The sequence below is a fragment of the Mesoplodon densirostris genome, chromosome 7 (assembly GCF_025265405.1).
Source record: "Mesoplodon densirostris isolate mMesDen1 chromosome 7, mMesDen1 primary haplotype, whole genome shotgun sequence".
Lineage (NCBI taxonomy): Eukaryota > Metazoa > Chordata > Mammalia > Artiodactyla > Ziphiidae > Mesoplodon > Mesoplodon densirostris.
The window spans coordinates 50,199,427-50,260,374 of NC_082667.1; the positions used below are offsets into that span (position 1 = coordinate 50,199,427).

Consider the following 60,948-nt stretch of genomic DNA (forward strand, 5'->3'; position numbering starts at 1 on the left):
CCCCCACCCATCCCCCCGTCTCCGCCAGTGAAGAGGCTTCCTCACGTGTGGAAACCTTTCCTCCTTCACAGCTCCCTCCCAGAGGTGCAGGTCCTGTCCCTATTCTTTTGTCTCTGTTTTTTCTTTTTTCTTTTGCCCTACCCAGGTACGTGGGGAGTTTCTTGCTTTTTGGAAAGTCTGAGGTCTTCTGCCAGAGTTCAGTAGGTGTTCTGTAGGAGTTGTTCCACGTGTAGATGTATTTTTGATATATTTGTGGGGAGGAAGGTGATCTCCACGTCTTATTCTTCCACCATCTTGAATGTCTATCATGTCTCCCTTTCTGTAGTTCCAAATTCATGCCTTAAGTGCTGATAGAATCATGAAACCAATATTTTTATCGTTCTAGTGGCCATTATTCCTAATATGTCAATGCAAATATCTACAAAATGCTCCAACTTAAAGAGGCTCGCAATCCTGCTTGCCTTTCTGCAGCTGCTTGCAGCTGAGCAGTGTTATATGTGTGTCCCTCGACCTTTCAAGGGAAGAGCACCACCTCCAAATGAAGTGCCACCTTCAGGGGTCTCCCACCACCTAGAGGTCCTCTACCCCAGGCTACTTCTCATGTCTTACAAACTTTCCCTCCTGCCCATAGCAGTTTGGAGTATTGCTGTTTCTCCATTTCAAATTCTCTCATATCCAACCTACACATATTCTGTTAATCTGTAGATGATACCTTTGTCACCTCCAGTTCTTCCACAGGAAAACATACACCCCATTCATATATATATATATATATATATATATATATATATATATATATATATGCCACAATTTTTTTATCCATTCATCCTTTGATAGACACATTTGGGCTGTTTCTATCTTTTGATTAATATGACTAGTGCTGCTATTAACATGTGTGTACATGTACTTACTTGCATATCTGCTTTAATTCTTTAGATAGACATCTAGGAGTGGGATTGCAGGGTCATATGATAATTATCATATGATAATTCTATGTTTAACCTTTTGAGGGAAGACCCATTTCTTTTTGAAGTGGATGGGGAATTCTTTGTGAAAGGGGATGGACATTTTCCTGTGGAAGACCCAGAGATGACTGGGTATCCTCTACAGAGGGCAAGACTGTGTCTTATGTCTGGATTCTCATGGCTTAGCACCGTGCCTGGCACCATAAATACTGCTCAAGGATTAGTTGAAGGACTAAATGAAATCAGTGAGAGACACTATCAAATACAGTGTAACGTTGCAAGGTATATAATGTTTTAACAGTTTTTCTTTTTTCTTTTTCTTTTCTTTCAATCATTCTTTCCTTTGATTCCTTGTAACTAGCAAACTTGTAATGGGGTGTCATTGCCAGGCCCCTAATACAATCAGGAAAAATTTCTCCCCATATTTGTGGGGGACAGGGGTTGGTGGTCCCTTTCAAGCCATGAAAAAATTTGATGTTAATATAAAATAACACAAAGTTTTTGTGACAATGGGCCCCTCTGACTCAAAGATTACAGAAAAACTGTAAAATTCGTTGCAGAAATAGGGCGAAGGATTGTCTTCGGTTCAGTCCACATACGCCCTCTAGTGTCAAAAACTTCAAGTAAGCTAAGGAAGGAAATGGAGTCCATTGGGTCCCACCCGTCTCTCTCTCAATGCCTCACTCACCTGCCTTAAAAAATACACTGGGGGGCTTCCCTGGTGGCGCAGTGGTTGAGAGTCCGCCTGCCGATGCAGGGGACGCGGGTTCGTGCCCCGATCCCGGAGGATCCCACATGCCGCGGAGCGGCTGGGCCCGCGAGCCATGGCCGCGGAGCCTGCGTGTCCGGAGTCTGTGCTCCGCAACGGGAGAGGCCACAGCAGTGAGAGGCCCGCATACAGAAAAAAAAAAAAAAAAAAATACACTGGGATTCCATCATATCACCTATTCTAAGAGAAAATAACTGACTGATGTGAGTGGCCCAGGCTGCATCCACTCTCCTTGAAGTCACCAGAGCTACATTCACAGAGCTGGAGGACATCTGGCCATCTCATGCAATTATGTCCAACCTGGGTCCCCAGACCTCTGGGCATCAGAGGAAAGAGTATTGGGGTCCTCGAGAGGGTCCTGGCATTTCAAAATGCCTAAGGAAATCGTACTGTAGCTGGAGATGAAACTGGAAACCACCAAAGAAATTGGCAAGTACCTTTTCCTTCAGCTGGAATTAATCAGCTTGGTGTTGGATCGTCACTGCTTCTCTCCCACTTGCTAAGTGGTAGTTACCTATGCCTTGAATTAATTGCAAATAGGAAAACAAGTAATGATTTTACATATGTGTTGGGTAAAGAGTACAAGATATGTTTATATATATATATATATATATATATTTTTTTTTTTTTTTTTTTTTTTTTTTGCGGTACGCGGGCCTCTCACTGTTGTGGCCTCTCCCATTGCGGAGCACAGGCTCCAGACGCACAGGCCCAGGGGCCATGGTTCACAGGCCCAGCCGCTCCGCGGCACGTGGGATCCTCCCAGACCGGGGCACGGGGCACGAACTCGCGTCCCCTGCATCGGCAGGTGGACCCTCAAACACTGCACCACCAGGGAAGTCCAAGATATGTTTAAATTGGGGACTCATAAGGGTAAAAACATAATAAACGTGGTCCTTCACAGTGAAAACTTCAGGACCCACTTCCCTGCTACCCTATTGGCTGGCCTCTGAGGTATGGATTAACTAGGTTGCTTTCAAGAGGGAGCATGTCTCATGGCCAGGTCCCCTCATCAAACATTGGGAGTAGCAAAGATTCTTCAGCCTGCACTAGTGAATGGCACATAGTGTTTTCTGGAAAGGTGCTCACACTGGCTTTTATCAGTTTGGGCTCAAAAACTTTTGAAATCTCCCAAGAGTCTGCTCAAAATTCTACCCAAATTATTTAGTCTTTTTTCTTCTTTTCTCAGTTTTATCTCCCCAAATTCCACCCAATCTTCCAAATAATGCCTATGCCTCAATCTGTCAGGTCTTCTCACCAAACTATGACTATATTTTGAACGTTTATTCATTCATTCAACACATGTTTACCAAAGGCTCATTATGGACCAGGCGTTATGCTAGGTGTTGGTGAAAACAGTGACAGACGTGCCTCTACCGTCATGCAGGATACAAATAAGAAGTGCCGTGACATGGGAAAGTTGGGTTGCTACAGGAGTCCATAACAAATAGACAAAACCTACATGTGGGGAGAGGAGAGAACCCCCCCCAACGGGTGTGATTTAAACTAAGATCTGAAGGATAGGAAGGAATGAACCAGGTAAAGAGGAGGAGAAAGGGCTCCAACTTGAGAGAACACCATGCACAGAGGCCCCAAAGTGGGAAGGAGCATGGAGATTAATTTAATAAATTAATGAATTATATGTCTTTGTTTACTACAATCCTCTCTCCTAGACCTTGTCCCTACAATCTCTGCCCACAAAAACCCTTAAAAAACCTTCAAATCTTATCTTCTCTTGCTAACCATGACCGAAAAGTATCATCCTCAACTGAACCAAAGGATTTTTTTTTCTGTAACATTTAAATGACACCAATCCATTACTGCCTTGTGTGGAAGCTATTAGCACACTTGTTCTATTCTCCCAGTTATATTACAAGTTCTGGGAGAGCAGAAGTCTTTGCATATATTAGGACCCAAATAGTTGTTGGACTGCGTTATGTTTCTTTACATTCCTCACACATCTAGCCTTAAACTAACTAGCTGGCATGCAGATATCTCTGTGAGTGAAAGTAAAAGAATGAAAAATGTTTTAAAGTCCAATGAAGGGCAATGATTGTTAAGAACTGTAAAGGGTCTGAGATCTTACCTATTTGCAAGACAACAAGTTAGCCTGCCACAGTTGCCTGGATGTTGGCAGAAGACATGAGGCTCCTGGGCCAGAGACAAAGGATGTAATTAAAGCACAGCAAGCCTCCTGAGCATCAACATATTTGCATCAGTTCCCCTTCCCCGGAGTCCCATGTTGTGATGCAGATAGGCCCAGGTGTGTGCCTGAGTGTGCAGTGGATTGCATTACAGAGAGGAACCCTGAGCTAGAAAAACCCGAAGTTTTTATAATAGGCAGTAAGCATGAGGCTCCATTTGGCTCCAGAGGGAGACACTGTACTTACCAAGGCTGTTCATTATACAGACTTCCTTAAAAAGAGAGTCTAGGGCTTCCCTGGTGGCGCAGTGGTTGAGAGTCCGCCTGCCGATGCAGAGGACACGGGTTCGTGCCCCAGTTTGGGAAGATCCCACATGCCGCGGAGTGGCTGGGCCCGTGAGCCATGGCCACTGAGCCTGCGCGTCCGGAGCCTGTGCTCCGCAACAGGAGAGGCCACAACAGTGAGAGGCCCGTGTACCGCAAAAAAAAAAAAAAAGAGAGAGCCTATAACAAAAGGCAGAGAGGGCCTCTGCTAATGAGCCATGCAGAAACATGAGAGACCCATGGAGAATTACTTCTGAACATTGGGTAAAGTCAACAGGCATTAGTAATAAAAATAGCTACTGCTTGTTAGGTGTTCATATGTGCCATGTACCGAGCTGAGTATTTTATATGCATCAGCTCCTTTATTCCTCTCAACACACGAGAAAATATTAACACATTTATGGGAAAATATTTTTATCAATTAAGACTTTCAGCATACAAATAATAGCAACAATGGAGAATTTGGAAACACAGGAGCCTTAGGAAGGTCTCAGGAAGTGGCTAAATCTATTAGCTGAATACCACCTGGACTCTCACTCCATCTGCTATCTCTGCTTCTGCCTTTCTGTACTTCTCTGGCAAAAATGTGACTGTACCAGCTCCCAAATTCACTTGCCGTAGTTCCAGCGAACTTCAGAAGATGATGAAGAATCCCTGAATCCGGGCTTCCCTGGTGGCGCAGTGGTTCAGAGTCTGCCTGCCGATGTAAGGGACACGGGTTCGTGCCCCGGTTTGGGAAGATCCCACATGCCGCGGAGCAGCTGGGCCCGTAAGCCATGGCCCCTGAGCCTGCGCTCCGCAGCGGGAGGCCCGCGTACCGGAAAAAAAAAAAAAAAAAGAAACCCTGAATCCAATCACAAATTCCATGTTCAATTCCAAAGAATATGATTGGTCCATCATCAACACTGTGTATTTGTGTTGGGGAGAGAATTTTACAGTAATATAAATAATAAGAGGTATAAAAGAGGTACACTTTTTTCATAATCATTACTGAATTTAAGGTAATTTGTGTTCCCACTTACTGATCTATATCTCCCAGGCTGTGAGCAGCTGCAGTTATTTTTATTAACAATGCCTGTTGACTTTACTCATATTGTTTAACAGAATTATAGTCATATTGGGGATATATATGTATATATTCAATTTTTCGAGTTTTATATATATTATTAACATTGTTTTCCAAATATGTTGTACTAACATAAATTCCTGTCAGCAGCTTGAGTGACCATATCTGATGGCTTATTTGGTAGAATTGATCATTATTTTTCAGAAAATCTTTAACAGGTAAGAATGGTCTATCTTTAGGTTTTACTTTTTTTTTAACTGGTGAGATTAAACTTTTTTTTTTTTTTTTTTTTTTTAGCCATTTATATTTCCTCTCCATTTATTTTCTGTTAAAGTCCTGGCAGGAATCAAGCGTTCTTTTAATGTGCCTCTGTGCTTAGCATAGTGCTTGTCAAGAAGCTGAAGCTCACAAAGCTTTAAAAAGACTCATAGATTGGCCAACCCAGTGGTAACTGTTTTACATCCTTGTAAGAATAATTAAGCCACTAAAAGCTAACAATTGTTTACCATTTTAGAATTTACACAGAATATATTGGCACATTTGAACCCCACAACTACTGTGTGTTGTTATTTTCAACATTTTACCATGTGGGGAAAAGTCTGGAGTACTGAGGTCTGAGAGGGATAAAGGTTTAAAATCTGGTCTACCGTAGAAACGAAGGAATTCAGCTTCCTTGACGAAAGCGACTAAACCAAATACATTTCGTCCTCCTGTACACGAGAGGGCGAAGCAGCAGGATATGAAGCAGCAAGAATGAGGGGCCCGCGGGACTACACTTCCCAGAAGGTCTCTGCGCGATCCCCCAGGATGCTCAGCGGCCGAGGACTGCACTTCCCAGGTTGCCGTGGGGCTAGACGTGACTCCGTCTCCCACTGAGCCAAACTGGCAATGGGCACTGGCTCTCCGGTGGGAGTTGGCTGTTGAGCTGTACATCGCATTGCCTGGAAACGGGAGGCGGAAGGTTCTCAAACAAGATTCCGCTTTCTTAGGGCGGTAATGGCGTGCACGGGTTGGGGAGGGGCGGTGGGAAAAGCGGAGCAGCTCTGAACCATGCTAGGGAATTGTGGGTCCGTCTGTGAAGAGGCCCAGCTTTGCAGGACAGCGGTGCGAGCCTGCGCCGAGAGACGCTTGTGTGACAGGCCGAAAACTACATTTCCCAGCACCCTCGCGGTACCAGAACTACCTTACGCAAAAGACTGAGCGCGATTCATCCAGCCTTTCTCCCTCCCCCGCCAGCTGGAAAGCCGAAGATATGTGGGGTCGCTGGTTTGGGCGACTACTGCGTTCTGAAAGCAGCGGAGGCCGCCGGGTTTCAACTCCCCGCGGGCGTTTTTCGCCGGCCCTGAGGAGAGGTGAGAAAAGTCACCGCATCACCGATGCCTGCGTGCTCTGTAGAAGGACGGTGTCCGTGGCTCGTGCTTGCTTGGGCGAGCGTGAGGCGAAGGTGCCACGCCTTCCAGCCCACTCAGGGTCCTGGCGACCCTGCTCCCGGGCCTCGCCCCGAGGGATTGAGGCGGGAGGGTCGAGGACGGAGAAGAGGACCGCCTTCCTCTTCGGAGGGCTTGCCTCTGAAGGCCTGGCTTTCCGCCTGGCTCCGCCACTAGAGCCCCGCCAGGCGTCTTTCTGGCGTCTTTCTGAACCATTCTTCTTCTTATCATCAAATGGGGCTGATAATCCCCGCCCTCTCGTAGGTGTCTCGGGAGCAACCGTAAAGTAATCTGTGTTCGGAGAGGCTGTATATCTTTCGCGGCCTGTTCAGACTTAGACTGTGTTGCTTAGGTGCAGTCCTCGAACCCAGGTCTCTGGTAAACTACAGCGTACATTTCAGGTCAGGTCCGCTTTATTTTCGCTGATTTTCAGTACTCTGTAATCACCTAGTAGCCTTTCAAAAAAAAAAAAGAAGGAAAAGAAAACGGGAATGCCGTAACTACAATGGTTGACTGGGAGGCGCAGCTGTTAGCAGTGTGTCCTGGACGTCTGACTTTGAGAGACGTTTCCAGAATCTTTTTTCCCCTAATTTTAAAACTCTTTAAGGTTGTCCGCAGAGTAGGCACTTCGTAATAACCATTGTCTATTCACCTTAAATCTTTAGTGCCAGGTGAACTGAGCCGCCCAGTACCACTACTTTGTGCTGTTTTGCTCATTGTTTCGTTTTACTCACCCAGCAAGACTGCAGTTGTAGATCCCCCATCTATAAGACCAATGTTTAGTTCCCAGAGTCCTTGCAAGGTATTTGTACATATTTAGGTGTTTAGTATACACGCACATTATGATGGGCTTTACAAAATGGACGTAGGATTTTTTTGAACCCTGGAAAATCACCGCAGCCTCAATCCTTTGTAAACTTTTAGAGCTAATATGATTTGTGACCCTCTTCACTAAACAAATATTTATTGAATGTTTACTGGGTACAAGTAGTTTAAGCTTGCCTCATAATGTCAGTAATCAAGGAATTTGAAAACCTTGACGTCTGACCAAGGGAAGGGTCTTAGTTAACTATCATCTAGTCCCATTCCCTATTTAAAGATAAAGGAAGACACAGGAAGGTTTGTCTAAGTTTTGTGACCAATAGTTGCTGGATTCCTAGTTCATTACTACTTCCCAAAATTAGAACATCAAAAACACTGGGGGTGCTTTCAAAAACACAGATTTTTTGGCCCTCCCGCAGAACTACTGAGTCAGTCTGGAGAGGTGGAGCCCATAGATCTCTGTGTTAGTTTATTATTTAATATATTAATCCTGATAATTCTGATGCATCTAGCAAAGTATACATCTACAGACCAGCATGTAAAAATATATATTAATGATCACCCACGTCACTGAAGTGTTGCAGCTCTGAAGTTAGCAGTAAATTTTAAAAATTCTTTATTTAAGTATAGTTGATTTACAATGTTGTGTTAGTTTCAGCAGAGTGACTCAGTTATATATATATATACATACACATATATATATTCTTTTTCAAATTCTTTTCCATTATACTTTTTGTCTTTTTAAAAAAATTTTATTGAAATATAGTTGATTTACAATGTTGTGTTAGTTCCAAATGTATAGGAGAGTGATTCAGTTATACATATATATATTCTTTTTTTACATTATCTTCCATTATAGGTTCTTACAAGGTATTGAGTATATCCATTATACTTTATTACAAGATATTAAATATAGTTCCCTGTGCTATATAGTAGGACCTTGTTTTTTTAATCTATTTTATTGATATATATAGTAGTTTGTATCTGGTTTGTAGTAGTTTGTATCTGGTTTGGGTTTAGTTTGCTAAACCCAAACCCCTAATTTATCCCTCCTCCCACCCTTTCCCCTTTGGTAACCATAAGTTTGTTTTCTGTGTCTGTGAGCCTGTTTCTGTTTTGTAAATAAGTTCATTTGTATTATATTAGATGCCACATGTAAGTGATATCATATGATATTTGTCATTCTCTCTCTGACTTCATTTAGTATGATAGTCTTTAGGTCCATCCATGTTGCTGCAAACAGCATTATTTTGTTCTTTTTTATGGCTGAGTAATATTCCGGTGTACCACATCTTCTTTATCCATTCATCCATCAGAGGACATTTATGTTGCTTCCATGTCCTGGCTATTGTAAATAGTGCCGCAGTGAACATTGGGGTGCATGTATCTTTTCGAATTATGGCTTCCTCTGGATATATGCTCAGAAGTAGGATTGATGGATCATGTGGTAGCTCTGTTTTTATTTTTTTAAGGAACCTTCATACTGTTCTCCACAGTGGCTGTACCAATTGATATTCCCACCAACAGTGTAGGAAGGTTCCCTTCTCTCCACACCCTCTCCAGCATTTATTGTGTGTAAATTTTTTGATGATGGCCATCCTGACTGGTGTGAGGTGATACCTCATTATAGTTTTGATTTGCATTTCTCTAATAATTAGTGATGTTGAGCATCTTTTCATATGCTTTTGTCCATCTGTATGTCTTCTTTGGAGAAATGTCTATTTAAATCTTCTGCCCATTTTTTGATTGGATTGTTTGTTTTTTTGATATTGAGCTGCATGAGCTGTTTGTATATTTTGGAGATTAATCCCTTGTCGGTCACTTCGTTTGCAAATATTTTCTCCCATTCTAAGGGTGGTCTTCGTTTTGTTTATGGTTTCCTTTGCTGTGCAGAAGCTTTTAAGTTTAATTAGGTCCCACTTGTTTATTTTTGCTTTTACTCCTATTGCCTTGGGAGACTGACCAAAGAAAACATTGATATGATTTATGGCAGAGAATGTTTTGTCTATGTTCTCTTCTAGGAGTTTTATGGTGTCACGTCTTACATTTAAGTCTTTAAGCCATTTTGAGTTTATTTTTGTGTGTGGTGTGAGGGAGTGGGGTTTTTTTTTTTTTTTTTTTTGGTTGTGCCACACGACGTGCGGGGTCCTTAGTTCCCCAACCAGGGATGGAACCCATGCCCCCTGCAGTGGAAGCACAGAGTCTTAACCACTGGACCACCAGGGAAGTTCTGGGAGTGTCCTAACTTCATTGATTTACCTGCAGCTGTCCAGCTTTCCCAGCACCACTTGCAAAAGAGACTGTCTTTTCTCCATTGTGTATTCTTGCCTCAGTTGTCAAAGATTAATTCATCATAGGTGTGTGGGTTTATTTCTGGGCTCTCTGTTCTGTTCCATTGATCCATATGTCTCTTTTTGTGCAATACCATGCTGTTAGGATTACTGTAAGCTTTATAGTATTGTCTGAAGTCTTGGAGGGTTATGCCTCCAGCTTTGTTCTTTTTCCTCAGGATTACTTTGGCAGTTGTGGATGTGTTTTTTTGTGTGTGTGTGGTTCCATATAAATTTTAGGATTATTTGTTCTAGTTCTTTGAAAAATGTCATGGGTAATTTAATAGGGATCGCATTAAATCTGTACATTGCTTTGGGTAGTATGGCCATTTTAACAATATTAATTCTTCCAATCCAAGAGCATGGGATATCTTTCCATTTCTTTGAATCACCTTCAGTTTCCTTTATCAGTGTTTTATAGTTCTCAGCATATAAGTGTTTCACGTCCTTGGTCAGGTTTATTCCTAAGTTTTTGTTTTGTTTTGTTTTGATGCAGTTTTAAAAGGGATTGTTGTCTTACTTTCCCTTTCTGATATTTCATTGTTAGTGTAAAGAAGTGCAACCAATTTCTGTACGTTAATCTTATATCCTGCTACCTTGCTGAATTCATTTATCAGTTCTGGTAGTTATTGTGTGGAGTCTTTAGGGTTTTATGTATATAGTGTCATGTCATTTGCATATAATGACAACTTTATCTCTTCTAATTTGGATACCTTTTCTTTTTCTTGTCTGATTGCTGTGGCTGGAACTTCTAATACTATGTTGAATAGAAGTGGTGAGAGTGGGCATCCTTGCCTTATTCCAGATTTTAGCGGGAAGGCTTTTAGCTTTTCACCATTGAGTTATGTCGGTTGTGGGATTGTCATAAATAGCTTTTATTATGTTGAGATATGTTCCGTTTATACCCACTGTGGCAAGAGTTTTTATCATGAATGGATGTTGAATTTTATCAAGTGCATTTTCTGCATCTGTTGACACAATCATGTGGTTTTTTTTGTATTTTCTTTTGTTGGTGTGGTTTATCACATTGATTAATATGCATATGTTGAACCATCTTTATGATCCTGGGATGAATCCAACTTGATCGTGGTGTATGATCCTTTTTACGTGTTGTTGGATTCAGTTTGCTCTTATTTTGTTGAGAATTTTTTCATCTATATTCATCAAAGATATTTGGCCTATAATTTTCTTTTTTGGTAGTGTCTTTGTGTTGTTTTGGTATCAGGGTGATGGTGGCTTCAGAGGATGACTTTGGAAGTGTTCCCTTCTCTTCGATCTTTTGGAAGAGTTTGAGAAGGATCAGTATAAGTTCTTCTTTGTATGTTTGGTAGAATTCTCCAGTGAAGCCATCCCAGTCCAGGACTTTTGTTTGCAGGGAGTTTTTAAATTATACATTCTAATTCACTTCTAGCAATTGGTTTGTTCGTATTCTCTCTTCTTGATTCAGTTTTGGTGGGCTGTATGTTTCTAGAAACTTGTCCATTTCTTCTAGGTTGACGAATTTATTGGCCTATAATTATTCATAGTATTCTCTTACAGTTGTTTGTATTTCTGCGTTTCAGTTGTTATTTCTCCTCTTTTATTTCTTATTTTGTTTATCTGGGTCCTCTCCCTTTTCTTCTTGGTGAGCCTGGCCAGATTTGTAGATATTGTTTATCCTTTCAAAAAACCAGCTCTTGGTTTTTCGTTTGTTTGTTTTTAAGATTATTCTTTTTGTTTTGTTTTGGCCACACCACACAGCTTGCAAGATCTTAGTTCCCCGACCAGGGATTGAACCCTTGCCCTCTGCAGTGGAAGCGCGGAGCCCTAACCATTGGACCATCAGGGAATTCCCCAGCTCTTGGTTTTATTGACTTTTTCCCTACTTTCTTTTAATCTGTTTGTTTTTTCTCTCTTTCTCCCTCTTTTTTTTTTTCTTGCGCCATGCCGCATGGCTTGTGGGATCTTAGTTCCCCAACCGGGGATCGAACCCAGGCCCTCGGCAGTGAAAGCACAGAGTCCTAACCACTGGATCAACAGGGAATCCCTTTTTTTTTTAAATTAATTCTTTATTTTGTTTAGTTATTTATTTTGGCCATGCTGTGACTTGTGGGATCTTAGTTCCCTGACCAGGGATTGAACCCAGGCCAAGGCAGTGAAAGTGCCAAGTCCTAACCACTGCACCACCAGGGAACTCCTTATGTTGTCTCTAATCTTTATTATTTGTTTCCTCTGCTGACTTCAAGTTTTGTTCTTTTTCTAATTCTTTTAGCTGGTAAGTTAGATTATTTGAGATTTTTCTTGTTTTTTTGAGGAAGGCCTGTATCGCTATTAACTTCCCTGTTAGAACTGCTTTTGCTGTATCTATAGATTTTTTATGGTTGTGTTTTCATGGTCATTTGTCTCAAGATATTTTTAAATTTCCTCTTTGATTTTGTCATTGACCCATTGGTTTTTTAGTAGCACGTTGTTTACCCACCATGTAATGTTTCTTTTTCTGTGGTTGATTTCTAATTTCTTGCCATTGTAGTCAAAAAAGCTGCTTGAAATAATTTCTATCCTCTTAAATTTTTGGAGGTTTGTTTTGTGTCCTAGTATATGGTCTGTCCTAGAGTATATTCCTTGTGTGCTTGAAAAGAATGTGTATTCTGGGGTTTTTTTGATGTAATGTCCTAAAGATATCAGTTAAGTCTAATTGTTCTATTGTGTCCTTTAGGATCTCTGTTGCCTCACTGATCTTCTGTCTGGATGATCTGTCCATTGATGTCAGTGCAGTGTTTAAGTCTCCCACTATCATTGTATTTCCATCAGTTTCTCCCTTTATGACTGTTAGTATTTGTTTTATGTATTTAGGTGCTCCTATATTGGGTGTGTATATGTTAACGAGTGTAATATCCTTTTCTTGTATTGATCCTTTTATCATTATACAGTGTCCTTCTTTATTTTCCTTTATGAACTTTGTTTTACAGTCTATATTGTCTGATATGAGTATTGCTACCCTGCTGTCTTTTCATTTCCATTTGTATGAAGTGTCTTTTTCCGCTCACTTTCAGTCTATGTGTGTCTTTGCCCTAAAGTGGGTTTCTTGTAGGCAGCATAATGTAGGTTCTTGTTTTATTACCCAGTCTGCCACTCGTGGTTGGAGCATTTAGTTCATTGACATTTAAGGTAATTATTGAAGAAATAAATATGTATTTATTGCCATTTTAAACCTTGTTTTCCAGTTGATTTTGTATTCTTTGTTTCTTTTGCTTTTTGTATTTTTTTTTGTGGCTTGATGGTTTTCTTTTGTATTATGCTTGAGTACCTTTCTTTTTGGTGTCTGTGAATTTATTGTTTGTTTGTTTTTTTTTTTTTTTGTGGTACGCGGGCCTCTCACTGCTGTGGCCTCTGCCGTTGCAGAGCACAGACTCCGGATGCGCAGGCTCAGCGGCCATGGCTCACGGGCCCAGCCGCTCCGCGGCATGTGGGATCCTCCCGGACCAGGGCATGAACCCATGTCCCCTGCACCGGCAGGCGGACTCCCAACCGCTGCACCACCAGGGAAGCCCTATTGTATGTTTTTGATTTGTGGTTACCCAGTTTCCAAATATGTTAACCCATTACTATGTCTACTCGCTTTAGACTGGTAGTTATATAAGCTCAAACGCAGTCTAAAAGATCAACATTTTCATACTCCCTTTGCCCACATTTTGTGATTTTGATGTCCTATTTTACATCTTCATGTTTATCCTTTTCTGTGCATTGTAGTTATAATCACTTTCATAAAATTTTTTTCTTAATCTCTGTAGTGGTTTATTTAAGTGATTTACTTTCCTACTGTGATTTTCTCTTTCCGATTGATTCTTGCTTCTCTATTTAGAGAACACTTTTCAATATTTCTTTTAGGATAAGTCTAGTATTACTGTATTCTTTTAGTTTTTGCTTGTCTGAGAAATTTTTTATCTCTCCTTCTATTCTAAATGGTAATATTGCTGGGTAGAGTATCCTAGGTTGCAGGGTTTTCCCTTACTTTGAATATATCTTGCCACTCCAGGCCTGTAACGTTTCTGTAGAGAAATCAGCTGATAACCTTAGGGGGGTTCCCTTGTAACTAACTATTTTTCTCTTGCTGCCTTTAGAATCCTCTTTTTAACTTTTGCCATTTTAACTATAAAATATCTTGGTGTAGGTCTGTTTGGGTTTATCTTGTTTGGGACCCTCTTGCTTCCTGTACCTGGATATCTGTTTCCTTCTTTAGGCTTGGGAAGTTTTCAACCATAATTTTTTCAAATACATTTTCAATGCCCTTTTCTATTCTCCTTCTGGGATCCCTATTGCGCATAGATTGGCACACTTTATATTATCCCATAGGTCTTTTATGTTGCTTTCATCTTTTTTTTCATTTGTCTTTATGTCTGCTGTTCTGATTGGGTGATTTCCATTACTCTGTCTTCCAGATCACTTCTTTATTCTTCTGCATTATTTAGTTTCCTGTTTATTGCCTTTAGTTTGGTTTTCGTCTGAGCAAATTAGTTTTCTAGTTTAATTGGCTCCCCTTTATAGTTTCTAGTTCCTTGTTAAAGTGATCTGTATTTCTATCAATAGCTATTCTTAATTCCTTCTGAATTTTTATTACCTCCTTTTTGAACTCGGCGTTTAGTAGGCTGTACAGGTCTGTTTCATTGTTTCTTCTTTCAAACTAGTTCTCTTGATCCTCTAATTTGGGGTGGTTCTTCTGCTGCTTAATTTTACTTATATTTCTCCGACTGAATCTAGGAGAAACAGTTATCTACTGTGGTCTTGAAGGGCTGTTTTTATGTTGGTGTGTCCCTACATAGCCTCCGTGAGTCTAATATTTTTGGTGTGAGGACACTTTTTAGTATGGATGCCTGCCATGTATCCCCTCAGTGTGTTCTTGTCATTATCCCCTTGATAGGGGGGTGTGATTGGTGTTGTGGTAACCAGAGCCTGCACTGGATGTTGAGCATGGTCTCACCTTTGGTCTGGTTGTCACAGCCCTGTCAGGGGCAGGGTTTGTTTGCTCCCCAGTTGTTGGAGTAGAAGCCCCTAGATCCATGTCTGAGCTGAGGTGTAAGGTAGGCAGGACTGGAGCACTTCTTCTGGTAGAGGAGCCACTAAATATGCCTCTGCATATTCAGGACCGCTTCAGAGGAGCTGTCCACCAGGAAGTGCAGTCTGTCATGTTGCCTGTCATCTGTGTGTGCTCACAGAGTACACTGTTGTTGGCACTGCACTTGGCCCCACCTCAGCTGTCAGAATGCAGCAATCAGCCCAAATGTCCCTCAGGTGCTATGCTCACAAAGCCACCAGCGCAGGTCCCTAGTGCATTTCCGTTGCAATCACACAGGCACCAGTACTGCTGTGGGAGCCACAGAATTAGCCCAGACCCCAGCTCCACCTCTGTGTGCATGCTAATGCCAGTCCTGCCCCAGCCATGGGAACACCAGTAATCAGCTCGGATGACCCACAGGCACCGAGCTTACAAAGGCACCAGCATCATAAATCTGCCAAAGTCTCACATCCTTGGAGACATGGCTCAGGTTTCAGCCCCACCTCTGGGTATGGGCAACCCACTGGCACTTGCACGTTCCCAGAGCTAGTAGAGTCAGAGCCATACCAGCTGTGAGCATGCTGAGAATCAGGCTGCTATGGTGGGATATCACCTCTCCCTTCATACATGCATTAACAGTGGGGCTTCTGTGGCAGACCCAGGCTCTGTCCTGCACACACTCCCAGTTGCAGCCCGGACCACACTCCAGCCGCTTTGTGCTATCTCTTCTCAGACAACATCAGTCCTCTCCCCGGGTCTGTCTGCTGAAGCTCGAGTTTCAGCCCCCAGTCCCCAGGTGCACTAGCAGACGCGCATCTCAGGATGGGGAGTGCAGTGAGGTGGCCAGGACTGGCTATGCTGGTCTCTATTCTGCATGCTGCAAGCCAGTTGCTGCACTACTCCCTAAGTCTCTGAAGCGCTCTATCTATTCCGGCTGATCTCCCAGCCAGTGAAGGGGGTTCCCAGAGTGAGAGAAGCTTTTTTCTTTCACAGCTTCCTCCCAGGGGCATAGGTCCTGTCCCAATTCTTTTTTTTTTTTTTTCTTTAGTCCTACTGTGTTACATGGTGATCTTTCTTGAAGCTTTGATTGTATCAGATCTGCCAGTGGTCACTGGGTATTCTGTGAGAATTGTTCCACATGTAGATGGATTTTTGATGTATTTGTGGGAGGAGGTAAGCTCCACGCCCTTCTATTTTGCCATCTTGATCTCTCCCCTGAGACAAATATTCTTCACTTGGGCCATCTGAGAAATGATTCTTGGTTTCTTTGCATGTGATTTACATATAACTCACATGCCTACACAAAGTATTACCAGCTGCCTCTGCAGTTTTCCTACTCAGGAAAGAAAGCAGACCACTGTCAGAGTGAGGGAGGTGAGGGATGAAGAGCAGCAGCTATGTGTGGACTCTACAGTTTGCTTCAGTTTTACATTTTTTCTCAACTTTGATTCTTTGAAGAGCTAAAAAAGGTACAGAGTACAAATGTTGAAGAATATATTTATTATCGTTATTGTTTTCATAGAACTTTGACCTATAGTGGCTGCTTTGGCTTAGAAATCTGACTGTGCATCAGGGCTACCTGTTAAGATTTTAAAGCATTATAGGCTTGGACTGTACCTCAGAACTACTACACAAATAACTCTAACAATTATGTTTAGGTATATTTATTCTTTGAAATCCTTACAGTTGAGTCTGATATACAGATAGGGTTGAGAACCACTGGCCTACAGGATAAACTTTAAATACCATTGCATTGCAAGCCATGATCTTCACAGTCTGGGCCAGTCTGTCTTTCTAGTCCATTCTCCCTATTCCCTGTATCTACTCTCCTACCTTTGTAGCAGTATTATAGAACTTGCCATTCTCCAGACACCAGATTTTTTTTTTAATCTTCCTGAATGTTTCATTTGTTTGTTTGTTTGTTTGTTTGTTTTTAGCAGAATCTGACTTGTATTTCTTCTTTTGGGACATGGTATAAAAACTAGCCTGGTTGTTTTACTCTGCTTCTCTTTAGGAAGTCCAACCAGGATATACGTTACATGAACTTTTTTTTTTTTTTTTTTATGCAGCAGGTTTACATTTCCCTCATCTTCTCCATTTCCAGTGTTACTCATTTAGAATAAATCTTGTTTGAGACCCCATGAATTTACAGAAATCCCCAACCTATTGCTAAAATCGCAAATCCAACTATTTTACAACTCATGAAGTGATTTTTATTGATTAATTTTAAAGGTATGAAACATAAATATCCTTGTTAAGAGTTGGGTACTGTGAAGAGTGCTGAAGAAATATCTGTATAAGGAAGGCTACCTAGTTTTTGGCTTCCTCCTAAGACGGATTTTCAGGCACCATATTTATCTTCTAAGGAAACTATTATTACCCTCGCTTGTTACCTTCAGTTTCTGGCTGTGGTTCAGGGAGGGGGAACTCAGAGAAAACCTAGTGATAGGGTGACAAATATAGTCTGATTTGCCCTGGACTATCCATCCCTCAGTTCCAGGCCAAGTAAGATGATTGGTTACTATACCTGGCACATTCTTAGAGTTGAAGAGATGGAACTGACAGTATGGGAGACTAAAAGGACTTGAGTTCACAGAACAGATACCATAGAGGAGAATGTGCACAGAGAGAGAACTTCAGAGATTAGCAAAGGATCCACTTAGAGTACTTAATGGAGTAGTGAACAGGGTGTACATAGGAGAAGACTGCCTGAGACTAGAGAAAGAACCACCCTATATATGTACCATATATATACCATATATGTACGCACATGCACATATATGTACAGTTACATGTATTTAAGGAGAACAGTACCCCACACACCTACAGGACCAGGAACAATGTCTGTTTCCATCAGCCAGATGGGAAAAAACTCATGATTCGTGGGACATTGGGTAGGATATATTTAAGGGTTTTACCTCATTAGTTGGGGATAAATAACCCTAGACTGAGCACTACTCTGGGCCTGAATAATGTATATTAAAATCCAGACCTAAAAAAATCAAACTGTTTCTGAGTAATTTCAATGCATTCCAGAATGAAGCTCAAGAATACTTATAAATATATCCACCACCAAACAAGGTAACAAACTTATTATTTAGCATCCAATCAAAAATCACCAAGCATGAAAAACTCAGGAACACACAACCCATAATGAAGAGAAAAAATCAATAATTTGAAACCAAGCTAGAACTGACAGATGTAAGAATTATCAGACATAAACATGTTTAAAAGCTTAGAAGATATGGAAAAGGTAAGAAATCTATCAAGTTGAGTTTCTAGATATCAAAACTAGAAGGTTTTATATGAAAACTGCATTAGATAGAATTCCCAACAAATTTGTCTTGCAATATAACTTGTCCTATGCATCTCTTCCATCTGCTTGTTCCTGAGTTGGTAGTCTTGATGTTGTCACAAAATAATTTTTCTTTCCTATGAAGAAATTTTTAAAAAGTAAATAAAATTCTGCTGAGCTCAGAAAAAAAGTTAGTCTTGCAGAAGAGAAGATTGGAAAATTTGAAAATATAGCAATAAAAACTATCCAAAGTGTAAAAGACTGTGGGAGGAGAAGGTAGAAAAAAGGTTCCAGTGAGCTCGGAGACATCTTTAGTTGGCCTAATATATGTGTAACTTGAGGCCCAAAAATAGAAGGTAGCAAAAAAATTTTGAAGAAATGATGGGTGAAAGTTTTCAAATTTGAGGGAAACTAAAATGACGAAGCTCAACAAACACTCAAGTACAAGGAACATGAAGAAAACTAAACCAAGGCACATCACTATAAAATTTGTTTAAAGCAAAGATCAAAAAATAATAACATCCAGGGGAAAAAATGAAATAGGCATACTAAATACAGAGCAACAAAGATAAGACTGACATCAGATTTCTTCTTGAAAAAAATGCAATTGAGAAAACATTGAGGCACCATCTATAAATTACTAAAAGATAAAAAGCTGTCAAGCCAAGAATTTATTTAGGTCTTCTGCCCAAATTTTGATTGTATTATTTTTTGATATTTAGCTGTATAAACTGTATATTTTGGAAGTTAATCCCTTGTCAGTTGCATCCTTTGCAGATATTTCCTCCCATTCCATAGTTTGTCTTTTTGTTTTTGTTTATGGTTGCCTTTGCTGTGCAAAAGCTTTTACATTTAATTAGGTCTCATTTGCTTATTTTTGTTGTTATTTCCATTACTCTAGGAGACAGATCCAAAAAGATATCGCTGTGATTTATGTCAAAGAGTGTTCTATGTTTTCCTCTAGGAGTTTTATAGTATCTGGTCTCACATTTAGGTCTTTAATCCATTTTGAGTTTATTTTTGTGTATGGTGTTAGAGAATGTTCTAATTTAATTCTTTTACATGTAGCTGTCTAATTTTCCCAGCACCACTTATTGAAGAGACTGTCCCTTCTCCATTGTATATTCTTGCCTTCTTTGTCATAGATTAATTGATCGTAAGTGCATGGGTTTATTTCTGGGCTTTGTATCCTGTTTCATTGATTGATGTGTTTGTTTTTGTGCCAGTACTATTACTGTTTTGATTCTTATAGCTCTGTAGTACAGTCTGAAGTCAGGGAGCATGATTCCTCCAGCTCTGTTTTTTCTCAAGATTGTTTTGGCTGTTGTGTCATCCTCAGTTTCTTTCATCAGTGTCTTATAATTTTCAGCATACAGGTCTTCTTGCTTCCTTAGGTTTATTCCTAGGTATTTTATTCTTTTGGATGCGATGGTAAATGGGATTGTTTCCTTAAATTTCTCTTTCTGATTTTCATTGTATTGTGTAGAATTACTACAGATTTCTGTATATTAATATTGTATCCTGCAACTTTACCAAATTCATTGATGAGCTCTAATAGTTTCCTGGTGGCATCTTTAGGATTTTCTATGTATAGTATCATGTTTGTTTTCTACATCTCTTTCTCAGTTTCTGTCCTGCAGACTGGTTCATCTGTACCATTTTTCTAGGTTCCACATATATGCATTAATATATGACATTTGTTTTTCTCTTTCTTACTTACTTCACTCTGTATCTGTATGACAGTCTCTAAATCCATCCACGTCTCTACAAATGACCCAATTTCGTTCCTTTTTATGGCTAAGTAATATTCCATTGTATATATGTACCACATCTTCTTTATCCATTCATCTGTCGATGGGCATTTAGGTTGCTTCCATGACCTGGCGATTGTAAATAGTGCTGCAGTGAACATTGGGGTGCATGTGTCTTTTTGAATTATGGTTTTCTCTGAGTATATGCCCAGTAGTGGGATTGCTGGGTCATATGGTAATTCTATTTTTAGTTTTTTAAGGAACCTCCATACTGTTCTCCATAGTGCCTGTATCAATTTACATTCCTGCCAACAGTGCAAGAGGGTTCCCTTTTCTCTGCACCCTCTCCAGCATTTGTTGCTTGTAGATTTTCTGATGATGCCCATACTAACTGGTGTGAGGTGATACCATATTGTAGTTTTGATTTGCATTTCTCTAATAATTAGTGATGTTGAGCAACTTTTCATGTGCTTCTTGGCCATCAGTATGTCTTCTTTGGAGAAATGTCTATTTAGGTCTTCTGCCCATTTTTGGATTGGGTTGTTTGTTTCTTTAATATTGAGCTGCATGAGCTGTTGATAGATTTTGGAGATTAATCCTTTGTCCGTTGATTGGTTTGCAAATATTTTCTCCCATTTTGAGGGTTGTCTTTTCGTCTTGTTTATGGTTTCCTTTGCTGTGCAAAAGCTTTTAAATTTCATTAGGTTCCATTTGTTTATTTTTCTTTTTATTTCCATTACTCTAGGAGGTGGATCAAAAAATATCTTGCTGTGATTTATGTCAAAGAGTGTTCTTCCTATGTTTACCTCTAAGAGTTTTATACTGTCCGGTCTTACATTTAGGTCTGTAATCCATTTTGAATTTATTTTTGTGTATGGTGTCAGGAAGTGTTCTAATTTCATTCCTTTACATGTAGCTGTCCAGTTTTCCCAGCGCCACTTATTGAAGAGGCTGTCTTTTTTCCATTGTATATCCTTGCCTCCTTTGTCATAGATTAGTTGACCATAGGTGCATGGGTTTATCTCTGGGCTTTCTGTCCTGTTCCACTGATCTATATTTCTGTTTTTGTGCCAGTACCATATTGTCTTCATTACTATAGCCTCGTAATATAGTCTGATGTCAGGGAGTCTTATTCCTCCAGCTCCGTTTTTTTTTCCTCAAGGCTACTTTGGCTATTCGGGGTCTTTTATATCTCCATAGAAATTTTAAGATTTTTTGTTCTAGTCCGTAAAAAATGCCATTGGTAATTTGATAGGGATTGCATTGAATATGTAGATTGCTTTGGGTAGTATAGTCATTTTCACAATAGTGGTTCTTCCAATACAAGAACATGATATATCTCTCCATCTGTTGGTATCATCTTTAATTTCTTTCATCAGTGTCTTATAGTTTTCTGCATACAGGTCTTTTGTCTCCCTAGGTAGGTTTATTCCTAGTTATTTTATTCTTTTTGTTGCAGTGGTAAATGGGAGTGTTTCCTTAATTTCTCTTTCAAATTTTTCATCATTAGTGTACAGGAATGCAAGAGATTTCTGTGCATTAATTTTGTATCCTGCAACTTTACCAAATTCATTGATTAGCTCTAGTAGTGTTCTGGTGGCATCTTTAGGATTCTCTATGTATAGTATCATGTCATCTGCAAACAGTGATAATTTTACTTCTTCTTTTCCAATTTGTATTCCTTTTATTTCTTTTTCTTCTCTGATTGCCATGGCTAGGAATTCCAAAACTATGTTGAATAATAGGGGTGAGAGTGGACATACTTATCTTGTTCCTGATCTTAGAGGAAATGCTTTCAGTTTTTCACCATTGATAATGATGTTTGCTGTGGGTTTGTCGTATATGGCCTTTATTATGTTGAGGTAGGTTCCCTCTATGCCCACTTTTTGGAGAGTTTTTATCATAAATGGGCGTTGAATTTTGCCAAAAGCTTTTTCTGCATCTATTGAGATGATCATATGGTTTTTATTCTTTAATTTGTTATTATGGTGTATTACATTGATTGATTTGTGTATATTGAAGAATCCTTGCATCCCTGGGATAAATCCCACTTGATCATGGTGTATGATCCTTTTAATGTGTTGTTGGATTCTGTTTGCTAGTATTTTGTTGAGGATTTTTGCATCTATATTCATCAATGATATTGGTCTGTAATTTTCTTTTTTTGTAGTATCTTTGTCTGGTTTTGGTATCAGGGTGATGGTGGCCTCATAGAATGAGCTTGGGAGTGTTCCTTCCTCTGCAATTTTTTGGAAGAGTTTGAGAAGGATGGATGTTAACTCTTCTCTAAATTTTTGATAGAATTCACCTGTGAAGACATCTGGTCCTGGACTTTTGTTTGCTGGAAGATTTTTAATCACAGTTTCAATTTTATTACTTGTGATTGGTCTGTTCATATTTTCTATTTCTTCCTGGTTCAGTCTTGGGAGGTTATACCTTTCTAAGAATTTGTCCATTCCAGGTTGTCCATTTTATTGGCATAGAGTTGCTTGTAGTAGTCTCTTAGGATGCTTTGTATTTCTGCGGTGTCTGTTGTAACTTCTTTTTCATTTCTAATTTTATTGATTTGAGTCCTCTCCCTCTTTCTCTTGATGAGTCTGGCCAGTGGTTTATCAATTTTGTTTATCTTCTCAAAGAACCAGCTTTTAGTTTTATTAATCTTTGCTATTGTTTTCTTTGTTTTTATTTCATTTATCTCTGCTCTAATCTTTATGATTTCTTTCCTTCTGTTAACTTTGGGGTTTTTTTTTTCTTCTTTCTGTAGTTCCATTAGGTGTAAGTTTAGATTGTTTATTTGAGATTTTTCTTGTTTCTTGAGGTAGGCTTGTATAGCTATAAACTTCCCTCTTAGAATTGCTTTTGCTGCATCCCATAGGTTTTGGATCATCGTGTTTTCATTGTCATTTGTCTCTAGGTATTTTTTGATTTCCTCTTTATTTCTTCAGTGATCACTTGGTTATTTAGTAACGTATTGTTTAACGTCCATGTGTTTGTGTTTTTTTACGTTTTTTTCACTGTAATTGATTTCTTATCTCATAGCATTGTGGTCAGAAAAGATGCTTGATATGATTTCAATTTTCTTAAATTTACTGAGGCTTGATTTGTGACCCAAGATGTGATCTCTCCTGGAGAATGTTCTGTACACACTTGAGAAGAAAGTGTAATCTGCTGTTTTTGGATGGAATGTCCTATAAATATCAATTAAATCTATTTGGTCTATTGTGTCATTTAAAGCTTGTGTTTCCTTATTAATTTTCTGTTTGGATGATCTGTCCATTGGTGTAAGTGAGGTGTTAAAGTCCCCCACTATTATTGTGTCACTGTCGATTTCCTCTTTTATAGCTGTTAGCAGTTGCCCTATGTATTGAGATGCTCCTGTGTTGGGTGCATATATATTTATAATTGTTATATCTTTTTCTTGGATTGATCCCTTGATCATTATGTTGTGTCCTTCCTTGTCTCTTTTAACATTCTTTATTTTAAAGTCTATATTATCTGATATGAGTATTGCTACTCCAGCTTTCTTTTGATTTCCATTTGCATGGAATATCTTTTTCCATCCCCTCACTTTCAGTCTGTATATGTCCCTAGGTCTGAAGTGGGTCTCTTGTAGACAGTATATATATGGGTCTTGTTTTTGTATCCATTAAGCAAGCCTGTTTCTTTTGGTTGGAGCATTTAATGCGTTCACATTTAAAGTAATTATCGATATGTATGTTCCTATGACCATTTTCTTTATTGTTTTGGGTTTGTTTTTGTAGGTCCTTTTCTTCTCTTGTGTTTCCCACTTAGAGAAGGTCCTTTAGCATTTGTTGTAGAGCTGGTTGGTGGTGCTGAATTCTCTTAGCTTTTGCTTGTCTGTAAAGCTTTTGATTTCTCCATCAAATCTGAATGCGATCCTTGCTGGGTAGAGTAATCTTGGTTGTACGTTTTTTCCTTTCATCACTTCAAGTATATCATGCCACTCCCTTCTGGCTTGTAGAGTTTCTGCTGAGAAATCAGCTGTTAACCTTATGGGAGTTCTCGTGTATGTTATTTGTTGTTTTTCCCTTGCTGCTTTCAATAAGTTTTCCATGTCTTTAATTTTTGCCAATTTGATTACTATGTGTTTTGGCGTGTTTGTTCTTGGGTTTATCCTGTATGGGTCTCCCTGTGCTTCCTGGACTTGGGTGGCTATTTCCTTTCCCATGTTAGGGAAGTTTTCAACTATAATCTCTTCAAATATTTTCTCGGGTCCTTTCTCTCTCTCTTCTCCTTCTGGGACCCCTATATTGCAAATGTTGTTGCGTTTAATGTCCCAGAGGTCTCTTAGACTGTCTTCATTTCTTTTCATTCTCTTTTCTTTATTCTCTTCTGCAGCAGTGAATTCCACCATTCTGTCTTCCATGTCACTTCTCTGTTCTTCTGCCTCAGTTATTCTGCTATTGATTCCTTCTAGTGTATTTTTCATTTCGGTTATTGTATTGTTCATCTCTGTTTGTTTGTTCTTTAATTCTTCTAGGTCTTTGTTAAACATTTCTTGCATCTTCTCAATCTTTGCCTCCATTCTTTTTCTGAGGTCCTGGATCATCTTCACTATCATTATTCTGAATTCTTTTTCTGGAAGGTTGCCTATCTCCACTTCATTTAGTTGTGTTTCTGGGGTTTTATCTTGTTCCTTCATCTGGTACACAGTCTTCTGCCTTTTCATCTTGTTTATCTTTCAGTGAATGTGGTTTTTGTCTTTGTGATAGCCTTGTCTGGTTTTGGTATCAGGGTGATGGTGGTCTCATAGAAGGAGGTCAGAAGTGTTCCTTCCTCTGCAATTTTTTGAAACAGTTTCAGAAGGGTAGGTGTTAACTCTTCTCCAGATGTTTGGTATATTTCACCTGTAAAGCCATCTGGTCCTGGACTTTTGTTTGTTGGGAGTTTTTTGGGTTTTTTTTTTTTTTTTTTTTTTTTTTTTTTTTGCGGTACGTGGGCCTCTCACTGCTGTGGCCTCTCCTGTTGCGGAGCACAGGCTCCGGACGCACAGGCTCAGCGGCCATGGCTCACAGGCCTAGCCGCTCCACGGCATGTGGGATCTTCCCAGACCGGGGCACGAACCCGTGTCCCCTGCATCAGCAGGTGGACTCTCAACCACTGTGCCACCAGGGAAGCCCAGGAGTTTTTTAGTTAATTATTTTCAGTACTGGTACTTGGTCTGTTCATATTTTCTATTCCTGGTTTAGCCTTGGGAGAGTGTACCTTTCTACGAATTTGTCCATTTCTTTCAGGTTGTCCACTTTATTGGCATATAGTTCCCTGTAGTAGTAGTCTCTTATGGTCCTTTGTATCTCTGTGGTTTTGGTTGTAAGTTCTCCTCATTCATTTCTGATTTATTGATTTGGGCCCTCTCCCTTTTTTTCTTGATGAGTCTGGCTAAAGGTTTATCAATTTTGCTTATTTTTTCAAAGAACCCAGCTTTAGTTTCATTGATGTTTTCTACTGTTTTCTTCATCTCTATTTCATTTATTTCTGCTCTGATATTTATGATTTCTTTCCTCCTACTAACTTTGGGTTTTGTTTATTCTTTCTCTAGTTGCTTTAGACATAAGGTTATTTGAGATTTTTCTTGTTTCCTGAGGTAAGCTTGTATCACTTAGAATTGCTTTTGCTGCATCCATAGGTTTTGGATCATCATGTTGTCATTTTCCTTTTTTTCAGGTATTTTTTTATTTCCTCTTTGATTTCTTCAGTGACTCATTGGTTGTTTAGTAGCGTATTGTTTAGCCTCGACGTATTTGTGTTTTTTTGCAGTTTTTCTCTTGTAGTTGATTTCTAGTCTCATAGTGTTGTGGTCAGAAAAAAATGCTTGATATGATTTCAATTTTTAAAATTTATCGAGGCTTGTTTTGCGGCCTAGCATGTGATCTGTCCTGGAGAATGTTCCACGTGCATGAGAAAAGGATGTTTATTCTACTTCTTTCAGGTGAAATGCTCAATAAATATCAATTAAGCCCATTTCATCCAGTGTGTTATTTAAGGCCTGTGTTTCTGTCTGTATGATCTGTCCATTGATGTAACATGTACGTTAAAGTCCCCCTGTTATTGTTGTGTTACTGTCAATTTCTCCTTTGTCTGTTAATATTTGTCTTATATTTTGAGGTGCTCCTATGTTGGGTGTATATATATTTTCAGTTGTTATATCTTCCTCTTGGATTGATCCTTTGATCATTTTGTAGTGTCTTTCTTTGTTTCTTGTGACAGTCATTATTTTAAAGTCTGTTTTGTCTGATATAAGTATTGCTACTCTGGCTTTCTTTTGATTACCATTTGCATGGAATACCTTTTCCATCACTTTCAGTCTGTATGTTTCTCTAGATCTAAAGTGAGTCTCTTGTAGTTAGCATACATGCGGGTCTTGTTTTTGTATCCATTCAGCCAGTCTGTATCTTTTGGTTGGAGCATTTAGTCCATTTACATTTAAGGTAATTAACTATATATATGTTCTTGTTGCCATTTTATTAACTGTTCTGGATTTTTATAAGTCTTTTATTTCCCCTTTCTTTTGTTCACTTCTCTTGTGATTTGATGACTATATTTAGTGTTGTGTTTGGATTCCTTTTTCTTTTCTTTTTAAAATAAATTTATTTATTTATTTATTTTTGGCTGCATTGGGTCTTCGTTGCTGTGTGCAGCCTTTCTCTAGTCATGGCTAGTGGGGGCTGCTCTTCGTCTTGGTGCGTGGGCTTCTCATTGCGGTGGCTTTTCTTGTTGCGGAGCACGGGCTCTAGGCGCATGGGCTTCAGTAGTTGTGGCTTGTGGGCTCTAGAGTGCAGGCTCAGTAGTTGTGGTGCACGGGTTTAGTTGCTCCACAGCATGTGGGATCTTCCCAGACCAGGGCTGGAACCTGTGTCCCCTACATTGGCAGGCGGATTTTTAACCACTGTGCCACTAGGGAAGTCCCCTTTTTCTTTCTTGTGTGTAGATCCATTATAAGTTTTTGGTTGGCAGATACCATGAGGTTTTTGTATAGCAGTCTATGTATATAGATGATTGTTTTAAGTTGCTGCTCTCTTAATTTCAAATGCATTTTAAATACCCTTCATTTGTACTCTCTTCCCCTCACAATTACCAGGAGTTTTTTCGTTTGTTTTTGGTATTGCTTTTGGGGTTTTTTGGCCGCACTGCACGGCATGAGGGATCTTAGTTCCCTGACCAGGGATCAATCCCATGCCCCCTGCATTGAGAACGCAGAGTCTTAACCGCTAGACTGCCAGGGAAGTCCCCACAATTACTGTTTTTGATATCATATTTTACATTTAATTGTTTTGTGTATCCCTTAACTGCTTGTTGTGGATACACATGATTTTACCACTTTCGTCTTTTAAACTCCCTACTGGCTTTGTGTGTGGATGATCTCCTACCTTTACTGTATGTTTGCCTTTACTGGTAAGCTTTTTCATTTTGTAATTTTCTTGTTTCTAGTTGTTTTCTTGTTTCTAGCTTCTAGGTGGTCTTTATCATCTAGAGAAATTCCTTTATCATTTTTTGTAAAGCTGGTTTGGTGGTACTCAATTCTTTTATCTTTTGCTTGTCTGTAAAGCTTTTGATTTCTCCATCGAGTCTGAATGAGAGCCTTGCTGGGTAGAGTATTCTTGGTTGTAAGTTTTCCCCTTTCATCACTTTAAATATATTGTGCCACTCCCTTCTGGCCTGCAGAGGTCTGCTGAAAAATCAGCTGATAGCCTTATGGTAGCTCCCTTGTATGTTTTTTGTTGATTTTCCCTTGCTGCTTTTAGTATTCTCTCTTTATCTTTAACTTTGTCATTATGATTACAGTATGTCTTGGTGTGTTCCTCTTTGGGTTAATCCTCTATGGGAATCTCTGCACTTCCTGGACTTGGATGACTGTTTCCTTTCCCAGGTTAGGGAGGTTTTCAGCTACTGTCTCTTCAAATATTTTCTCAGGCCCTCTCTGTCTTCTCCTTCTGGGACCCCTATAATGCAATATTATTGTGCTGATGTTTTCCAGAGGTCTCTTAAACTGTCATTTCTTTTCATTCTTTTTTCTGTTCAGCTATAGTGATTTACACTGTCTTCTAGCTCACTGATCTGTTCTTCTGAATCATTTAGTCTACTATTAATTCATTCTAGTGTAATTTTCATTTCAGTTATTGTATTCTTCATCTCTGCTTGGTTGTCCTTTGTATTTTCTACCTCTTCATTAAAAACTTCTAACTTCTCGCTCTGTTTATCCATTCTCCTCCCGAGTTCTTTGATTATCTTTACAATCATTACCCTGAACTCTTTCTTGCATAGATTGCCTATTTCCACGTCAGTTACTTCTTCTGTGGTTTTATCTTGTTCCTTCATCAGGCACGTATTCCTCTGCTATCTCATTTTGTCTGACTTGCTATTTGTATTTTTATGTATGTGGCAGGTTAGTTACCTTGGAGAAATGGCCCTCTGTAGGCGGCATCCTGTGCATCCCAGCGGTGCACTCCTCCCTTGTCACCTAAGCTATATGCTCTAGGAGTTCCCCCTAAGAGGGCTGTGTGGGCAGTCTGGTAGGTTTGGTTGGCCCCTAATCTAGTTGGTTGCCACAGCCTGCCTTGTGTGGATGCTGCTAGCTGCTATTTAGTGGGGCCTGGTCACGACATGGATGGTCGCAGAATCCTAAGGGGTCCCAAGGCTAGTGCTCACTCACTGGTAGGTGGAGTCAGGGTCCCAAAGTCTCCTGAGCTGTTGCCCACCCACTGGCAAGTGAAGCCAGATCCTGGTGTTAGTGCCAGGCTACTGTCATGCAGAGCTGGTTCTGGAGTCTGGCTTCAGGGCCCAGGGATCCCAGAGTTCATTTCAGATTGTTGGTGTGGGGCCAGTTCCTGACACTGTTGAATCTGGGGTCCAGGGTGTTCCAAAGTTTGCATTGGCCTGCTAGTGGGTAGGGCCAGGACCCAGCTGGCCCCAGGGTAGGGTCTGGCCTCCACTGCAGGATCGTAGGTTTGTTGCTTCTAGTGTCTGCTTCCTGGTGTGTGAGGCTGGTCTAAGGGCTTGTGCAGGCTTCTTGCAGGAGGGACTGGTGCCTGCCCACTGGTGGTTGGAGCTGGGAGTTGGCCCTCCTGTTGGCTGGGCTTTGTCTAGGGGTGTGTCCAGAGGTGGCTGTGGGCTTTTTAGTCTTTAGGCAGCTTCAGTGTTTATGGGTAGAGCCATGTCCCTGCCCAGTTAGTTGTCTGTCCTGAGACTTCCCAGCACTGGTGCCTGCAGGCTGTTGGGTGGTACTAGGTCTTGGCTAATGAGCCAAGATAGCAGCTGCCAGCAGCAGCAGTGCTCACACAGCTGAATGTTATCCAGTTTCTGCCACCTGTACCTATGTCCCCAGGGTGAGCCTCACCGCCTCTCCCAGAGACTCTCCAAGACCAGCAGGTAGGTCTGGCCCACGCGCCTATCAAGTGACTGCTTTGCCCTGGGTCCTGGTGTGCGTGAGATTTTTGTGTGGGCCTTTAAGAGTGAAGTCTCTTATTCCTCCAAGTCCTGCGGGGCTCCTGCAGTTAAGCCCCATTAGCCTTCAAAGTCAAACGCTCTGGGGGCTCATCTTACAGGTGTCAGACCCCCGGGCTGGAGAGCCTGATGTAGGGCTCAGAAATCTCACTCCTGTGAGATTACCTCTGCAATACAATTATTCTCCAGTTTGTGGAGATGGGATTTGATTATATCATGTGTTCACCACTCCTCTCCATCTTGTTGTGGTTCCTTCTTTATGACTTTAGTTGTAGAAGATCTTTTCTGGTAGGTTCCAGTCTTTTTCATCAGTGGTTGCTCTGCAGATAGTTGTGATTTTGCTATGCTCGTGAGAAGAGATGAGCTCAGGGTCTTTCTCCTCCACCATCTTGGCCACTCTCTCCCAAGATGGAGCTCTTTTTTTGTATACACAGTTAAGTTAGAAAAAGCCAGCCTGATAAAAATGTCTTTTCAGAATTCTGACCTTAAACAAAAGCCCTTCTAGGGGGAACTTGCATTTCTCTTCCTGTGTCTTTGAAATGTAAATGTACTACCTGATCTTCATCTGTGTGTGTGTGTGTGTGTGTGTGTGTGTGTGTGTGTGTGTGTGTGTTTGTGTGTATGTTTTGAGAACTTAGTCTCTGCCATCCAAAAGGTGCACATATGGTATACATTTGGCAACCTATCGAATAGACTGGGATTCTGAGCAGTCTTTTGTGTGACTGTACCACCTCTCAGGGGCTTTTTGCCATCTTAACCTTTGTTGAGTCAACCTGTACAATGAAGTCTTTTACTTTAACTCTTTTGGGGAGTAAACTTTCTGGATCCTGTTTAGGCGCCATCTTTTGCACTCTCTTGCGGGGAAGCCTCTTGCATCTTACTGGTTTGAGTCACTATTAAGATATATCTCATTAATGGCTAGATGATGGATCCTTCAAATTTGAGAAACTTCAATTGGTAAATTTTTAGAGAGCTCATTATAAACAGCTGTTTTATTGATACCTATGGGGGGAACAAATTAAAAGGTGGGAAATACATATAATGGTGTTGACTGAAAAAAACATGCACAACATGAGAGTTGTGGATTAAGTTTTATTTGGGGCATAATGAGGACTACAGCCCAGGAGACAGCCTCTCAGATAGCTCTGAGGAACTGCTCCAAAGAGGTAGAGGGAAAGGCCAGTATATATATGATTTTAGTGAAGGGGGATATAGTCCGGCACACATTTTTGCAGAAGGTTACTGCTGGTCATGAGAAGCATATGTCTCCCTTGATGACTTTAGTGCTTTTCTAAATATGAAAAGATACAAGAATTTGGGCTCATAAAATCTTCTCCTGAAAATATCTTAACTATCTGAAGGCCTGTTCTGTCAATTTTTCCCAGAACACAGAGTGCCTCATTCCTGATCTCCACCCTGAACTCCTTTCAGGGTGTGTTGAAGGTCAGTGACTGCAGTGACTAGTGACTTAATCCTTAGAGAGGCAGATGGCAAATGCCAGTTTTTAGTTGGCAATGGTTAACCTAAAAACTCCCTTAGCTTAAAACAAACCAAAAAGACAAATGGTTTGGGAAGCCTTGTTTGCAGTCTCCACTTCCCCTCAGTGGGTCTTACAGATGCTACTAAAAACATTAGAATAATTCATGTTAACTAGGTTGATTAACAGGGGGAAAAAAAACTGAAGGGAAATTCTAGAGACTTTTTCCCAACCAGGTGGAAATTTTAAAGGGACATGTCCCAAATTAATAAAGAAATCTTTAGATGGTTATTTTTAAATGGAGTAAATAAAATGGAAATTAATGGGATTAAATCAAAGGTTTGATACAGCGCTACCTGAGGTTGGATGAGCCAAAGGGATCCCTTGCTGTCCCTAACATTACAGGGCCCCAGACAAGTCCACTCCATTTACCTCAGTGTTTTATTTATTTGTTTGTTTATATTTATGTATTTATATATTTAAAAGGCTGGAAGAAAATTACACCCAGATACCTGACCAACAGTTACTTGGGGCAACAGGCCAATAAAGTTAAAAGATTGAGAAAAGGGCTTGAAACCCTTGGCTCAACCCCCCACTGGGGATCCCAGACCCTTTTATACAAAAATAGATATAATGGTCAGGATAAAAAGAAAGGCTTCTAGGACTCCTTGTAAGACCTACACTTGTTGATTGGGTCCTAATGGAAACTAAAGTTAAAAGAATAAAAGTTGATAGAATTGAGGTGAAAATTTATAAAAATGTACCCATTTTAAGTGGGCTTTATATAAGATGGTTACATCTCTTTTGCTTAATTATATCGTGGAATAGACATGTTTCACTGGTGAATGCTTCCCCTGCTTGGTATTATAAGCAGGGCATATGAATTTGCCCCTCAGGAAATATTAATTAAACATGGTAAAGGAAACCAGTAGCATTACCTGAGCCCATACAGTATAAAGTAAAACTGAGAAAGAGGGCCTTTGATGAATGCCTTATGCAAGCTTTTTAAGGCATGATAAATTAAGCCCTGAAATCCTAGAACACAGAACTCCTGAACTGCAGTTTAGTTGGAAATCGTCTCACTGATATAAAAAAGGAAATTAAAGAAAACATAGTTGGGCAAAACAATCTTTTAATATCATTTAGGTGACAGACCCGTTCTTTGTGGAATTAAAAGCAACATCTTTGTCTTGCAAATCTCTATAAATCAGAAATGTAAATACAGCCCACAATGATCTGAGACTGAACCTAATTAGCTCAGTCAGGTTTCAGAACCTGAAACCAACGAGGGAAAAAGGAAAAAAGTGGCCTTTTTAAACTCAAACCACTGGAAAGGCTCCCTCAGCCAAAATCTAATTCATAGCCTCCTTAAGGGTTTATCAAGGACAAATACAAATATTAAAAGTCTTTTCCACAACTAGTAAAGTCTTTGTCATCTGAGCAAAGAAATTTAACTTACTCCAACTGTTATAAATAACTAGTAAATTTACATTGTAGTACATGAATCATAATTAAGTTTTTAAAGTGAAGCTATGAGATCTCTAAATTTGTCTGTTTATGTGTCTGTGTAGACATATGTATGAAATATCTCTACCTCTGGGAAATATTATCAAAATTTATAAAGAGCTCTATTTAATTGACTTAAAAGTAAGTGCTTACAAATTAAATATTTCTAAATATGAAAGAAACTGGCCGGAAGGAATTTCAGGGTCACGTGATCTAGGAAATATTCAATATTAAATTAACGTCTGGTATTAAAGCTAGCTTAAGTTTGCTGGTTTAATCAATGTAGACATATCTTACTTTTATAATAAAAGTAAGTTTACCGAAGGTCAACATGTTCATGTTATTTCTGTTACAGAGTTTGTCAGACAAAAAAAAAAAAATTTTTTTTAACTTGGTATGGTAGTATTTTCATAAGTTATAAAATAAAGGGGAATGGGATAAGAGTTTTTAGGTGAACTCTTTAGGAATAATTATGTTTGGGGTATGTCTATTTAAAATAGTTTCTCCAGATTTTTGGTAAGTTGAGTTTTGCTAAGTTAAATTAAATGATGGCAGTTCACTGAATATCCAGGTCATTTCAAATATAAAATACTGGAACAGTAATTGCTAAACAGATCTAAATTTACCTATTTTTGTCTCCTTACGAGAGGGAAACTAAAGATGTTTGGGTTTATTAGACCCATATCTTATACCACATTGAGGAAAGAAATTATATTATATGTTTCTAGAGGTTATAGGGTATTCCAATAAGGAAATGCTGGTATGACAGTTTACAGTTACTTGCTGATTGTTGATTTTTGGTAGAGAGTAAGGTTTTTAAGGGTTAAAGGCGGCACATGTAATTAAAGTTACTAAAAACAATAAGGGAAACATTTCAATATGCAAGGAAAGTAGGATTGGTGTTTTCAGCAAAAGAAGGTGTGAGGAATGAAAATACATTTTGTTAAGGGGAAAAAATGATTGTCCTAGAACTGGTTATTTTTGGATGGAAAAATATAGGATAAACTAATACGTATACAAAAAGTCTTAGAAGGTATGTAGAAAGGGAGCCCTGAAAAAGGAGTTTTGTACATAGTCAGGCTGGGATTAGATTAAATTTAATTAGGTAAATGGATTTTGTTATTAAAAGTAGGCTGGTGCAAAACTGGATTTGGTTCCTCTCTTTGTTAAGAGAACAAAGTTTTCTTGGAGTATTGCTATTGGTAACAGATTGTGTGAATTTCTTTGCCTTTAAGTGATTTGTATTTGTTTTTTTTTTTTTTTTTTTTCTTTTTGCGGTATGCGGGCCTCTCACTGTTGTGGCCTCTCCCGTTGCGGAGCACAGGCTCCGGATGCGCAGGCCCAGCGGCCATGGCTCACGGGCCCAGCCGCTCCGCGGCATATGGGATCCTCCCAGACCGGGGGACGAACCCGTATCCCCTGCATCGGCAGGCGGACTCTCAACCACTGCGCCACCAGGGAGGCCCTGTATTTGTTTTTTGAAGTACTGTTTCACAATGACCTATGATCCTATTTGACCAAGTGTTTTGAAACCTTTTTGATGTTTTTGACAAACTTCCCAAATATGAGATTCTTTTTTTTTTTTAATAGTTCCACTAACATCTTTTTTTTTTTTTTTGGCTGCATTGGGTCTTCGTTGCTGTGCACGGGCTTCTCTAGTGGGGGGTACTCTTCGTTGTGGTGTGCGGGCTTCTCATTGTGGTGGCTTCTCTTGTTGTGGAGCAGGGCTCTAGGCACACGGGCTTCAGTAGTTGTGGCACGTGGGCTCAGTAGTTGTGGCTCACAGGCTGTAGAGCATAGGCTCAGTAGTTGTGGTGCACGGGCTTAGTTGCTTCACGGCATGTGGGATCTTCCCAGACCAGGAATCTAACCTGTGTCCCCTGCATTGGCAGGCAGATTCCTCACCACTGCACCACCAGGGAAGTCCCCCAATTATGAAATTCTAACTAAAGTTCTTTTGACCTCCAGCTAACTCTGGGATGCTTTGAAGGAACCCTGAGACATCTCAGAGAAGAATATTAAACTAATTAGTCATATTTGGTATGTTAAATTACTTGAGAAGCATCATTAAGTGATTGGAAATGAACCATAGGTTGTAGTGTATAGATAAATGTCATTAATACAGATATTCCAAAATTTATATGGAATGCCTAAAAATCTGATGTGCCCTGGTATAATGTTATCAGTCATAAGTCTAATTATCTTAAAATGTGTGGCACAGAAGTATCCAAGTTTCTTGTCAATTGCATTGTAATCAGATCTTTAACAGTGCCATTTTAAGTCTTGTCGTTTGTAAACAATCATTGTTTGATGCTTTTATAAAATGAAGATTTTAAGGAAGATTTGTAAAAAGGACTTTTTGACAAATATAAGTTTCTGATAATTTTCAGATCATACCACTGAACTGGGTAAGAAATTACAGAATTCGGATGGGAGACCTGATGACTGCATTCAGATCTTCAGGAATTAATTACATGAGACTAAATGAACTGATGAATATGATTTATAATTTTATCACTTTTTCTGAAATACACTGGATTTTAATCCTTGTTTTCCAGGAAAACAGGAAAAGCTTTCCTCTTATGCTATGACCTACAACAAGTTGATAAAGTATACCTTTGTAAAAGATGAAATATATATCACTTTCTCTCTGCCTGATCCTTCCAGAATTTGGCTTCTCCAGCTGGCTCCCCTGTGAACTTGATGGTTTATTGCAACCAGATTACAACTAGTTATACTAATCATTGCTTTAATTTCTCCTTGTTTTCAATTTGTTTATGTTTTCTGTCTCTCTCTGCTGTACTGTGACTTTATTAATGTATAAAGCTGTACTAGTTGTGTTACCTACATCCTGTCTGTTTTATAAGATTACTGTCTACTGGGGAATTCCCTGGTGGTCTAGTGGTTAGGACTCCAAGCTTTTACTGCTGAGGTCACAGGTTCAATCCCTGGTCGGGGAAGATCCCACAAGCTGCACAGCGTGGCCAGGAAAAAAAAATTGTTGTCTCTTGCATTACCCAATGTGTAACCAGGTCTCCAACAAAATTAATGATGGCTAAAAGTCTTCAGACCGTTGATTATATATACATAACCTACATAAAATAACTGTAATAGTACAACTCTAGTTATGGGAAGAAGCAACAAGGGAAAACATTTCCTGGATCAAAACAGACTCGTAAGACAGGTGATCCAGAGAAGTTCAGATTATCAACAGGGCCTAATCCAAAAATTAACACATTGAGTATAGCCTATCAACAGAATCTTCACCTGATCTAGGAATGAGCCCTCCTAGCACCATGGGACAAAATTGGTCATGAAATGCTTCCCAAATGATAGTTGGATTTATGAGCAAGGCGAGGCACTGTGGATGAAAAATGTTGCCTGCCATATCAGTAAATGAAGGATGCTGCAGCCACCAGCCACTGCAGCCACCCTCAGCTATGCACTCTGAGGGGATTCAGGATGGAGAAAAGCAAGACACCAGTCCTAGATAGTTAAGGTGCATATCAAAGGAATGATTTCAGTGAGCCCAGACCCTTGCATCTTCCCATACATAGAAAAGCGCTAAATTCATTAACTTGAGATGTCTGGTTTTCTTTAACAGTAATCTTTTGATGTTCCAACTACCTGGTTTTTGTTGCAAAACTCCTGTATATCTTGGCTCCTCCCTTACCTCTGCGGAGCAGTCTCTCAGACGATCTGAGAGGCTGTCCTCCAGGCTTAAGTCCTCAGAAAATCCACTGAATAAAACATAATTCTGAACTTTTAGGTTGCACTTTTTTTTTTTTTCAGTCAACAAGTAGGAAGCTTCTCTTTGTGGAAGGTATTCAAAGTTTGTTGACTGAAGTCAGAGGAACTGTGTACTAATATGCCTTGCTCTGAGACCATAAGATCTCAAATTACTTAGCTCCTCTGAGCCTCAGTTTTCCTCATCCACAACATGAGAATTTTAAGGATAAAGTAATAGGTGTGAAAATAGTAACATGTATAAATATTATTACTGATTTTTCCCCCTAAACCCCAAATAAAAGACTGAACTTCTAATCAACTGAATCAACTTCTAATCAAGGATAGGTAACTAAGGGTACCAATCATTGTTCCTAATGCAGTTGTTATAGAAATCTGCCTCTCTTTTTCCTATAATTTTATTTTTCTCTCCCTCCTTAGGTTTAATATTGACCCACAGGCACATTGCTTAACTCTTCTAGATGCCACTCAAAGCCAAAAAGATTGCTGACCTCTGTGCTAATGAGCGTGTGTGTGTTCAAAATTGATCCACCTTTACATCTGCTTCCTTTTATTTCTGGTTAACCAGAATTCATCTGAGTACTTGAATGAATTAATCTAAAGGACTAGACATTACTCTTTCATTATTTGAATTTAGAGTTTATGTTTAGATTTTTTTAAAAAAACATCTGTTTCCTGTTTATTAGTCTATAAAGTCAATGACGACATCTGTTATGTCTGGTTTTGCTCATCACTGTGCCTAACACAGTGCCTGGCACTCAGATGTTTCTTGACTAGAAAGTTATATAGGAAGGAATCACATTTGCCTTACACTATACTAGCAGAAAAGTAATACCTAAGGTTGCAGCTTTGTCTTTTAAGTATCTAGGTGTCTTAAGTGGCTTAGGATAAAAAAGACAGCATGGGGTAAGAGAGCATGAGATTTGGAGTCAGAAGACCTGGATGTGAATCCTGATTCTGCCAGAGACTCTATGACCTTAGGCAAGACCTTAGGCAAAACCTTAGGCTTTACCTTTCCTAGGCTTGATTTAAAAAGGTGAATAGGGCTTCCCTGGTGGCGCAGTGGTTGAGAGTCCGCCTGCTGATGCAGGGGACGCGGGTTCATGCCCCGGTCCAGGAAGATCCCACATGCCGCAGAGCGTCTGGGCCCGAGAGCCATGGCCACTGAGCCTGTGCATCCGGAGCCTGTGCTCCACAGCGGGAGAGGCCACAACAGTGAGAGGCCCGTGTACTGCAAAAAAAATAAATTAATTAAAAATAAATAAATAAATAAAAAGCTGAATAATACCACGATGCCTTGGTAGTATATAAAGTATCTAGTATAGTACCTTGTGTTTGATTAGTAGTTTATACTAATTAGCAGTTATTTTACTTAATACATAGTAATGGCAATAAAATTGTATATAGACAGAGTTCTCCCCCAGAGAAAATACTTTTTAATAAATTCATCAGCAGTAGATGGAAAAGAACCATTCTGTGTCTAGGTTAAAACTTGGGAATTTATTGAAATAGGACATTTATTTCAAAAATGAGAACAACGTCCTAGGTCTTTAGTGTTGATACCACTAAATACTCCCGGATTTAAAATCCGATTCACTGATTGATTCAACAGTAAAATATTGTGAGCCAACTATTTGCCAAGCACTGTTTTAGTTGCTAAAGATACAGATGAAAAACACAGTCCAGGCCTCATGGCACTTACATTCTGGTTCAGAGAGACAAGCAGTAAACAAGATAATTTCAGATTAGAACTGAGAACTGTGTAGGAAAGAAACTGTGGATATATAAGAGTGGGAGGACAGAAAGCTACTTTAGATGGGGGTATATGTATAAAAATTATCACAGCTCTGTGAAAAACTTCTGAGCAAGAAGGAGAGTTGCTGGACAGTTTCTGCTCTCCAGTAATTACAGATGTGCCAGCAATACCCAAAGCTTTTGATGTATATTATGTTATGATGTTAGACTGAGTCTTAAAATTTTGGAATACTAAAAGACAGCAAACATTTACTGAATGTTTACTATGTACAGAATAATGCTAGAGACTTTTCAAATAAAAGAATCAGGGGCTCAGGGACTTCCCTGGCAGTCCAGTGGTTAAGACTACCCTCCCAATGCAGCGGGTATGGGTTCGATCCCTAGTCGGGGAATTAAGATCCTGCATGCTGCACGGCGTGGCCAAAAAAAAAAAAAAAAAAAAGAATCGGGCTCAGATAAGTCCTTTATCTTGCTTGAAATTACAGAATTCCCAAGTAGAAGAGCTGGAACTGTATTACAAATAGATGGGGGGAAATGCTTTGGAAGCTAAAATGTGACGCTTCTATTAGTTACTACAAAAACAACTGCCTTCTCTTTTCAGATTTCTTCACCACCGCAACCAAGGAACAATATGATATGAGGCCAGTGGACATAACTCCTTTAGAACAAAGGAAATTAACGTTTGATACGCATGCATTGGTTCAGGACTTGGAATCTCATGGTGAGAAACATGGGTCCCTTTTGAAAGGAGAATATCAACAGCACTCATAACAATTTACCTAGTCAAGACAACATCACCGATCAGCTTGGTGCTTTGTGACCGCCTGGAGGGGTGGGATAGGGAGGGTGGGAGGGAGGGAGATGCAAGAGGGAAGGGATGTGGGAACAGATGTATATGTATGACTGATTCACTTTGTTATAAAGCAGAAACTAATAAAAAAATTAAAAATAGAACAACAACAAAAAAGACAACATCACCATTATGAACAATTAAGAGTCACTGTTTAGGTTGCTTCCATGTCCTGGCTATTGTAAATAGAGCTGCAATGAACACTGTGGTACATGACTCTTTGAATTATGGTTTTCTCAGGGTATATGCCCAGTAGTGGGATTGCTGGGTCGTATGGTAGTTCTATTTTTAGTTTTTTTTTTTTGTTTTTTTTTTTTTTTTTGCGGTATGCGGGCCTCTCACTGTTGTGGCCTCCCCCGTTGCGGAGCACAGGCTCCGGACGCGCAGGCTCAGCGGCCATGGCTCACGGGCCCAGCCGCTCCGCGGCATATGGGATCCTCCCAGACCGGGGCACGAACCCGTATCCCCTGCATCGGCAGGCGGACTCTCAACCACTTGCGCCACCAGGGAGGCCCTATTTTTAGTTTTTTAAGGAACCTCCATACTGTTCTCCATAGTGGCTGTATCAATTTACACTCCCACCAACAGTGCAAGAGTGTTCCCTTTTCTCCACACCCTCTCCAGCATTTATTGTTTGTAGATTTGTTGATGATGGCCATTCTGACCGGTGTGAGGTGATACCTCATTGTAGTTTTGATTTGCATTTCTCTAATGATTAATGATGTTGAGCATTCTTCCATGTGTTTGTTGGCAATCTGTATATCTTCTTTGGAGAAATGTCTATTTAGGTCTTCTGCCCATTTTTGGATTGGGTTGTTTTTTTGATATTGAGCTGCATGAATGGATAAAGATGTGGCACATATATACAATGGAATATTACTCAACCATAAAAAGAAATGAAATTGAGTTATTTGTAGTAAGGTGGATGGACCTAGAGTCTGACATACAGAGTGAAGTAAGTCAGAAAGAGAAAAACATATACTGTATGCTAACACATGTATATGGAATCTAAAAAAGAAAATGGTCATGCAGAACCTAGGGGCAAGACAGGAATAAAGACGCAGACCTACTAGAGAATGGACTTGAGGACATGGGGAGGGGGAAGGGTAAGCTGGGGCAAAGTGAGAGAGTGGCATGGACGTATATACACTAACAAATGTAAAACCGATAGCTAGTGGGAAGCAGCCACATAGCACAGGGAGATCAGCTTGGTGCTTTTTGACCACCTAGAGGGGTAGGATAGGGAGGGTGGGAGGGAGGGAGATGCAAGAGGGAAGAGATATGGGGATATATGTATAACTGATTCACTTTGTTATAAAGCAGAAACTAGCACACCATTGTAAAGCAATTATACTCCAATAAAGATGTTAAAAAAAGTCACTATTTAAATATGAGCCATCCATAAAATAGAATATTTTAGTCACGAAAATGGTATAGCTTGAAGAATATTTACTGATGTGAGAAATGCTCAAGATACATGTGCAGAATGATTCCAATTATGTAAAAAAACAACTGTAGTTTCTAGGCTGATACTAAAGTTTATGTGGAAGTACAAGCACAATGTTTAAGAATAGAAAAAAAGAAAATCAAAGAACAGTCACAAAAAATTACCAGATGTCAAAACAGTTATTTAAAGTATATGAAACTAGGAATAGAAGAGTTGATTTAATGCAATAGAATGGCATTCAGAAACGTGTGTCTTAGAAAGCAATAAAGAAGGCATTACAAATTAGGGAAAGGAAGAACTGTTTAATAAATGAGCTATGATAAATGACTAGCCATTGGAAAAAAATAGATTAGATTCCCTTACTGAAAAATAAATTCCAGATTGATTAAAAGCTAAATGTAAAAAAAAGAAAGAAACTACAAAAATTATTATAATATAGAAATATTTTTTGACTTTTAGAGTAAGGAAGCAAGACAAAACTCAAAAGCAATGAAAGTAAAAGTAAAGACTGACAGATGTTACTACAGAAATATTTATTTAAATCTGTGTATCAAAGGATATGATCCGTAAGATTAAAAATGTTAGCAACACATATGACAGTGAGCCTATTGCTTTAATATACAAAGAATTCATATGAATCAATAAGAAAAGTTAAGCAGTTTTATAGAAAAATGGACAAAGGCCATAAACAGCTCACAGAAAAATAAATTACCAATAAATATATGTAAAGATGCTTAATCAAGGAAATGCAAATTTTAAGTATAAATTAAAATAATAATGCAATACCATTTTAATGCCAATTATACACTCAAAAAAGACTAGTAAACCCATGTTGATGTAAATGTGGGGAAATGGATCAGTGGAATTAAAATTGGAGAGTGCTTTTTTGAGAGTAATTTAGCATAATGTGTCGATTTTTTATTATAACCATTTTTTTTAAAGACTGCAGTTGACCCTTGAACAACACAGGGGTTGGGGCACCGACTGCCTGTGTAGTCAAAAATCTGCATGTAACTTTATAGTGGCCCTCTGTATCCGCAATTCCACATCCGCAGCTTCAACCAACCACAGGTTGTGTGGTATGGTAGTATTTACTATTGAGAAAAATCTACATCTAAGTGGACCCACTCAGTTCAAATCCATGTGTTAAAGAGTCAACTGCATGAAAATTTAAATGATAGAAATTATTCTAGCTGTCTATTTTGAGAAGGATGTGCACTTTTTAAAAAAATGTAAATACCTATTTGCCGCTTGTAGGATTTGACAAAGCACAAGCAGAAACAATTGTATCAGCATTAACCATTTTATCAAATGTCAGCCTCGATACTATCTATAAGGAGATGGTCACTCAAGCTCAACAGGTAATGTTTTCATTTTTATCACTTCTGACAGTTTCATTAGACAATCTTTTTCATAACTGCATCTCTGTTTACCCACCCCCCTTCTAAACACACCTGCATCTTCCTTATTATTCTCTCTAAAGGAACCAAAAACAAAAAAACGTGTAGCAAAGTCAGTATCCAGAGAGACTGAGGAGTTAGAATAGTCATCACAAAATTATGGTAACACAGAGTAAACTTTTGTCAGATCTTTCATTGTGTAAGATAATTATATTATTTGAGTCATGGGATGGTGGTAGGTTGTTAGTGAAACAACTTTTTCCACATAGAAAGCCCACCACAGTAGAAGAGCTGACCAGTTTACTGCAGTCATGTGTATGTTCTGGTTAATTTTCACAAAGTTGGAAAGCTGGAAGGGACTTACATACATGGCTGGGAAGGAGTTCATAAATCACCTGGCTAAGATGCTTTAATCTGACCAGATACCTGAATCCTTAAATGCCAAGTAATACCATTTACTAAGAACTTAAGAAGTGAGAGGCAGTGCTGGGGACTGCTCATATATGATCTTATTAATCTCTCTAACAACCTTGAAAAGTAGGTAGAATTATTCTATTTTACCACTGAAGAAAGCATCAGAGAGGTTCAGTAATTTGCAAGAGTTGTCATTGTGGTGCTATGGACAAAAAGCAATAATTTTATATGAAGGATAGAATAAGCTAAATGAACTTAACTGTAGAATAATAATTCATAATCTGTCAATCATGAATTAATTACTGTGTTTAAGAATCTGTTTTCTTTCTCTGGTTATATTTTTTTAATTTTAATTTTTAAAATTTAGGATTTCTTCTTCAGATAAATATTCACAGCAGAGAAATATTAGGATTTCTTTCTTACATAAAATTAGGAGCTCTTGCATAAAATGTCATTAAAGGTCATGAAACAGCAAAATTTTTAAAAGATTTTTACTGTAATGTCCAATTAATTATGTATTTAGCATTAAAAGCATTCAGCCCCTAGATTTAACTTAACTTTAAATTTGTATGTGTATTATTTTAGCTAAATTTATTCAGGATCATAACAGACTATTAAATCCACCAAAGAAAAAGCCACTCATTTAATCCCCCCCAAACCTTTGAGCTATTCTGAAAGAGTTAATGGTACTCTTAAATCAGATTTTTAAGTTGCTCTGTAACATAATCAGTGAATTAAAACTGTTGTTTGCAGAATTTTTATGCTGCCAGGGCCATTTAATCTTACATTTAAAATGTAGGATTGGATGTAGGAACACTACTACTGAACTTTTGGGGTTTTTATTACTGGTGTATGAAATCAAAATCCCATTCCATCCTTGAGCCATAGGCCATGAGGCAAACAAGCTTCATACTTGATCACTTCAGAAAAAGCCATGCTAAGTCAAGTGTGCTCAGTCTGAGAATTCGGTTATATTCTGAATTTGCTTATAGTCTGAATAACATTCCTATTCTCTGGTGGCTCCACAATAGTTACAATGATCACACTTTTAATAGATTTGACTGGATTATATTTTTCCACTTAAAGTTTTTGAAGATGGACATACGTGCTATCTTATAGGCTTTTTGAGTCCCAAACTATTTAAAGGCGGAAAGGGAGATAGAAAGAGTTTAGAGTCACAGTAATTCCTTATTCTCAAGTTCAGAGTCTATAAGAAGTATGTAGTTACATTTTCTACCCTTCTCTATGTAGTTCTGGTAATAAAATAACATTTTATTAAAGACTCAAAACAAAAATAATATTATAGTTAATGTCTTAGAACTCCTTCATAATGATATTTGGGGGGAACAAGACCGACAACCCCTAGAGGCCACTTCTGTATGACTTCTGAGGGAATTCTCATGAATATTTCAAGCAGAACTGCATAAAAGAAAATGAACCTCCTCCCCAATAATATAGATGAGGGTTAGGGAAGGCATTAGAGTCAGGGATGTCTATTGTACACAGTAAAAAATAACTTTTTAATTTTATGATAGGAATAATATTTAAAGCAAAACTCCCTCCACATCAAAACATTGGAGTCACACTGTCCTGCTTCAGCCATTAGACACCTGTCTCATCACATTCATCGAATGCTAACTGTGCACCAAGTATTACTGTAAGCATTTTACATGCATTATATCATTTAATCCTCAAAACAACTCTATAAGGTATAGGTAGTTATTATTCCCATTTCAGCAAAGAGGAGGTCAAAGAAGCTAAATAACGTGCCCAAAGGCTCATAGTAAATGGCAGCGTTTGGATTCAAACCCAGGCAGCCTGACTCCAGAACTCACATTTTTAACCTCCAGTCTATGTGGCTGTGCCATCTGAGAGCTGTTTTTGGAGAAGATGTGTGCATTCCAGACCCTTTGAAGACTGAGTCATTCTGTAGCCATGCATCTGGAACTACTATAGCCTCTGTTTTCTAAATGTCAGGGCAGTTTTGAAATAGCCTTTCTCACCCATATTGTGGTCAGTGGAGGACTGTAACCCCAACAATGCACTCCTAGCCACAAACTATGACAAAATGGGAGTTCCACTAGTCATTCTGTTCTTGTTTGGGTTTTTCTGTTTTGTTTATAAACCCTATTATAGAGGGTCTTTTTCAAGGTTACACCTTCATCTACTTTTTCTTTTGATTAAAAAGAGATAAAAGATGAGTCAGCAAGCTACACGATTTTGAGAAGTTTAGTGGTGAAAGTTATATTTGCCTTGTAAGACTGCTTTAAATCATTTCTACAAAAACCCTCCCTAGCAAAGTAAAAGTTTATACGTCTATCAGATAGGGCTTCCCTGGTGGTGCAGTGGTTAAGAATCCGCCTGCCAATGCAGGGAACCCAGGTTCGATCCCTAGTCTGGGAAGATCCCACATGCCGCAGAGCAACTAAGCCCGTGCACCACAGCTACTGAGCCTGTGTGCTAGAGCCCGCTAACTCCTGAAGCCCGCGCACCACAACTCCTGAAGCCTGCGCACCTAGAGCCCATGCTCCGCAACGAGAAGCCACTGCAATGAGAAGCCCACACACCACAACAAAGAGTAGCCCCTGCTCACTGCAACTAGAGAAAGCCCACACGCAGCAATGAAGACCCAACACAGCTAAAAATAAATAAATAAAATAAATTTTAAAAAAAGAAAGAACTTGTGTGGTGACAGAGGTGTTAACTAAAAACTTAAAAATATATATATATATCAGATAGGGGCCACCTTTTCTTTCACAAATTCTTTGTAGTGCCAAATAGAGGAAAGATACTCAGGAATTTAAACCAAACTATGTTATACTGACAATTATTTAAACCATACTTCTATTTTATTACCTGACTTCTAAGTCTTATTCAGTATCCTAGAAATTTCTGATGGTAGAATATCCTTCAAAATCAACTTCCCTGGCGGTCCAGTGGTTAAGACTCTGTGCTTCCACTGCCTGGGGTGCAGGTTCGATCCCTGGTCGGGAACCAAGATCCCGCATGCCGCACAGCCAAAAAATTAAAATTAAAAAAAAAAAAAAGCAAAGCAATGAAAGATAAAAACTTTCCCATGTAGATATTTAAAAAATAAATAAACAAAGAGTATTTGCTGAGGAACTCTTGGAGGTTAAGTAAGCATTTAATTGGGATTCTTTCATTGAAAAGACCTAGACATTTGTTTCTCTTCACTGGGAAATACTTTTTCTTCCTTGAATCTCCTACTTCTTTTAATTTTGATATTTCAGATATATAGGTTTCATTTGTTTTGTTTTTTACTTAGCCAAGCAACATTATACCTTGTAGCAAGACAATAATTTTTTTAAAGTTTCATGAACAGTTCCATGCAAGGGGATGGCATCACTCAGTTATTTTAATTTTGCATTTTAGGAAATAACAGTACAACAGTTAATGGCTCATTTGGACTCCATCAGGAAAGACATGGTCATCCTAGAGAAAAGTGAATTTGCAAATCTGCGAGCAGAGAACCAGGTGATACAAGTCTCAATTTATTACTAATAAAATAACTGATTTCATAAGTATCCTACTTGGTGAAGAAAAGGACCCCAAAACAATTTCATGTGGTTATTAAATAATTATTAGCAAGTTTTTAGATAAAAGATACATGTTTGACCATACCTAATCTATGTATACATCATAGTTTCTTACATACTAAAGAATGACAGTTGTATCTTATACAGGTCACATAAAAGGAAATCTTTGAGCTACATATATTTTATTAAATTTCTAGTGTAGTTCAGAATAATATTCTCAGAACTGACAGTAATGTGGCATTTTCCATTTTTTTGGTTCTGTAATAATCATTTTGTCACTTAAGAGAAAAATGTTTCTGTAATTCAGTCAGAACTTTGTACCCACTAGCTTAAAATATTTTAAAATTTAGAATATCAATCTTTTTTTTTTTAAGTAGAATACAGTAGGTCCCCCCTTATCTGCATTTTCGCTTTCCACAGTTTTAGTTACTTGTGGTCAACTGCAGTCTGAAAATATTAAGTGGAAAATTCCAGAAATAAACAATTCATATGTTTATGTCACACTGTTCTGAGTAGCATGATGAAATCTTTCACTGTCCCACTCCATTCCCCCCAGGACATGAATCATCTCTTTGCCCAGTGTATCCACACTGTATATGCTACCTACCCATTAGTATAAGAAAAAACATAGTACGTATAGGGTTCAGTACTATTCGAGGTTTCCTCCACTTGGGGTCTTGGAACATATCCCCAGTGGATCGGGGGGACTACTATATTGAAACATAAATACATTGTCTAATGTTATGTTCATAATTATTTTCTGAATACGATGAACTATTCTTTTTTTGTCTTTATTCTTAATCAGATAATGTATTAGAAATCCACAGAATGTCCAATTTTTGCTTATGCAGGGTTTCAGATTTTTTTTAATAAATCATAATATGGACTTTTGGTTTAACACCAATTGTGTGTGATCTTTCTTTATACCTAGAAAATGAAAATTGAATTAGAACAAGTTAAGCAACAACTGATAGTAAGTGAAACTTTTTTCCCCACTTCAGAATAGTTCATTAATTTCAGAACAAATATTCATTACAAGATCACTTTTTAAATATTTTTATTTTCTTCAAAGAATGAAACCAGTCGAATCAGAGCAGATAATAAACTGGATATCAACCTAGAAAGGAGCAGAGTAACAGATATGGTAACGTGCTTTTAAATGTACTTTTTTGCACTTACTCCTTTTTAATTCTTTTTAGTCTTCTTTTTTTTAACCTCTTGACAAACCATATCGTTTAGTTTACAGATCAAGAAAAGAAACTTATGGAGGCAACCACAGAATTTACCAAAAATGTAAGCTGCTATGTAAAAGTTTCTCTTTTGTATAGCTCTCATGCCTTATGTAACTGCCTTTATGTGTATCATTTTATAAGTTTGGACTTCAACAAGCTAGCCCTATAGAATCCATGATTTCCTCATAGCTATTATAGTTAACCAGTACTTTGGGGGAAGCTGCTACCAGGTGGATGGTAGTACCTGAGCTGTGACTTCTGAGTCAGAATCAAGCTTTCCAGGTAGCATACTTTTTTTTAACTAAATTATTTTTATATGGAAGAGAACTATTTTTTAAAAAAGACAAGGATTCACAATTAGTATTTCAATGAATGCCTAGGTTCAGTCAAATAAAAATTTTTTATGTTAGATACTGTTTTACTTACCTTTTTTGTCTATTATTTATTTAATCCTCGTATCAGCCTCTGTGTGAGGTAGGCACTCTATTCCCATTCTACCAATTTGGAAAGTGAGGCAGAAGGAAGTTAAGGTCACACAACTAAAAAGTGGTAGAGCCAGATGTCAACCTGGATTCTAAACTCCATACTCATAACTACTGTTTACCTCTCAGTAATCCTAAATTGTGATCATTATTTAATCTCTGTGGCTGAGTAAAACCTAGCTTTCTGACTCAGCCTAGTCCTTTTCTTCAAAGTTAAAAGTCACTCGATCTACAGTCTAACATAAGAGACATCACTCTTGATTATAATTCAGTAGACGCGAAGGTCCCATTTGCCATTCTAAGCAGCCTATATTCCCTTCTCTAACTTCTTGGCCAGATAAAGGAGATAAACAAGGAAATCAACAAATTCTCTCCCAGCTAATTTCTGAGCTCTAAATATCATCTTATTTCTCTTTCTACCCCTTAGTCCCTATGCATATAGCATTCAGTGTTACCCAACAAGCATTTCTGCCCTCTCCTTTAATATTGGTGCCAGTTCATATTATAAACCCAGTTGGTTTTTCCTTTTGCAAAATATATTTAAAGTTTTAACTATGATATCCTATGGACTTTATACACATAAGGTGATAGTTCTGTGACTAACATTTTTGCTTCTTAGTTTATCCTCATATATTTAGGTCTCAAATACAGGCATACCTCAGAGGTATTGCAGGTCCATTTCCAGACAACAGCAATAAAGCAAATACTGAAATAAAGTGAGTCACACAAATTTTTTGGTTTCCCAGTGCATATAAAAGTTATGTTTACAATATACTGTAGTTTATTAAGTGTGCAGTAGCACTATATCTAAATAAACAATATCCATACCTTAATTTAAAAATAACTGCTACAAAGATGCTAACCATCTTCTGAGCTGTCAGTGCATGGTAATCTTTTGCAATAGTAACATCAGAGATCACTGATCACAGATCACCATAATAAATATAGTAATAATGAAAAAGTTTGAAATATTGCAAGAATCACCAAAATGTGACACAGAGACATGAAGTGAGCAAATGCTCATGGAAAAATGGCGCCAATACACTTATTTGACTCAGGGTTGCCACAAAGCTTCAGTTTGTTTAAAAAAAACATGCAGCATCTTCGAAGCACAATAAAATGAGGTATGCCTGTATCTTCCTGTGAGGCTTTTAGTAGAATGTGCCCAGAATGTGATAATCCTAAGAAATAGTCTCCAAATATCAAAGTAGAAGGAATACTTTTTGTCAATTTGTAATATTCATGTAGTGTTATTTTTTCTTTTTAATATCACTGTGCTTTTTTACTGTGTTTCCCCACTTAAAACTTTTGTTACACAAAATTAGCCCATAAGTGAGGATTTCTAAAGTAAACATTTTTCTCCACGATACACAGGGACAAAATTTAATTGTCTTATTCTTAATTACTACAGGATACCAAAACCAGAGGTATTATTTCAGAGACCGGTAACAAAATTGACACTGAAATTGCTTCTTTAAAAACCCTAATGGAGTCTAACAAGCTTGAGACAATTCGTTACCTTGCAGGTAAGGCTGTGTTTGTCAGAGAAAGGAATTACTGTCATTTGATTTTCAGACTTATTAGCTCCTACCTCCCAAGGTAGCCATGGGGCACAGAAGAAAAAAAGGAGGAGCTGTAACAGATCTCCTTTATTGTTTGGTTCCCTGGAGTACTTGGAAAATGTAAATTTAATAGGCAGTAAATTTAGGATATAAGTTTAACAGGCAACTCTGCATCCTCCTAATAGGAAAAAGTATATGGATGTCAAAGATAAACATAAACACAAGTACAAAACGATGCAAAGATACACTGGGTATTCCACAATGAAAAAAATGAAAATTTTTAGATAAAGATCACCAAAATAGATATAGACCATTAAAAACCACAGCAAGCAAAGGGGCAAAAACTACCTCCTATCTTGAATCCAACTGACAGAGCAGGGATACTACCCAAAATTAGATTATTTGTCACATACTGAGTTCCTCAAGTACCATGTGACCTGACCAATTTACAGAGCCCCCAAGGAGTTAGAAAGAATGCCCTAGTCGAGTAGTACATTTTTCTTTGTATAAAAAAGTAATATATTTTCATCCTACATTGTTCATATAATTCAAAAGCAATATAGTAAAAGTGAAAGCCTTCTCCCTCCCCATATGTATTTACTATTAGTAGTATATATCTTTCTAGGCTTTTCCTTTATGTGAACACTGCAGATTTTTTAAACAGTAATTAGATGATACTGTACAGAGTACAACTTCTAAAAATTTAACCAAATGTCTTGATTATCTTTCCACATGAATACATATATAGACTTTTTTTTTACTAGAAAACATACTATTGTATGAAAATACCATAATTTATTTATCCAAACCTCTATTAACAGACATTCTGCTCCCAACTGTTTTTATTTAAAACAATATTGTGGGCTTCCCTGGTGGCACCAGTGGTTAAGAATCCACCTGCCAACGCGGGGGACACGGGTTCGAGCCCTGGTCTGGGAAAATCCCACATGCCGCGGAGCAATGAAGCCCGTGCGCCACAACTACTGAGCCTGCACTCTAGAGCCCGTGCTACAACTACTGAAGCCCGTGTGCCTAGAGCCCATGCTCGCCACAACTAGAGAAAGCCCACGTGCAGCAATGAAGACCCAATGCAGCCAAAAATAAATAAAATAAATAAATTTATTTAAAAAAACTATTGGACTGAATAGCCATATATATGTGAGTAAATACACACACACCCCTTTATGCCGTCATGCTAGTATTTCTATATAATAAATTGATTATGCACATCTAAAAATTGGGGTCAAAAAGATAGGCACATTTAAAAATTATATGTTATTGAATTGTCCAAAATAAAATTGCTGCTTTATACCATCAGTGATTTTCTGGGTAGGCCCTAATTATGTTGAAGCAGCAGCAGGAGTAGAGATGGAGCCCCTAGCCCTCAGCTGATGCACACCCCGACTCCCCCTTCCTCTCTTCAACTTGAATGACTTAGCATCTAAGATCCATTTGAAGAAAGGGTTCTAAGGCTAAAACAAGTTTTGAAAACCCCTATTCTAGCAAAGTCTCTGGAACCAGAGATCTTCTGTCCAATAGGAATGCTAACGGGAAATGCCAAATCAGCAGTTTGCAGTGTTCATTCCCACTTCCAAAACAGACCTCAAAGCACCACAGGTTAGGAAGAGCTTTGTATTCCACTCAGCTTCTTCTAGTGTATTTACCTAAAGAGTTATCTTCCTTTCCTTTTTTCACTGAGGATTTACAACTAACAGTTCTGAAGGCACCACCTTTTATTTTTAAGAGCAACAGCAACTACCTTGGAGACAGGTGCACATAGTGTTGAGCCCTGCTTCCACCACTTGCTAGCAGTAAAACTTTGGGCTTGTTACCTCATCTGTATGATGGGAATACTATCACCAACCTCATAGGGTTTTAATTATGGATAAATAAGGTGATACATGAAATTCTTTAGCACACTATCTGGAACATGGTAAGCAGTAGCAGGATCAAATGAGAGAATGTATAATTGACCAGTGGCAACAACACAAGAAACTGTTTAAGTGTTATTCTTTCTCCTCAACTGTCCAGCTTCCTGCTGTGTCTCAGAGAGACCTAATCCCATTTCTTAAAATTAAGGAAATGATCTTGTCATTAATCAAGTTTCAGTAAGTAGTGTGACCAAATGGGATAATGTATAATTAGATTTACACATTAAAAATAGGATAGCCTTAACTATGAAAGGCTGTTTCTCATGTCTTTTTTTTTTTTTTTTTTTAATTGTTTGGCTGCGTGCAGGCTTTCTCTAGTTGCGGCGAGCAGAGGCTACTCTTCGTTGCAGTGCGTGGGCTTCTCACTGCAGTAGCTTGTCTTGTTGAGGAGCCTGGGCTCTAGGTGCACGGGCTCAGTAGTTGTGGCACGGGGACTCTAGAGCACAGGCTCAGTAGTTGTGGCGCACGGGCTTAGTTGCTCCGCGGCATGTAGGATCTTGCCGGACCAGGGCTCAAACCTGTGTCCCCTGCATCAGCAGGTGGATTCTTAACCACTGTGCCACTAGGGAAGTCCCTCTTGTGTCTTTAATCATAGAAGTTTGCTCTTCATCTCACAGTCTCTATTTTAAAATCATGGCTGTTTAAGCAGACTAGAATCTAGGGAGTCCCTAAAAGCCTCACCCAAATTCACCTTCTTAAGGAGAACAGAAAGGTTTTCTATCCAGAATGATGTAACATAGAGAGCAGGTGGTATATTAACTATTTAAAAAGCCTGATGCGAGCCTTTCCTGGTGGCACAGTGGTTAAGAATCTGCCTGCCAGTGCAGTAGACATGGGTTCTAGCCCTGGTCCAGGAAGATCCCACATGCCTTAGAGCAACTAAGCCCGGTCACCACAACTACTGAGCCTGCACTCTAGAGCCCGCAAGCCACAACTACTGAGCCCACGTGCCACAACTACTGAAGCCTGTGCTCCTAGAGCCCATGCTCCGCAACGAGAAGCCACCACAATGAGAAGCCCTCGCACCGCAACAAAGAATAGCCCCCACTTGCCACAACTAGAGAAAGCCCACAAGCAGCATTGAAGACCCAACACAGCCAAACACAAATTAATAAATAAATAAATAAAAAATTTTTTTAAAAGTCTGATGCTTTCTCTGCCTTTTCTTCTACCTCATTGAGTTTTTTTTTAAAGGGCTTCCATTAAAATTTCATTTTTTATTTATAAATGTTTAATAATTATAAAATCACTTTTTCTTTTTGCCATTTTTTAAAAATAATTGCTTCACCATACTGTGTTAGTTTCTGTTGCACAACAAAGCGAATCAGCCATATGCATACACATGTCCCCATATCCCCTCCCTCTTGAGCCTCCCTTCCATCCTCCCTATCCCACCCCTCTAGGTCATCGCAAAGCACCAAGCCGATCTCCCTGTGCTATGCTGCTGCTTCCCACCAGCCAACTATTTTACATTCAGTAGTGTATATATGTCGACGCTACTCTCACTTTGTCCCAGCTTTGCCCTCCCACCCCATGTCCTCAAGTCCATTCTCTATGCCTACCTCTTTATTCCTGCCCTGCAACTAGGTTCATCAGTACCATTTTTTTTTTTAGATTCCATATATATGTGTTAGCATAACGGTATTTTTCTCTTTCTGACTTACTCTGTATGACAGACTCTAGATCCATCCACCTCACTACAAATAACTCAGTTTCATTTCTTTTTACGGCTGAATAATATTCCATTGTATATATGTGCCACATCATCTTTATCCATTCATCTGTTGATGTCCATGTCCTGGCTATGGTAAATAGTGCTGCAGTGAACATTGTGGTGCATGTCTCTTTTTGAATTATTGTCTTCTCAGGGTATATGCCCAGTACTGGGATTGCTGGGTCGTATGGTAGTTCTATTTTTAGTTTTTTAAGGAACCTCCATACTGTTTTCCATAGTGGTTATATCAATTTACATTCCCACCAACAGTGTAGGAGGGTTCCCTTTTCACCACACCCTTTCCAGCATTTATTGTTTCTAACTTTTTTGATACTGGCCATTCTGACTGGCATGAGGTGATATACCTCACTGTAGTTTTGATTTTCATTTCTCTAATAATTAGTGATGTTGAGCATCTTTTCATGTGCTTCTTGGCCATCTGTATGTCTTCCTTGGTGAAATGTCTGTTTAGGTCTTCCACCCATTCTTTAACTGGATTGTTTAGTTTTTTTGATATTGAGCTCCATGAGCTGTTGGTATAGTTTGGAGATTATTCCTTGGTCTGTTGTTTCATTTGCAAATATTTTCTTCCATTCTGAGGGTTGTCTTTTTGTCTTGTTTATGGTTTCCTTTGCTATGCAAAAGCTTTTAAGTTTAATTAAGTCCCATTTGTTTGTTTTTATTTCTGTTACTCTAGGTGGGTCAAAAAAGATCTTGCTGTGGTTTATGTCAAAGAGTGTTTTTCCTATGTTTTCCTCTAAAAGTTTTATAGTGTCTGGTCTTACATTTAAGTCTTTAATCCATTTTGAGTTTATTTTTGTGTATGGTGTTAGGTAATGTTCTAATTTAATTCTTTTACATGTAGCTGTCCAGTTTTCCCAGCACCACTTATTGAAGAGGCTGTCTTTTCTCCATTGTATGTTCTTGCCTCCTTTGTCGTAAATTAGGTGCCCATATGTGCGTGGGTTTATCTCTGGGCATTCTATCCTGTACCATTGATCTATATTTCTGTTTTTGTGCCAGTACCACACTGTCTTGATTACTGTAGCTTTGTGGTATAGTTTGAAGTCAGAGAGCCTGAGTCCTCCAACTCCGTTTTTCTTTCTCAAGATAGCTTTGGCTATTCGGGGTTTTTTTGGTTCTAATTTTGTGAAGAATGCCATTGGTAGTTTGATAGGGATTGCACTGAATCTGTAGATTGCTTTGGGTAGTATAGTCATTTTCACAATATTGATTCTTCCAATCAGAGAACATGGTATATTTCTCCGTCTGTTTATGTCATCTTTGATTTCTTTCATCAGTGTTTTATAGTTTTCTGAGTACAAGTCTTTCACCTCCTTAGGAAGAATTTATTCCTAGGTATTTTATTCTTTTTGTTGCAATGGTAAATGAGAGTGTTTCCTTAATTTCTCTTTCTGATTTTTTGTTGGTGGTGTATAGGAATGCCAGAGATTTCTGTGCATTTTGTATCCTGCAACCTTACCAAATTCATTGATTAGTTCTAGTAGTTTTCTGGTGGCATCTTTAGGATTTTCTATGTATAGTATCATGTCATCTGCAAACAGTGATAATTTTACTTCTTCTTTTCCAATTTGTATTCCTTTTCTTTTTCTTCTCTGATTGCCGTGGCTAGGACTTCCAAAACTGTGTCGAATAAGAGTGGCGAGAGTGGACATCCTTGTCTTGTTCCTGATCTTAGAGGAAATGCTTTCAGTTTTTCAGCATTGAATATGATGCTTGCTGTGGGTTTGTCATATATGGCCTTTATTATGTTGAGGTAGGTTCCCTCTATGCCCATTTTCTGGAGAGTTTTTATCATAAATGGATGTTGAATTTTGTCAAAAGCTTTTTCTGCATCTATTGAGATGATCGTATGGTTTTTATTCCTTAATTTGTTATCATGGTATATCACATTGATGTGCGTATATTGAAGAATCCTTGCATCCCTGGGATAAATCTCACTTGATCATGGTGTATGACCCTTTTAATGTGCTGTTGGATTCTGTTCGTTAGTATTTTGTTCAGGATTTTTGCATGTATGTTCATCAGTGATATTGGTCTGCAATTTTTTTGTGTGATATCTTTTTCTGGTTTTGGTATCAGGGTGATGGTGGCTTCATAGAATGAATTTGGGAGTGTTTCTCCCTCTGCTGTTTTTTGGAAGAGTTTGAGAAGGATTGGTGTTAACTCTTCTCAAAATGTTTGATAGAATTCACCTGTGAAGCTATCTGGTCCTGGACTTCTGTGTGTTGGAAGATTTTTAATTACAGTTTCAATTTTGTTACTTGTGATACGTCTGTTTATATTTTCTAATTCTTCCTTGTTCAGTGTTGTAAAATTGTACCTTTCCAAGAATTTTTCCATTTCTTCATGGTTGTCCATTTTATTGGCATATAGTTGTTTGTAGTAGTCTCTTATAATCCTTTGTATTTCTGCAGTGTCCATTGTGATTTCTCCTTTTTCATTTCTAATTTTATTGATTTGCATCCTCTCCCTTTTTATTTTGATGAGTGTGGCTAAGGGTTTATCAATTTTGTTTATCTTCTCAAAGAACCATCTTTTAGTTTTATTGATCTTTGCTATTGTTTTCTTTGTTTCTATTTCATTTCTTTCTGCTTTGATCTTTATGATTTCTTTCCTTCTACTGAATTTGGGTTTTCTTTGGTCATCTTTCTCTAGTTGTTTTAAGTATAGGGTTAGATTGTTTGAGATTTTTGTTTCTTGAGGTGAGATTGAATTGCTGTAAACTTCCCTTTTAGAACTGCTTTTGCTGCGTCCCATAGGTTTTGGGTCGTCGTGTTTTTGTTGTCATTTGTTTCTGTATTTTTTTTTATTTCTTCTTTGATTTCTTCAGTGATCTCTTGGTTATTTAGTAGTGCACTGTTTAGCCTCCATGTATTTGTGTTTTTCACAGTTTTTTTTCCTCTTAATTGATTTCTAATCTCACAGCATTGTGGTCAGAAAAGATGCTTGAATTTTCCGAGGCTTCATTTGCAACCCAAGATGTGATCTATTCTGGAGAATGTTCCATGTGCACCTGAGGAGAAAGTGTATTTTGCCACTTCTGGGTGGAATGTTCTATAAATATCAATTAGATCTATCTAGTCTATTGTGTCATTTAAAGCTTGTGTTTATTTATTTTCTGTTTGGATGATCTGTCCTTTGGTGTAAGTGGGGTGTTAAAGTCCCCTACTATTATTGTTACTGTCGATTTCTCCTTTCATGGTTGTTAGCATTTGCCTTATGTATTGAGGTACTCCTGTGTTGGGTGCATAAACATTTATAATTGTTATATCTTCTTCTTGGACTGATCCTTTGATCATTATGTAGTGTCCCTCCTTATCTCTTGTAACAGTCTTTATTTTAAAGTCTGTTTTATCTGATATAAGTATTGGTACTCCAGCTTTCTTTTGATTTCCTTTTGCATGGAATATCTTTTTCCATCCCTTCACTTTCAGTCTGTATGTGTTCCTAGGTCTGAAGTGGGTCTCCTGTAGTGAGCATATATATGGGTCCTGTTTTTGTATCCATTCAGCCAGTCTGTCTTTTGTTGGAGCATTTAATCCATTTACATTCAAGGTTATTATTGATATGTATGTTCCTATTATCATTTTCTTAATTGTTTTGGGTTTGTTTTTGTGGGTCTTTTTCTTGTCTTGTGTTTCCCACTTAGAGAAGTTTCTTTAGCATTTGGTGTTACTGAATTCTCTTAGCTTTTGTTTCTCTGAAAAGCTTTTGACTTCTCCATCAAATCTGAATGAGATCCTTGCTGGGTACAGTAATCTTGGTTGTAGATTTTTCTCTTTCATCACTTTTAAGTATATCCTGCCACTGCCTTCTTGCCTGCAGAGTTTCCACTGAAAAATCAGCTGGTAACCTTATGGGGATTCCTTTGTATGTTATTTTTTGTTTTTCCCTTGCTGCTTTTAATATTTTTCCTTTGAATTTAATTTTTGTTAGTTTGATTAATATGTGTCTTGGTGTGTTTTTCCTAGGGTTTATCCTGTATGGGACTCTCTGTGCTTCCTGGACTTGGGTGACAATTTCCTTTCCCGCATTAGGGAAGTTTTCCACTATAATCTCCTCACATTATTTTCTCAGACCCTTTCTTTTTCTCTTCTTCTGGGACCCCTGTAATTCAAATGTTGGTGCGTTTAGTATTGTCCCAGAGGTCTCTGAGATTGTCTTCAATTCTTTTCATTCTTTTTTCTTCATTCTGCTCCTCAGCAGTTATTTCTACCATTCTGTCTTCCAGCTCACTTATTTGTTCTTCTGCCTCCATTCTGTTATTGATTCCTTCTAGTGTATTTTTCATTTCCGTTATTGTGTTGTTCATCTCTGTTTGTTCTTTAGTTCTTCTAGATCTTTGTTAAACATTTCTTGTATTTTGTCAATCCATGCTTCTGTTTCTGAGATTCTGGATCATCTTTAATATCATTACTCTGAATTCTTTTTCAGATTGATTGCCTATTTCCTCTTCGTTTATTTGGTCCTGTAGGTTTTTACCTTGCTCCTTCATCTGTGACATATTTTTTTGCCATCTCATTTTTTTTTTCTTTTATGAGTGGGATTGTGTTCCTGTTTTACTGGTTGTTTGTCCTGAGGCTTCCAACACGAGTTTGTAGGCTATTGGGTAGAGCTGGGTCTTGGTGCTGAGATGAGGAACTCTGTGAGACCTCACTCCAATGAATATTCCCTGAGGTCTGAGGTTCTCTGTTAGTCCAGTGGTTTGGACTTGGAGCTCCCACCACAGGAGCTTCCTCCTAACCCCGGGTTCACAAATCAAGATCCTGCAAGCTGCATCGGGTGGCCAAAAAAAATAACAAAGTAAAAAATAAAATTAGACTAGGAAGCTAACAGATATGTTACAAATAATGTAAAAATAAAAATACAGATGAATCAACAACCGGAAGGGACATCAGTACCACAATAGTAAAAACGAGGAGGAGGGGGGAAAAAAGATGGGGGAGGAGGGCATTGGCTGTGGAGAGCGGGACCTAAGCAAGGGTGAGGTTTGGGCAGTGGGCAGGGCCAATGCTCAGGACCCACAGGGCTGGAAAAGGCCCCGGGGGCTCTGGGGGGTAGGGCTTAGGCTCAAGGAACAGAAGGGACCCAGGTGTGCCCCCAACCCCTCGTTTCAGAGGGCAGGGGACCTCACCTTGGAGCCCAGCAGGCTTCCTGGCTGGAGTGGGCAGGGCAAATGCCCTCCTCTCCTCTCCTGCTCTTCCAGTCTGGGGTCTGGGAGTGCCCCTCCTGCCTGCCACTCCTGATCTCCCCAGCCTCCCTCCTATGCCCCCAGTACAAATGCAGCTGTGGGGGGGGGAAGGGGGAGCCTTGGAGGGCAGGGGACCGGCATGGGAGCTCAGCAGGCATGAAATCATTTTTAAATGTACTGAAAAGTCAATTAAAATTTTCTTATGGATGTCTATTTTACTGGCTTAACTATGTAATTTTTTAGTACATGTAAGAAAGGTGGTTTTTCACTTATAAATTATTTCTAAAATTAGAGTTTGTAATTATTTAAAGTAGTCATTGTTAATAATGCTAATGTTAATAATGACTTTAAACACTTTATAGATTCTAACTGACATAATGTACACTTTTAAATTACTGTCATCCTTATTCTGGTTTAAAATACAGGAAGCTTTTAAGAAGAATTGATATTAATCTAGCCCTAATGGATATCCTTTATCCTTAGCTTAATTTTCTAGGGAATTAAAAACCTAAAGTAGAAAATTGGTTGGATTGGGAATTCCTTGGTGGTCCAGTGGTTAAGACTCCATGCTTCCAATGCAGGAGGTGTGGGTTTGATCCCTTGATGGGAAACTAAGATCCCACATGCCACGCAATGCAGGCAAAGAAAAAAAGAAAATTGGTTGGATTTCCTGATTTTTCTTTCAATTTAAATTGAAGATGACATTATTCTCTTTGTCTCTGCAAGATAATCACAAATGCATTACCTATAACATGTTTTCTTCTTTTCACAGCCTCAGTGTTTACTTGCCTGGCAATAGCATTGGGATTTTATAGACTCTGGAAATAACAGTGAAACTACTATATTATGCTCCTACTCCTGCTGCTGTTGACTTCTTAGAACAAACACTGTGCCAGGATGGATTTACTCTGAACATTGAAAGTTGCAGTAGAAACTTAATACAAGATTATTTAAAGTACATATGGACTAAAGGAAATGTTTTAGAATGGGAAGGTGTATTTTGTCTTTGTTTTTTATATATGTCTTTATTTCATTATGTTGAAAGGATGCCATTCAAAACCTGATTGATTTGAGATAGACAGGCATTTTGTCTTTATCCTTTTGATAGCTCATAGAAACTGAACCAGAGTTTTCTTGTTTGCTTGAACAACTGTAAATCATACAGGATTTCTTTGTTGCAAATTTGTTTAGTTATAAATAAGGAATCTAAAGTATAGAGCAGTCAAAAGACTGACCTTGTATGGTCCAGCGAGTGAGAATCAGAGACTCTCCAACTAAGTTTTTTTCAAAGAGCTAACAGCTGGCTTGTTTTCAAAACAAAACTTTCTGTATTTTGATTCAAAATATCTCAGAATCCTCTTGCCTAAGAAAATTCTTGGCACACTGTAGATAAATTTGTTTTGGATTCATAAATAAAGACCATATAGGTTCCATTGTAATAAACTCTACAGTACATTTGCTCACTCAGTAAATAAGAATGCCTGCTATGGGCCAGACAACATGCTGGTACCCATGTGCACAGAGCTGAACATGGCTTCTTTATCATGGAACTGACAATCTTAGTTGGAGAAGACAGACAGTAAACAGGTAAATTATTCATTTGTTACAATTTAAAATATGCTAGAATATTGAGAGGGAGTATTTCTTTCCTACATGTGAAGGAAGCTCCAATAGCATAACATTGTAATCACTCTTCCTTCAACCACCCTGCCCTAGGTGATTAAGTAAGGTGAAAGGAGAAACAAGGCCCAAGTAGCCCAGCCACTTCTCCCCATTCCTGTTTGGGACCAGCCTGTCTACAGAAGAGCATTCATTCTGTTCTGCTCCTGTAGGATCAAGTTCACCTCTGCAGGGTGAGGCCTGCTCTAGTACAATGATACTTGGGACAAGGTAAGTCTGTCCGATACAGGGGTCAGTGATAAGTTGAAGATATTAACCACATTCTCCAATATCAGTTTTATCAGTAAATAAAGGTATTATTTAGGTCCTTATATCAGTTCATTTTTTTGAGTTTATTTTTGTATATGGGGTTAGAGAATGTTCTCATTTCATTCTTTTACATGTAGCTGTCCAGTTTTCCCAGCACCACTTATTGAAGAGATTGTCTTTTCTCCATGGTATATTCTTGCCTCCTTTGCCGAAGATTAATTGGCCGTACATGTGTGTGTTTCTCAGCTCTCTATTCTGTCCCATTGATCCAGATGTCTGTTTTTGTGCTAATACAACACTGTATTGATTACTGTAGCTTTGTAGTATTGTCTGAAGTCTGGGAGGGTTACGCCTCTAGCTTTGTTCTTTTTCCTCAGAATTGCTTTCACAATTCTGGGTCTTTTGTGGTTCCATATAAATTTTAGGATTATTTGTTCTAGTTGTGAAAAATGTCATGGCTTGTGGTCAGAAAAGATGCTTGAAATAATTTCTATTCTGAAATTTGTTGAGGCTTGTTTTGTGTCCTAGTATGTGGTCTATCCTAGAGAATGTCCCATGTGCACTTGAAAAGAATGTGTATACTGGTTTTGGGGGGGTGTTATGTCCTGAAAATATCAATTAAGTCTAACTGTTCTATTGTGCCATTTAGGATCTCTGTTGCCATACTGATTTTCTGTCTGGAAGATCTGTGTCCATTGATGACACTGCAGTGTTAAAGTCTCCTACTCTTATTGTATTCCTGTCCATTTCTCCCTTTATGTTTGGTAGCACTTGTTTTATGTATTTAGGTGCTCCTATATTGAGTGCATATATGTTAATGAGTGTACTACCCTCTTCTTATATTGATCCTTTTATCATTATACAGTGTCCTTCTTTATCTTTCTTTATGGCCTTTGTTTTTTAAAGTCTATTTTGTCTTATATGAGTATTACTACCCCCCCCTTTCTTGTCATTTCCATTTGCATGAAATATCTTTTTCCATCCCCTCATTTTCAATCTATGTGTGTCCTTCACCCTAAAGTGTGTCTCCTGTAGGCAGTATATTGTAGGTTCTTGTTTTATTATCCAATCCGCCATTCTGTGTCTTGATCAGAGCATTTAGTGCATTGACATTTAAAGTAATTATTGATAAGTATATATTTATTGCCATTTTAAACCTTGTTTTCCAGTTGATTTTGTATTTCTTCTTTGTTCCTTTCTTCTTGTGTTTCCTTTTGTGGTTTGATAGTTTTCTTTTTTATTATGCCTGAGTTCCTTTTGGGTTTTGGGGAATCTATTGTATGTTTTTTTGATTTGTGGTTACTCTGGTTTTCAACTATGTTAAACTGTCACTATATCTACTTG

At 38.7% G+C, this 60,948-nt stretch overlaps 1 protein-coding gene across 3 annotated transcripts; it reads left to right on the forward strand.

Annotated features, from left to right (window-relative positions):
* Nucleotides 1–6,125: 6,125 nt before the first annotated feature.
* CCDC90B (coiled-coil domain containing 90B) lies at nt 6,126–60,202 on the forward strand. Of its 3 annotated transcripts, XM_060103721.1 has the most exons (9): nt 6,126–6,619; nt 38,473–38,592; nt 41,426–41,529; nt 45,376–45,477; nt 46,471–46,512; nt 46,612–46,683; nt 46,779–46,832; nt 48,665–48,779; nt 58,448–60,202. In XM_060103721.1, exons 1-9 carry the CDS (start codon nt 6,520–6,522, stop codon nt 58,501–58,503), a joined length of 765 nt encoding a protein of 254 aa, XP_059959704.1. In that variant the 5' UTR covers nt 6,126–6,519; the 3' UTR covers nt 58,504–60,202. The 3 variants fall into 3 exon arrangements, with proteins under 3 accessions (XP_059959704.1, XP_059959705.1, XP_059959706.1); XM_060103722.1 differs by lacking the exon at nt 46,471–46,512; XM_060103723.1 differs by lacking the exons at nt 6,126–6,619; nt 41,426–41,529 and having other exon boundaries at nt 38,479–38,592.
* Nucleotides 60,203–60,948: the final 746 nt, after the last annotated feature.

Excerpts from the sequence above, each read along its gene's own strand:
- CCDC90B (XM_060103721.1), top strand. The coding sequence starts at position 6,520 with ATGTGGGGTCGCTGGTTTGGGCGACTACTGCGTTCTGAAAGCAGCGGA. Across the intron at positions 38,593-41,425 it reads TCAGGACTTGGAATCTCATG|GATTTGACAAAGCACAAGCA; the intron begins GTGAGAAACATG and ends TGCCGCTTGTAG. Across the intron at positions 46,684-46,778 it reads GGAGCAGAGTAACAGATATG|TTTACAGATCAAGAAAAGAA; the intron begins GTAACGTGCTTT and ends CATATCGTTTAG.